Below are 72,089 nucleotides of genomic sequence, written 5' to 3' on the forward strand. Positions count from 1 at the left end.
TGCCTGTCTGCAACTGTTTTTTGCGAAAAACTGTAAACATAACAGGCACAACCTTTATTATGAGAGTCAATAATCAAATGCTGAAGCCATGACATTCAAATTACAAATAGCTCATGTACACGCTACAGATGGTATGGTCAGTATTTCCCTCTAAAGACTAATTCTTTTTCCAAAAATGACTTGCGTAAATATAAAGAAACCTTCTCTGACACCGAGGAGAGGGCCCATCGCTCCTGTAAAAACGATGAAATCATTCAAATAATTCCTAGCGAGGTCAAAAGTGCAGTGACCCCAAAGGGACTGATGCGTTTGGCTGAATCTCACACCATGGTCTGTGAAACACATAAACATACAGTCATGGGGTAATAGAAGTGTGAGCACGAGAGATTCTAGGGCCTTACATAGACAAGAGGAGGAAGCTTGATGCTTCCGTCCCAAGGCAAGCAAACCTGGCGCTCGCTCAGCCCCTTGTACAAAGTGGAAATAGCCTGTCGAAGAGGTCTGTGGGCAGACCAGGTCAAGCAGGGTCAAGAGTACCGGGGTGATGGAGAATAGCTTCCTTACAGTGGTAAGAAGGAAAGATAACAGCTCCAAATGCATCTGTCCAACAGCAAGACCTTACGTCCGTTCACTCCATTCTGCCTCGAGACAGAGTAATCACACCATCTCTGTATAGGAGTACAAATGCGAGTGAGCATGCTGGTTTTCTCCGCGGGAGCCGAAATAAAACTCAAGCCGTTGCTATTGAGCATGAAAAGACTCAGTGGGCCGTAATGGCTATGCCGGCGCCTTGCCAAGATTGTTTGTGGGTAATGTGTTTATAAGAATTTCATGAATTAAAAAGGACAAAGACTACTTTTAGCAAGCAATAAAAATGAGAACATATCCTCATTTTCTCAAAACACTTTTCTTTCTCAATCTCAGTTCTTGTAAAGTTCAAAATAATGAGTTATAGTAATGACTAAATATCAAGTTGTTTCTGAGAAATGAAGTGTAAATGAGAGGGAACTCGTAATTGTGTGTTTCTTCAACAATGGGCACTTTTTGTCCCCAAAAATAAATACAAATAAATTCGTCTTTGGTAACAAAGTGTACAAAAAAAGAAAAAAGATAAAGATAAAACTATTTTAGGGCCAGAATTGTTTGGTGTGGTTGAAATAACACCACAAATGAGGGATAGTTGTGATGTTTGAAACAATTGATAGATCAAGCCAAGTTTTAAATGCAATAGTTCATTTTATAATGGATTTTCATATTTTAAGACTGAACGACAAGGGCAAAATAAATACTATAAACAAAGGGTATTTGAAAAGTAGAAAAATAAATAATAAATGTATGTTTAAAAAACTATGACAGTTTTAATATGACCAACAAAACAAAGTTGAAAAAATCTGTTAGTTTTAATAAAAATCAACCCCAGCACACCAATGTGTCTGTAATTGAAGAAAAACACAATTAAGAGCATCACGACCTAGACTTTGACTCATAAACCATGGACGTTACATAACTTAAAAGAAGACATGATCAGTAACAAAAATTAATGGACTGATGGACTGCATCCAAAATATTCCACACCATTTAGCTGTAGACCGCAATCAGAAAAAAACACAAAAAGTAAATGTTCCAGTAGTAATTACGGACATTTAAAGAGTAGCATCAGATGATTGGAAACCTACATTTCTGGCCCTGCTTACATTTAGCAAGATGGACAACTGGTGTGTTAGGTCAAGAAAAAAGAATAACACATAACTTTTCCCCCAAATGAATCAGAGAAACATTTCTGTCAGTTCTAATAAAAATGAAGCAGAAATTTCTCTTACTGGAAAGAGCTACTCCACTGACGCAGTGTGTCATTTCCCAGCTGCAACTGTATTTGTGTTTTAGAGGAAGACAGCAGTATCCCGTTAATCAAGTCCGTGACAATTATAGTATGAGTAACTCAGTCATGGCTATGCAGAATAAGTCAGTAATGATGACCACAACATCTCTTCTCAATTGATCAATATAAAAACGGTGAAGATAATGTCAACATAATGGTAATTGTGTCTTTGAAGTCCTAATAATCAGGGATGTCAAGCACCTATTCTTATTGAGGGTGCACCGGTAGAGGTCCGGGCTAAATTGGAAGTAAAAAAATAAAATAAAAAATAAAATAATATTACGTGCGTAATACACGCACACGCACACGCACACGCACACGCACACGCACACACACACACAAACACAAACACACACATATTATTTATTAATTTACAAGCTTTAAAAATTGGTTGATTTAGTTGACCTTTATACTGCACAGATCATGTATAAAGTTAAAGTATATAATAATTTTCTTCCAAATTGTGTTCAGAGACTGTTCGAAATAAGAGAAAGTCAGTATAAACTAAGAGGAATGTATATGTTTAAAAAAGTAAGAGCAAGAACTAATACAAAAAATAGATGTATATCTGTTAAAGGGGTAAACCTATGGATAATTGTAATAAGGAATTAAAATTGTGTACTTCACTCTGTAAATTCAAGATTTTTTTAGAAAACAAGGTAATAAATAATTATATAACTCAATATGAATAATTTGTGTACATCATATGTAAACTATTGTAATAATATCTGATATGTGTACCTTAGTAATGCATGTACATCTTGGAAATTGTCTTATGTAACTGTTTGTTTATTTTGAATGGATCAAATCCAGAGAGGAAATTGATACTCATTAAATAATTATGTATAAGCATAATAAGCAAAGGCTTCAGCCTACACCTATTATGAATATATCTTTTTTTTCTTTATTTTGAAAAATTATGTGTGAGGACCAAAATAATATTTTGTTGTTGTTGTGTATGTATATATATATATATAAGCTAATATATATATATATATATATATACACACACACACACACACACATATATATATATATACACATATATATATATATATATATACACACATATATATGCGTGTGTGTGTGTGTGTGTGCGCGTGTGTACAGTATGTATGTATTTATGTATGTATGTATGTATGTATGTATATGTATGTATGCATATATATATATATATACACACACACACACACACACACACACACACACACACACACACACACACACACACACACACACACACACACACACACACACACACACACACACACACACACACACACACACACACACACACACACACACACAGTATTTCGGGCCAAAAAGAAATAAAATAAAAACAGTTTTAATTTAATTTCGTTTAATTTAATTTAGTCCAACTAGGTTTAGGAGCTGCATGCTTGGATACTTGTTGATTGTAACATTCCATCACCGCCTGAGCAAGTGGGAATCTGGATTAAATAGGGAACACCTCACCCTGTTCTCCATTCACAAGCTGGAGACCGAGGTCAGAGGTCTGACCTGAGGTCAGTGCAGTTCTCAGTGCAACGGACACTGAACAGGACAGTCACTTAAAATCAGACCTTGAGTCTCTGTCAAGCCTATTAACAAGCTGAGTAGACCCACACTCCAGCACAGAATCCAGCAATACTGCACAAGTGTCACATTCCCTTCCTATTTGTTTTGTTCTTCTCCTTTTCCCAGTTCTTGGGTGTTGAGAATCCGAGGGAGCTGTAAAAAAGGGAAACGCAAAGCTCTCAGCCATAACAGCAATACATCCTGAGTGAAACTTTAGACAGCCATTAAGCTAATGGGCCACTCAGGCTGTGGTAACCGTCTCCTCGGGTTTCAGCTCTGGAGGCCCCAGACCACATATTGATATAAACATTGTGCAATAAGTAACGTTTATGAAGCATTAAATAGACTTTGATGGGCTGCTTTCAGGTAGAGAAAATTCAGTCCAGGTGTTTGCTGTTATTTCAATCAAAAAAATTCCCGGGGTGAGACATCATCAAGAGTGGAACTGCATTTTCAGCTCTCAATAACCAAAGACCAGAGTCAAACATTGATATATTGGAAATCAAGATGAGCGCGTAAGACAAGACGGCCGATGAGGATTCCACATGCAACATGTGCAGATGTTTTAAATATTACAATAGGTTTAATTATTGAACTCTGCTTGACACTTATACTTATGACCTGCAAACTCCCAACAGACCATCATCGGCATCGTCAGCAGAAGAAATATGGCGTATTATATGCAGCCTGAGCAGTTCTGATGAGGTGTTGAGATGTTTTACGAGCTGACATCAGTGAGCAAATGAGAAATGAAGCTGAGCTGACATTGACAAAACACATTTGAATCATTACCCTGTTAAAAAGCATATTTGGTCTTTATATGCACTTAGAATAAGGAGATCATTATTTTTTAGACTAGTCCCATTGTGTACTGACAGAAAAGCTGAGGAACAATTACCTAAAGCCACACACTCAGTGTCCAAGTGGAAGCGGGAAAGAGAGAGACCAGGTGCTCCTTATAGAGAAGACTGGGGCTAGTTGTCACACGAGGACGTCACAAGGTCTACACAACAGTTCAAAACTTTGGGGTAAAATTATTATTATTATTTTTAAAGAAATTAATACTTTTATTTATCAAGGATGCGTTGTTTAAATTGCAAAATGTTTCTATTTTAAATAAATGTTTTTTAATTGATATTAATAAAAATAAATGTTACTTGAGCACCAAATCAGCATATTATAATTATAAATTATAATTATAGAAAAAAGGATTATGTGACACTAAAGACTGGAGTAGAAAAAATTGGGTAAAAAAACAACAACTAGTTAAATAAAATAAAAAACTAGTTAAAGCCTGAAAATAATGACTGACAATAATGTGTATTCCAGTGACTATGCAGGTTATTTTCCCTTCAAAAATTTTATGACACAAATGTGTTTCCTCTATGGTTTTGTAAATTATTATTATCGTTTATGAATTCCAAACTAATATTTCAGTACATATCAAAAGGAAGATCAAAAGGATAAGCGATGCAGATTTATTTAGTTTTGATCATATTTACCAGGGGTGCCATTAATTCTGAGCATGACTATATCATTCTATGAAAACGTGCCATTTTCTATTCTGAAAATCAGATTTTCAAAGTATTGTTTTTGTTGTGTTTAAGGACTTATTTGGTTTAAGTAGACCCTTACCTGTCAGAAAAATATGTGGTGCCATCTCAGGCTATCTTATTTATTTATTTATCTAAAATAATCAACATGCCCACGTGTGTTTTGTAAATAACCCCGTTACAAACTTCAAATTGTATTTTAAAGTATTTGAAGTGACACTTAGAATAAATCTGGAATATTATGAAAGATACATAATCCCTGTTTACATTAAGAGTGTTTATAAATGAAAATAATAAGGAATATTTTTTTTTACATGGATGAATACGCTCACTGTATCTTAGTTTTTAGCCAAAAATCATGACAAAAAGTATTATGTTTATAATCATATCCTAAATACTTAAGGAGGATATGTTGTATTTTACTTACCATATTAAGAGGTTATTTATATTTGGCTTTTATTTCTATTATATATATATATATAGAGAGAGAGGTAGAGAGAGAGAGAGAGAGAGAGAGAGGTAGAGAGGTAGAGAGGTAGAGAGGTAGAGAGGGAGAGAGAGAGAGAGAGAGAGAGAGAGAGAGAGAGAGAGAGAGAGAGAGAGAGAGAGAGAGAGAGAGAGAGAGAGCACAGGCATGATATGAGTAGCCTAGCAAATTTGGGGAGGGCCCATGTGTAACGGGTTGATAATAAAATACCTGTTCAGGAGACATGTTTGTTTTTAGACTGTTAGTAAGTGGACTTGGCACCGAAAATTATGGAAATGAATGATGACACTGAAGACATACATGTAAAACAGTTATTTTATTAAAATTATGAAAGAATTAAAAACTAAACTCATTTGCATCCATGAGTTTAGTTTTTTACAATGTACCATTTTTACAATGTTAAAAAGATATACAATACAAAAATGTTTTAAAATACTTAATACTACGTAATACTACGTAATACTACGGTTTAAATCAATGTATGAATTTTTGAAATTAAGATTGTTTTTTTTTACCATATCATACCAACTAAATTTTTAGTTAAATATTTTGTTGTTAATACAGCTTTATGGGGTAGATTTTGTGTCAGGGACACAAAATGGCACATTTTCATAGAATCACCCCTAAATATACACTCACCTAAAGGATTATTAGAAACACCATACTAATAGTGTGTTTGACCCCCTTTCACCTTCAGAACTGCCTTAATTCTGGCATTGATTTAACAAGGTGCTGAAAGCATTCTTTAGAAATGTTGGCCCATATTGATAGGATAGGATCTTGCAGTTGATGGAGATTTGTGGGATACACATGCAGGGCACGGAGCTCTGGGATTCCACCACATCCCAAAGATGCTCTATTGGGTTGAGATCTGGTGACTGTGGGGACCATTTTAGTACAGTGAACTCATTGTCATTGTTGTGAAGAAAGGTAAGACCCAAAAGCGAAATGCAAATAACTGTGTGTACACAGTCCAACGGAAATATGTCTTGAGATAAATAACAGAAAAGCAGCCGTAAATGCTGGAGCTCCAATAACATAAAATGAGAAAGTCTCTCTTTCAAGTAGACAGCGGCACGGACAGGACAGGAACAGCAGGTCGGAAGATGCCGCTAGGATGGCTAGGGTACGAAATAATCTGGCAAGAAACAGGGAAAGGGAGAGCATGAAGTAGCACAACCAATTAGAGGAGAGAGAGAACAGGTGTGAGAGAATGGGTGTGATGAGTGTAACTAGAAACAGCTCAGGATGATTGTAGGTGCGTGAGGTAATGTGTGTGTGTAACCAGAAATGGGAGACAGAGAAGGATACCAGACTCATGACAGTCATGTTCAAGAAACCAATTTGAAATGATTCGAGCTTTGTGACATGGTGCATTATCCTGCTGGAAGTAGCCATTAGAGGATGGGTACATGGTGGCCATAAAGGGATGGACATGGTCAGAAACAATGCTCAGGTAGGCCGTGACAGGTTGTGTGTGTGGCTTCACAAATGCTTTGCGTGCATACCTCGGTTGTAACGAGTGGTTATTTCAGTCACAATTGCTCTCCTATCAGCTTGAATCAGTCGATCCATTCTCCTCTGACCTCTAGCAACAACAAGGCATTTTCGCCCACAGGACTGCCGCATACTGGATGTTTTTTCTCTTTTCACAGCATTCTTTGTAAACCCTAGAATTGGTTGTGCATGAAAATCCCAGTAACTGATCAGATTGTGAAATACTCAGACCAGCCCATCTGGCACCAACAACCATGCCACGCTCAAAATTGCTTAAATCACCTTTCTTTCCATTCAGTTTGGAGTTCATGAGATTGTCTAGACCAGGACCACACCCCTAAATGCATTGAAGCAACTGCCATGTGATTGGTTGATTAGATAATTGCATTAATGAGAAATTGAACAGGTGTTCCTAATAATCCTTTGGGTGAGTGTATATTTATTTTTGGTCTTGGCAGGTCATTTTTATCAGAGCAGGGCATCATATTATTAATTCCTATAATTGTTGGACAAAACAATGTTTTAATATTAAATGTACATTTCTTCTGTTTTGTAAACTTTGTGGCTTTATATTATTTTTACCATTAACATTTTGCTATATTATAAGCCCATAATAAGCCATTTAATAAATGCGAGAACATGCCCCTCCGATATGCTTCTGGCCAATAGGCGTGGATTACAATAACATCATGTAACTAAGACTTTAAGATATATGTCAATACAGAAAATAACTTTCAAAAATAAACATACACTGAGAAACAATGACTGGAGTGAAAAGTGACAACTAGCCCCAGTCTGCCTTTCACACTCACATGGAGGAAAAGGAAAAAGAAAAACAAGGGATTAGTGCATCATCTCACAGGCTCCAGACCTCCTTCCTCAGTCTGTTTGTTTGTACCACTAAGGGAGTGATATCGTCCCCAATTAGATGGGAAGTGCTTTTTTATGGGTTCTTCTCTGGAGGTGCAGCTCTGGAGTATTGAAAAGTGCCACAAACAATGATCTCCTCTCCCCAGTCGTAAGCCACAGTCAAAGCCATTTGGAGTACTCATCCATCCACACACACACATAGAGATCCAGAAGGGGAGGAGGAAAGCAAGAAGGGATTAGTACATCTAACAGGCTCCAGACCTCTCCCTCCTGGGTCTGTTAGGTTTTACCACTGATGATATCAACCTGAATTAGAGAGGAAGTCCTTTTCTTATGGACACAGAAATGTTCACACACACACACACACACACACACACACACACACACACACACACACACACACACACACACACACACACACACACACGAATATGTGGTTTAAGGGGACTCTCCATAGGCGTATTGATTTTATTATATCCACTTACATTAACCCTACCCCTAAACCTACCCATCACACAAAACTTTTGGCATTTTTTTAATGAAAAAAAAATTAATAATAAAAAAAAAAAAACAGCACGCTCAGTATGTATTTCAAGCCATTTGGTTTACGAGGGCACAGGAAGTGTCCTCATAAACCATGTAATCGTTGTAATACCCATGTCCTTAGATCCTCATTAACGACAGACAGACAGACAGACAGACACACACACACACACACACACACACACCAGCTGCACTAAAATCTGTCAAATGGGATCAGTAAAAAATTAATCATTAGGTTCTGAGGTGTTTGTAATCTAAGAAAATAATTACAAGAAGTATTGACATGTCTGTCAAAATGATGGAAACTACATGCAAAGTGAACGCATTGAGCGTGAGACTCACGCAATTGACCCAATTCTCACACTCTGACGCCACACCCCCGATTTCTCACGCTGAAGTGTCAACCCGGTCAGTCAAATGCCTGAAAGATGAGTTTATCTACATATCTACCTGTTGAGCCACTCGTGATCGACTAGTTATACCGCAAATTAGTTAAAATATCCCGTAATCTATCCTGAGCGAGTGTGCATGCGAGACAGATATTGTGCTTCAAACCGCGCGCACGCACGGCAGAGAGGTAAGTGAGCGAGAGACCGCGTGCAAGGTGTCGTCGTCGAGCCTCTGCAGCGTACCTGATCAGCTGACACGGACCTTCAACTCGGCGCCGCCTTCCCCTGAATCACCAATAACCTGTGGCTAACCGGCGAAAGAAGCCACATATCCTTTTTGCTACTTCTGTGTGTTAGCTGAAAGAAAAGAGCAAATTTCTAACGCCGTTGTTGCAAATGCCATGATTTGATATTAGTAGACAAATTTCGCTGGTTCCCTTGTTCAGAGAGAGTGAAGTAGACACGTACTTCACTGTTTTTGAACGCATCACGATCACATTGCAGTGACCTAGAAATATTTGGCCTTTGCTTTTACAGTGCAAATTGGTAGGAAAGGCACAGGGAGTGTGCTCTGCTCTTACGTTAGAATATGATGCGATTAAAACGGCAGTGTTACGTGCGTTTGAGTTAGTTCTGGAGGCTTACTGTCAGAAATTTTGAAGACCCCCAGCCGAACATTTATTGAATACGATCGCGCTCAGGTGCTGTCGCTTCAGTTGATTTAACCTGATTCTATGGACAAAATGGTCTGCTTATAGAGGCATAAGCCACACCAATTCTGGCGGGTTCTGACGCGCCCTGGGCTCAGCCGCCACGCCATAGGTTTGTGCAGTTTCTGCAGCACAGCCAATGAACGCTCTGCTCTGTGAAGCTGCACTGCGTTTTAAAATAATGGCTTCAAAATTCTCGAGAAAAGGAGTTTTCCCACTGTGTATAGCTACAAAAATACTCGTTCCCTACTCTCAGGGACCCTATTACGTTAATAACCGAGTAGGTTTTTCACTGAATACATTTTTTACATTACAGCTCATTATTATTCAATGACAAATTTTAGATAATTTAACCTCACACCTGTTCAGATGGAATTAAATCTCACAAATAATGATGTTCCGATCAAGAAAAATGCATTAAAGTACCCCATCTTTCGCAATACATGTCTAGCCCTAAAATCTGATTGTGGCTCTGATGCAGAGGAATGTTATTTCTTTTGTAAATCACATTAAGCTACATTTCTAAGGTAACCAATTATAAACCGCAGTGCACCAACGGACTGTCTAAGACATCCAAAAAACATATTATTCATATTGAGTTTCATGCTTTTACATGCTATGATACCTTCGTCAGACTTCATGTGAACCATTGTGAGCCTACACAAGAAGCTGAGATATCACAGAAGAAAAGCTTTAAGACACACAAAAAAGGTGATTTCCCACAAGCATGCTGTGCTTCATCTCAGTAAGCAGGCCCCTGAGAGGAGGCCGCTAAAGCCGTCCACCTAGACCTCAGACACGCTGGAAACAACTTTCATTTCCCTCTTTGTGTGTTCAAGAGGGTGGACACTCACCCCCCTTCCTTCCCAACAATAGGACGACACGGGGGAGTAGAGGAGGAGGAAGTCTCCATCTTCAGGACCGGGACCTCATCTATAAGTGTAGATGAAGAGAAGGGGGAGACTGAGCTGCTGATGCCCACTAACTCCACAGCGGGAGCACTAGAGTAATGAAAGGGAGGGCGGCTGGACTGGGATTCCAGGCCGCCTCTGTGGAGAGCCTCTTTCTCCTGGCCCGGCAGGCAGCAAGGACCGAACCCGCAGGTCAAGATTCCTACACTTGCTTGCTTTATTCCTCTGACGACCAAGCTAATCACACTTCCCACACTGCAGTCCCCTCACTACAGTTGGTTTTCTAATCTGATCTTAAAAAAAAGAAAAGAAAAAAAAATTATGGCTGCGACCAAATTCGGATAGTCTTTGAGTACATACCTCTTTAGAATAATGAATTACTTTTATAGTAAGTGTGTAGTATGAATGTAATCCAGACATTTACTATTCGTAATTGTCATGTGACCTACCAGTATCAGTTGCGCTGCTTTACTGCCATTCACAATTGCTCTCTGGGTACTTTTTGCCAACTGCTCTGTGAATTTGGACATATTACTCTTTTCATAAATAACTTTTGCCAACTAGACCAGTGTTTCCCAACCCCGATCCTGGAGGTACACCAACAGTGCACATTTTGGATGTCTCCCTTATCTGACCCATACACTTCTGGTCTGGGAGTCTCTACTAACGAGCTGATGAGTTGATTCGGGTGTGATTAAATAAGAAGAGTTGGAAAATGTGTAGTGTTGGGGTACCTCCAGGAGTAGGGTTGGGAAACACTGTACTAGACTCTTAAAAATAAAGGGGGGTTTCGCAGAGATGCCATAGAACCATCATTTTGGGTTCCCCAAAGAACATTTTGTTTCTAAAAGAAACTTTTTCTAGTATAAATAACCTTTGTGCATTGAAATGGTTCAATGGGTGTTAAAGGTTTTTCATGGAACCATCAAGAACCTTTATTTAAGAGTGTATGTAGTAAGGAAGTATGTGATTTCGGATTCAGCCTTCAGTCATATTTTCCTCGGATAATGACCTTTGCAGAATTCCCTCTGCCCGCCATTGTTCCTCGGTTTCTCTACATCTGCAGGTTAAGTCAAACTGAGATGATTTAAACGTTATGTGAATACCTTCGTTCGGTAAAAAACGTCCAGGGTGGCCCCTAGGAGCCCAAGAAAACGCGCACACACACAACCACAGAACCTCCTGTGCTTTGCCCCCGTTGTTTCTAAAAGTGCATTCCATCCTCCCACTAGCATCATTTCTCGAGCCTTCATTTTCACTCGGTATCGGAGTGTGAGCCTTGGGAGGCAACCTGCCACAGACAGACCTGCCAAATAAAAGCTCATTACTGCTAATGTTGCTCTAACATGCCACTCACCGGGGGTGGGCCGAGTGAGGTCATGGTTCAGCAGAGCAGGGCACCAACTAAAGTTAATTACACTCTCCCCGGTGGTTCCCAGGCGCTTAACTCGCTCAGGGTGATGCTGGGACGTCCTGCAGAGCTTCAGATACAACGCGACAAGAGGCCTCGTTTAACTCACTTCTTCAAGAGACAAACAACACACTTGCCAAAAAAAAAAAAAGATGCATAGAAGCAGGGTCCCATCCTGCTTTCCTGCTCTTAAAGAATGACAGGCATTTAATATGATGATAATGGAGGAAGTGATGGCAAAAAGTCTGCAAAAAGAACAAACTAAGTTCAAAACACTGGGAATGAGCAAGTGCAAACAATGATGGGGAACATTAATTTTAAAATAACTATGTTAAAAATACGGTTTACTTCAAAAGTGATTAATTATGCTAACTATGATTTGCATTCATGTGTCAATATAATCTAGACACCACAACTTAAGTTAAAAGGAACCAATTATACAAACAGTCCTTATACTTGATTTTTTATTTAATATTTTCTTAACTATTAAATAATTTAAAAATATACCAGAAACCTAATTGCAAATATTTAAATAATTTAAAGATAAAGAGTCTTTAAATGTAGATTATTCAGTCCCTTCCAATCCATGACATTTGCTTACACTGTATGCGAATGCCTTGTCAAAAGCAAACAGAGCCTTTATAATCACTGATGCTGTCTACACTGGTATGTGTATGCAGTTTCTGACACACTCTACAAGTTTGAGTCTGTTGACAACAGGAAAATTGGAAGAGTGAAAGAACTTTCACTTTGTCCAGTTTAAACAGCTTGTTTGTGTCTCTTTACAGGCTACACAAGGATCCCAGCATTAGGACACAAGTGGATGGTTTATTTTAAATGACGTCCCAGATCTCATTGGAGGATCATATGTTTGTCCAGAGCATTTTGTTTTGTACACGTGGCACAATGTAATGGAGAGATTGCAAAGAATCTTTTGTTAATGAAACAACCAACTGTATTGGATCTGATAGCAGCTGCATCACAAACTGTAAGTAAATGACCGTTTTATTCGTATAATGTTCTCAAGACACTTTCTCTGTTGATACATAGCTGTGGCTGTTTGCTGACAAGCTTTAGCCGCTTCTTAAAAATGGATAATTCAAGACAGAGGGTCAGAATGAAGATTGAAAATAATTGTCTTTCTGTGCAAAAAAACCTGTATTAATATTATAAGTGAACCACAAGGAACATACTAAATTAATAATCGAAAAAATCAATGTCATGACCCCTTTAAACATTACTCTGCTTGCAGTGTAGACAGCATTGTTAGGGATAGTTAAATTTTCATTTTTGAGTTAACTTTCCCTTTAAGTAAAATGTGAGCAATCTAGATTTGTTGCTTTGCATCGAGCCCGTGCAGCAGACACGGTGCAACACGTAGGTCTGTATCCATGTTATAGGAAAGTGGGACGTTTTCAATAAAAAAAATAAAAAAAAAGGATTGGATGTATGCATCTGCAGCTGCTTTTATCCAAAGTGAATCCTTGGTGTTGCAAAAGTCTTGTTTCACTGTTTGAACTATGAGAATGTAATAGAAACAACTAGTGCTTGACACCCAGGAACCTGAAAAAAAAAAAAAAAAAAAAAAAAAACTTTAATGACTCAACTGCTACAATCTTTCTACGTCTCTTAAGTTATAAAATAAACAAATCAATAAGTTTATACTTATTCATCTTGTTTAAATGAATTCTACTCTATCCTGTAATTGTTTAGTGGTGGTGGAGAGCGCTCAGGCTGCCTGTCGAGACTGTGGTCAGCTCTCTTGGGGATGCATTTGAGGGTTTTAAAATGTATTACTCTAACAATACCTGCTTACCAGAGCTTCCTTATATTCCAGGAGGCTCCGGTCTCTTCAAGAGAAGAGTGTACAAACAGCAACTTCTTAAGAAGACCTCCGGATACTAGTCTAAGCATTCTCCCTAAAAAACTACTACAGCTAAATCAAGGATGTTGATGAGCAAGAATTTCCATTGAACAGTGTGAGAACTGGAGGGTGCTGATTTAAAAAAAAAAAAGAGTGCTAAATACGGTTGTCACTCCTCTTCTGAGTGCTCAATCTGTTCTGTAGGCTAATTTTCAGAAGTGACAACCACATTCTACAACTATAATTTACTCCTGAAAAGTTTAGGTAGTGGCAATTGCTTTAACATAAAATTTACATAATGTGCACAAAACCAAACTGAGATGTTAATTAGTGACTGACATTTTGTCTAATGGCCCCGATTCACTTCAAGTGAAATCGAAAAACAAACTGATATGACATAATTTTAAACCAAATCAGGCATAAAAGTAGTTAGCTTGGTGTTCATTTTGGGAGTTTGAAACAGCTTGCCAAAGTGAACTTTCTAGAAAAGAATACAGTGTAGAAAAACTTCTCACAACTGGTTTTGGTTTAAAGCTCATAGTTGAAAGAGACAAAAGGCAAGAAAGCAGTCAAGCCCAAGAAAGCGGTTATTATTTGGAAATATTTTGAGAAATATTGAAATCACATAAAAAAATAGTTTGATAGACTCTACACAAACATGCAGCTCCAAGCAATGAGAATAGCTTGGTATCTGGGGATAACTTAAGGTTTTCCTCATTAAAGTGTGGGAATTTACTTTCAGGACATCTCAAAATCCAATTGTCTAACTCATTAAATAATGATAAACGTCCCAAAACGCCAATGACCCGTCAGCTCTCAGTATGATTCAAGAACCGAAAAACTCTTCTCCTTCTCTAGCAGGGTCTGCACCACCAGCACAAAATGATGCATTCACATACCTCAGTGAGAGTCTGGTCTTTAATGGTCTGGAACCTGCACTGCGAGGTCATATTTCCAGAGAGGCTTTTGTCACTCATTGCATTGGTGATGTGTGGTCTCCTATCTACACCTCCTTCATATGAAATGAAATCTACACTAACGTTCAAAAGTTTTAACGTTCAAGAGTCAGTAAGATTTTTTTTTAAAGAAATTAAAACTTTTATTCATAAAGGATCCATTAAATTGAACAAAACTGACATCAAAGACATGTTATAAACATTTATATTTCAAATAAATTCTGTTCTTTTGAACATTCTATTCATCAAAGAATCCTGAAGAAATGTTTCATGATTTCCACATACTGTAAATATTAAGCAGCACAACTGTTTTCAACATTGATAAGAAGAATTCTTGAGCACCAAATCAGCATATGAGAATGATTTCTAAAAGATCATGTGACACTGAAGACGGGAGTAATGATGCTGAAAATTCAGCTTAGCCATCACATGAATAAGTTACATTTTAAAATATATAAAATAGAAAACAGTTATTTTAAAATGTAATATTATATATCACAATTCTGTCATACTGTATTTTTGATCAAATAAATGCAGTCTTGATAAGCACAAGATACTTCCCTCTGAAGCATAAAAAAAACCTTTTGAACGGTGTCATGTGTACATGGAATTACAAATTATTTAGAATCATTTAGGCGAATCTCCTGCACGTCACAATACACATTTTTGGAAGGGTCTCTAGGTCAATGACATGAAAAAAATGCATCTCCCCTGATTGCATCCCACCATATTTCTAACAAAATGTTATGTAATGTAATATTCTTCAGCATATTCTACCGCCCCTCCTTAAATATTTATTTAATCCACGAGCCAAACGAACTACTGACGGCTGTTTACACACACCCTGGCTCTTAGCTGGGGAGTGGGGTGAAAGGGAGGAACATTTGCAAAAATGTTTTCATTAGAGGTGAAGTGTGCTTTTCAACACATTCCATATTCCAAAGTATAGTGGTTTCTGAGTCACTGCCATATGACCTCATTACCTTATAAAAAGGACAATTATACAGGATATCATCTAAGTGGAGTAATAAATGTAGCATAAAGAGAGGGGAACGTCTGGCACATGCTTTAAATAGGAGCCACGGTGCATTCAGTCTCTCCCTGACCAAGCAAGGCCCCGTTGACAGAGGCAGAGATGGCATCTACCGATAACGGCTGTTCATCATCACATTGCTCTCTGCTGCTGCATGGCATCGCTAGAGGAGATGGACCCACACTTACTTGAAACCGGCCATCGACCCGACCGGTCAAAGTCTTGCAGCATGTACGGCTGTGGAGAGTGGACAAAAGCCATAAATGATGACAGACAGAGTGAAGAGGGGCAGAGCACATGTAAACAATGTCCTGCCAAAAGTGATTCCTTCACAAAATGTGCTCTTTACAGGATTTAAGTGTCAGGAAGGAGTGATTAAAGGCCTTGGATGGCTTGGACAAGCGGCATTATATATTTCACCAGTTGTGTTCGTATAATAGCGTCAAACAGATTTCTCACAATTCAGCTAATAAATATCACAATGGGTGATATGGAGATAAAGTTTGCTAAAACCTCAGCAGCATCTTCATAAAAGCAATGCCATTAGGAAAATACCTGCCGACATTATAGCCAATAGGCCAGTTCTTCAAAAGAGAGGTCAACGGTCCTCTGAATGCAGCTGTTAGCGCTCCAATCAAAAGCACATTGATCAGAGTTTGGTGCGCCAAGGTCTTGAGGGCATGTTTGAAATAGGCACGGAGTAAAGGCCATGTCTCTTCAACAAAGCATGTTATTCTGCAGACTAAGCAAAACCAAGACCAAGCCAATGCCACATTTCTCAACTTGGAGCTTTTTTTCTGCTCTTCTGAAACCAAATACACCTCTATGTTTTGCTTGGCAATCATGCTAACACTGAGGCGTAGCTGAACAGGTTCTGGCCAGTGCGTTACCCAGAGTGCTCAAGGGATTGTAGAGTGCAATGGAAACACTCTGTTGCTTAAACTTCACAAACTCTCAAAATGAACATGCTAAAATCTAAAAACAATCGCAATGAACCATTTCAGCCATTTTACATTAAAAAAAAAAACACTGGAAATGAACCTTGAAATATCCGTCAAGGATTTTCTCAACAAAACAACCTATTTCAGAAATCGCAATGTTAACTAAGAAAAGCGTGCAAAAGATATACCAAAAAGAGAACAAATCGCTTAGGTGCTGTGCACCTTAAGCTTTGTAAAATAACAATTTATTGAACAGGAATATTGGATGGTTAAACTATCTTTATTTTTGCCTCTGCTGAAAAAAAAGATTATATTTTATGAACAAAATATCTAACTTAAAGGGTTAGTTCACCCAAAAATGAAAATGAAGTCATTAATTACTCACCCCCATGCTGTACCAACCCCGTAAGACCTTCGTTCATCTTAGGAACACAAATGAAGATATTTTTGATTAAATCTGAGAGGTGGATCACTGCTACATAGGCTGCCTAAGGGAATGAAACTTGACGGCCCAGAAAGTCATTAAAGAACATGTTTAAATTTTCCATGTGCCTACAGTGGCTCAACTATAAGTTTATCAAGCGACGAGACTACCTTTTTTCCGAAAAAAAAAAACAACATAAATAACGACTTTATTCGACTATTCCTTTTCTTCCTTGTGGGCCTGAGACGAGAGTTCAAGAGATTTCCACGACGCATGCGCGAGAACTGAACAAGAAGTATTAGAAGAAGAACGTCCTCTTCTCAGTTCTCGCGCATGCGTCGTGGAAATCTCTTGAACTCTCGTCTCAGGCCCACAAGGAAGAAAAGGAATAGTCGAATAAAGTCGTTATTTATGTTTTTTTTTCGGAAAAAAGGTAGTCTCGTCGCTTGATAAACTTATAGTTGAGCCACTGTAGTCACATGGAATATTTAAACATGTTCTTTAATGACTTTCTGGGCCGTCAAGTTTCATTCCCTTAGGCAGCCTATGTAGCAGTGATCCACCTCTCAGATTTAATCAAAAATATCTTCATTTGTGTTCCGAAGATGAACGAAGGTCTTACGGGGTCGGTACAGCATGGGGGTGAGTAATTAATGACTTAATTTTCATTTTTGGGTGAACTAACCCTTTAACTTAAGGAAAAGCATGCAAAAATATACCAAAAATGCATTTAATGCTTTAATTATTAAATAGCAAACGTGTATGGTTGAACTTTCTTTTAGCTTCTCCAGTACTCCTTGTAGAAAAACTGAACAGCAAATGTTTTTGTAAATCACTATACATCTGTCAAAAATTATTTTATCTTATCACCAAAACATCCAAAGTAAGTAATTGCTGTTCAAAAACCTCACAGAAACCCTTGTGCCTGGACTAAGAACAAAAATCAAACAGGTTGGATTGTGATGTTGGCCTGTTTAATGCCAAATAACAGCATAATTGCATAGGAAACCATGGAATAGTGATAAGTCCTCATTACCAGTAAAGTGCAGCCAAAAACTTCAGAATGTTTCCTTGATGCAGAGATATCGCTGTGAAATATTCCTCAACTCTGGAAAATGTGCAAAGAAGAAACAAAGCATGCTTAGGAAATAAAGCATCTGATGATTTGTGAAATAACTTAAACTGAATTTTCCATTGTAAACAAAACTAGTTTCGAAACTGCCAGAATTGCTTTTCTAACAACTTCTAAGATTAAAAAAAACCACAAAAAAAAACAGTTCACACACTATGCTAACCATGTTGGTGAAGCACCTCAGGTTAGCAGGTCAGTATCCATGTTGCCCTGCGCTAAACAGTTAGTGTAGCAGAACCCGCCAGTCTCAGTCAGGGGCAATTGGGTCTAGGGTTTGTTTTCCCATGAGTCATCTATAAACTCCGCTCAGGTGCGCAGTGCCCTCATCCAGTGTTTTACACACATCGTGTGATGTCATCCACTCACTGGACAGCCAGCGCAGCAAAAATAATATTTAGCCTCAAAAAGTGTTTCTTGGATTGGTTTCTATGGTTACTTAAATATTGTGAAGAGCTGGTGGGACACCCATAACACTATAGAGGACAAAGGTTAAGCTTTACTTCATATCGTCTGCCAGTTTCATTAGACTTTGGGCTCTGGATGATCTTTAAAGGAGCTTTGAAGAAACAAACGCATCTGGATATTTTAAAATACATCAATGGAGGAATAGATAAATACCTGATAAAGATCTACCGACCAGAAAATCATAGTGTATAGTACAGAGAATACTGCTGTAGGGCAGTACTGTCCAACACTGTATGTGTGGTGATTGAAACTAGTCCATGGTATTTTTCATGGAGGATTACAAGGTTTACCTCTGTACTGAATTTCGTGAGACGGCACAATGGTCTGCAGCGACTCAAGTCCAAGAACTACCCCCTTCTGCTCACCCCTTAAAAATAGCCTTAAACAAGAGGTTCTCTCACTGGGCCAACATCAACATCCAATAAAGCTGAAAGATAAACACGGGGCGGGCTCAATGGCAGAGTAAATTTCATCCCTTGGGAAACGTGGCCAATTCTCCCCCATCTGCTCAAACACAAACCTGCTGGCTTTAACGCCAAACAAAAATTACTCCCGTTAGAAAACATTACCTGGAATTTTTATGTGATTGTCTTCATGCTGCTGGGATCATTATATATCATGGTGTCCTTCAGTTTTGATTGGCTTGTATCAGTGACAGGTCCATTTCTCTTGGAATCGCCCGTTCATATGATTCCCTCCTGCACACTTTTGAGAGAGAGAGAGAGCGGTTTGAGTTTAAAAACATCAGCAATGTTGCCATCTCACTTTCACAATGTCCTTGACAGTGCACCAAGATAAAGAGAACAATTTTATGCTGGAGCACATTCAAGAAGTGGACGAGACGCAGGTGTTGCACTGCAAACAGAGGAACTTTGTTGAGATAAGGCCAACACTTAAATAGGATATAACATTAAGGTATAAACATTGCAGATAACTAAACATGCATAACTTCTCACACCTTGGATCTGCAATGCATCTGACCTGTAAAAACAATTAGCTCAATAGGGGTTAGTCATTAAATCATGAACCATTTGTGGCAATGTTATTTTTGTTCAATTATCTGAGAACTATATATTTCAAAGGCAAACGACCAAGTGCAACAACTAAGGAACATGGTTTCTTGTGCATCTGCGTAATTATATTATCTAATCATCTTAACTGATTGGGTTGAACCATGTGAAAACTTCTAGAAGGTCTTCTCCCATCGTCTGGACATTCGGTGTGTTGTTTGAAGTCAAATATCAGGCGAATTGGAGTATCTGGCCATTCAACACACTCCTCCCTTGTCAACAGATGTTTCAAAGCAAAGAAGCAGCAGGAATCATGTGACAGGGGAAGAGTGTGGGAATGAGCTCGAAAAGACGACTAAATGTGTGTGTTTTTTGTGTGAAAGTCAATTCGTGCATTACACCAATCTACTGCAGATCTGTCACTATGTGCCAGTGAGCAGATGTTTGGCTTTTTTAATGATGCAGCATCTGGGATTTCTTACAACAGCATATGATACAATAACACAACCATCATTTACACTGAAGCCAAAATACTTTGAGAAGTACAATGAGTTACATTGAGTGTTTACAAGTGTCTCTTTAAGGCATGTCACCAAATTAATGAGCTGTAATTTACAAAAGTGACTTCTCAGAATCAGTTTTATTAGATAGAAACCGCTGCTACAACATGTGTATGTGTGTGTGCTACAGACAAGAATGACTCAAATTGAGCAGAATTTTAAGGAAAGGTGTGTTGTTAACTTACAATTTTTGCTTGGCAGACAAGAATAATTATGGAAACCCTAGCATCATGGCTGAAATTTCTGCATGGGTAATGAACACGAAAAAAACAAAACATTTCCAAGCCCTAATGTATGTTGATATTACATTATTTTTGATTACCAATTGTAATGATAGCAGTAATAAAGTTCAGCTCAGGTACAGAGGGCTAAATTAGATCATCCGCAAATAGCGGGTTGGGAGCTAGATGAAAGAAGAGCAGGGACACACGGAGCCTTCCAAATGTTCTCCACCTCCAATAACTCTAATGAAGATCTGGAACTGCCTGTAATCAAATGCACCTGAATCGTGCAGGTTCTCATTCTCTCTGAAGTTCATGTTAATATTAAAATCCCTGTTATTAGAGAATGAGGTCCAAAGAATATACCAGCTCTGCTTACATCACCTCCTCTCTGCCTGGGGTAAAACCAGAGTAAACAGTTGTTATTTAGCTCCGGCATACTAAATTGTTTTCCACTGGAATGAACCGTCTAGGAATAAAAACAGCTGGTTTAGAGACTAAAAACAAACTTTCCATGTGGATCAAGGAGATCCTGCAATATTGACTGTTTATGTACTGTAGTTAAATTATAACTGGAATCTTGCCTAAGACAAATGAAAAGAGGATGAATCAAGAAAAAAAGATATCAGTTACAGATATGGTTTTGGTTTTCAACCCTGGGTGTAGACAGTTAAATGAGTAATTCCATTACCCATCTAAACATTAGGCTACAGGCCAGAAGGATCTAGAGCTTTAGCTGTGACAGATTCCCCCACATCCAACACATATAGGCCTCTTAAAGCGAAACAAAACCATTTTCTGAAATCAAGGGCCATTCTGCATCTGTGCTCTAGAGGGATAATTTCACATAAAAACCTGGGCTGCATCTGCAATCGCATACTCCCCTACTATATAGCAGGCGACAAATAGTATGTGACTAAAGTAGTATGTCCAAATTCACAGTACTCAAAAAAATCATTTCTAAACCTTTGCGTAGGATTTGCGTCAGAAGTGGCGTACGGATGAAACATAGGACGTGCGTACGCACAGGAATATTCGGATTTATAAAACCGTGCGCACGCACATCCTACGCATTTTTCCCTTAATAAATCAAATCAATACTAATTGTAGCGCAGCTTTTGCGGCTTCATGTCACACCCATAGTTGCCCATAAAGAGTCCGTGAAACGCCCACAAGTTAATATCCATCTATTGCGAAATCATGGCGCAAACAGAGAGGAAATCAAAAAAACGTAACTTCACTCAATGTGAAATAGAAGTTATCGTTGGCGAGGTGGAAAAGAGGAGAAAAATGTTGTTTGGAGGGCACAGTGTGGGCATTACTAATGCCAAAAAGGCACTTGAGTGGCAAAAGGTTGCAGACACCGTAAATGCTGTAGCCTCACAACCTCGGACTGTGGCCGAAATAAAAAAAAATGGTCGGACATCAAAGTCGAGGCAAAAAAGCGTCTAGCGCTCCATCGCCAGAGTGTGTCTGCCACGGGTGGGGGAAAGGGGACACCGACATTTAAAAAAGAAATTTTTACAATGAAAACAACTTTCCCCAGAGGACAAATAATACATCTGTCTGTCTGTCTGTCTGTCTGTGTGACTGACTGACTGACTATCCAACTGCATCTATATCTGCTCTGCCAGACGGACACATTGGCGAGAATAACAGTTTTGTACATTATTTCGTTCTGTTTACCATCTTATTTATGAGGATGAATAACATGCCAATATTATTGCAGAACATATTTCACTTTTCTTTTTGCAAATATGTGTTAATTTGCATTTCTGTTGCAAATCGATCAAACGGGTGTTCGTGTAGGCTGTTAATTGTAAGACTTGCTTTGTGAAGTCTTCGTCTTATTTATGAGAGGCAGTATTGCCATTTATTTTAAACAACGGTCTACAGTTTGACACACTTTCACGTGTTTCTTCCATCTGCCAACGGTTTCGACATTTCTCATTTCACCCATTTTGTGCGTACCCCTGGGTCAGAGCTTGTGTGAAGGACTGTACATTTTACCGTCAAGTTTGCTTTTTATAAATACCAATTAATGCATAGAGAGCGGCGTACGCCTTCTTTTTATGCGTACGCAACGTTTATAAATGAGGCCCCTGGTCTCAATAGCCACGGGTTCATCCACATTTTAATGTAAATTTTAAGATATTGAATTGAAATGCTGGATTGAAACACAGGGATGAAATGTCCAAAATGTGTTTCATTAGAAAACGTGCACATAAACTGTGATATAAACACATTTGCTGAATAAATTCCCAGATATGCATTATAAAAAAAGGCATGTGACTTTGCCTCAAGCCATTTGACTGAATAGCTAAAATATTAGAGCTTGGTGCACGCAACACTAAGATCATGGGTTAAATTCTTGAACTGAAAAATGAGAAGGAAAAAAGCATCTGCTAAAAGGGATACATGAAAATGAAATACACTCAGAGGGAAAAAAACATTACTCTGGTCATTCTTAAAATGTCAGAGCCAAAGGCTTTCATCAAAAAGGAATGGACATTCTGTTTTATTCACAAATAGTTTTGTCGATATTCCAATATATAACTTTATGGATTTGTAACTTGGATGGAAACATTGTGCTTGGTTTCAAAATGGGGGTTTAGACAATATCTGTGCAAATCCTTACCATTTCTTGACATAAAATTGATTTTCTATATTTTGAACTCGTTTATTTTTATGCACTGAATTGAGATTCATTGTTTATGTCTTCTCTTATCAATGCAAAGTCATCAGAAAATGCTGATATTTTCCAAACCCTTATTTGCCTTAGGGTGATTCCAGAATTAAAAAAAACAAACACTGTAGCCACTGACCACACTGGGCTCTCCAGGAACAATATTGTAAAATCAAAAGTCTTTGTGTATATGTAATTATTTGAAGAAGAAAAAAAACAAGCTTCTCTTTTTTCACAAAAGTCACTGGTTGCAGTTAAGCCACAAGTAAGTGCTCCAAACACCATGTCCAATTTCAATTCTTCAGCGTTTTCATTGGGTTATCAAATTAAATCTGCATGCTTCGAGTTGGTCCCAGACATTGTAAGAGCTATGTGGGATTCTGGACAAGTAAAACAACCAAGACCCCAGAAAAGTGAGATTAGAAGCAGGCCAGTCATATGCATTTAGAGAAGAGGCAGATCTGAGTGGGCCTAGGGGCATGAAAGAGTAAAAGAGCTATATACCACAGCCCAGAGACAAAGAGGTGGGCCGTGAGCCAGCTGGTTAACTAGTGAGTTAAGGAATGGTGTTAAACTCCTTCACCTGGAACAGCATCTGTAAATATCCAGCTGTGCAAATACATATGTGTTGAGAGTGCTCCAGGCTGGGTGCCTTGCATCAGGGCATGTGTAACACAAACAAACAAATGCAAAACCATTTAAATGTAATGACTTCTGTGGTGTAATGAAACCAAGCATGGGAGATATGTTTCAATACTCTTCTTCTGCCCATGACCTGCAGAAACAGATTCACTAAAAGCTGGATCATATGGTCTAATCTGTTTGTTTTGATTCATTCTTTGCAGGTTCATATTTTAGTTGGTACACCCCAAGATTATAAAAGTTTATCTAAAGTAACTTGAAGTTAACGGTTTGTAGTGGCTCCAATGAGTATCAAGATTGTCACATTAATAATAATAAAAAAATTATAATAATAATTGTTGGTTTTTTTAAAAAACAGCGAAGGGTTTAACACTAAGGATAGTCCACTGGCCCAAGGCCATGTAACAGTGTTTTGGACCAGTTCACACATCAGGAAGAATCTGTTGAAAATGGGAACACATTCATTGTGACGAATGTCTGAAGCCCTTATACATCACGCCATTTATTGGCCAGTAGTGCTTGGCACCGTTCCAAGAACACATCATGTTTGGTTCATATCAGCGTGCTACGTGCTATTTCATCAGATTTCCAAGACGAAGGAAGCTACTTATCGAAGGTAAGGGAATGGCCGGCATCACAGCGTTCCGTTCCCTACTCAGGTAAACAAGGTTACATACGTAACCGAGATGTTCCCTTTCATAGGTTCACTCAACACTGCCGAAGCAATTGCTATGGGAATGCATAACACCTTCACATACCTGAGAGTAGCTGGAAGACCAGGGAAAGCGTCTGCTCAAGCAGATAAAACCTGGGAGCCAGGAGCCATCCTCACGTGCAGACAGTATAACTTGATAAAGGTGTTCGGAGAGGACCATCCTGCAGCAACACAAATATCCTCCAAAGAAGAGCCTTTAAAAAGAGCCTGAGAAGAAGCCATTCCTCTGGTGGAATGAGCACGCACACCTAGAGGCGAAGCCAAGCCATGTGCCTTATAGGCCGCAGAACAGACGACCAACAGAAACAGCCCCCTTAAGCACATGCTCAAAAGATATAGCTGCCACATAAACCTTAAGAGTGGCTGGGGATTCCCCTGGCGAAAAGCGACTCTGCAAGAACTCCAGTATTGAACCGACGGGGCAATGAACTGGTTCCAGGTCACGTTGCCTGCACCAAGAGGCAAAAAAATTCCACTTAAAAGCATACAGGCGCCTTGTGGAAGGGGCCCTAGAGTTAAGATTAAGAATAGTATCTGTAATCTCAGCCGAGAGACCAGAATACATTAACGCGCCCCGCTCAGGGATCACACCAACAGATTCCATAAGTCTGGAAGGGGGTGCCAAATCATTCCCTGGGTCTGGTCTTAGGGGAACCACCCAAGGAGGGCTGACTAACAGACTGAACAGGTCTGAAAAACATATCTGAGTGGGCTAGAACTGGGCCACCATCAAAAGATGTCCCACTTCGTCCGTTCGTACTCTGAGCAGCACCACTGAGAATAAAAAACAGTGGGAAGGCAAAAATTCTGGTCCTGGGCCACTCTTGAGCCAGAGCATCTATTCCCAGACGTATGCTCGAAGCAAAACATCCACTTCCACTAGGCTGAACCTTCCACTGCCATATGAGGATGCAGCCTTCACTCTCCGGGTTGCAAGCCCCTTTTCATCGTCAAAAGGGCCACAACCGAAAGGAATCGAGTCACGAGGTTCTGGGGTAGGCCGCAATTCATCTCGAACGGAAACAAAGGGGTCCACGTTGCAGTTGCAGCTCGGGGAGAGAGAGAGAAAGGGAGAAAATTACGTCTGCTTAGTCTGCATGTGCTCTGGCTCGTAATCACCCCAAGCATTCGTCTCGGCAACCACAGAAATGTTATGGCGGGGGTTAGACGAACGGCCTTCTTTCTTCAGAAAGGAGGCGAGCCTCGAGGGCAAAACTTTAAAAATACAGTTTATCGCATTGTCAACAGTCAGATAGGCCGTTAAGCATGGCTTGAGCATGCTGAAGGCTGAAGCATTGCACGCACCTGTCACGAGTGTCTCCTACTGCGATGAACCTGTCGCACAGGTTGATGCATCTCCTGTAACTCATCGTGTCCACTTGAGAGTGAAAACTGCTCTGAAATGTAGCAATGAATACGAGAAATACGCTTTCCTATGGGCAACAGAGAATCTGCTTCCTGAAGGAATGAAATATGATGAAATAGCGCGTAGCACACTGATATGAAGCATACGTGACATATTATTGGGGCGGTGCTAAGCGCTACTGGCCAAAACAAATGGCGTGATAGTATAAGGAATTCAGACATTCGTCACACCGAAAGTGTTCCCATAGCGCCGGCTTCTGCATCGTTGAGTGAATCTATTAGGGAACTATTGAATAATAAACTAAACTGAATAGACAAAGTGAAAAAATAATATATTATAGAACAACAGACAACAGTGGCGAAAAACTAAATTACAACAATAATAATCTCTTAGGGTTCTGTGATGGATGCTATTGGTGCGAGAGTAAAATAAAATAAAACTGGAAAATTTGCAATAAATGTAGTAAATCACACTGAGCTTTAAAAAAAGTGTTTTGAGAAACCAGCTTTGTCTTAAACCTATAATGATCAATGTTCTATGGCCGAGAAACATCACATGTATTTTACCATAGTGCACATCTTTCCAATGCATCATGGCACATAATTTGGCGAGTAAAGGTGCGTTTTAAGCTCAATAATAAAAGCTAAGTGCTTTGCAAGCCACGGTTAAGTAAAAAGAATAACTTATGCATGGCATCCATATGGCATATGAACACCTTGCATGACATCAGAGGGCCTGGACCCCTTTTAAATCATGTAATGCCAAGGGTCAGTGCAGACTGCTGGGTAACATAAGCAGGTGGGGGTGAGGAATCCTTACCACTAACTGCAATGCCGCAGAGGGTCAGCTTCTATGGCATCACCATTACGCTACTTTAAAGAAGGGATGGGGAGCGTTTGGCTCCTGAAACTGGTCTGGGCTGGGCAAGCAGAAGGACCATTTCCCCAAGAGTACCATCACCATACCCCATCGCAATGGCAGGAAGTTCCATTAGCTCAGCGCAGCATGAGTCACAAAAACCTTAGGAGTTTGCAAAGACACGTTCCCCTTTAAGGAAAACAAGGAAATTCTGAGAGAAGGCATATATGACTTGTTTCTTTGATAGACTCTGAACTCTTTGATGAAGCTAGTCTCTAATATGACTATATAAGTCTCATCTATACTCTCAGACAAAAAGGTACAAAAGCTGTCACGCCGTTAAAATCACAATGAAAATTTAAAATCGACAATTCTTTTTTTTTTACAGATATAGTATGTATTTATTATAAATGATTATTCTGTACATTAATTATTATTTGTTTTAAATTAATGTACCCTTATAATCTTTAATCAAAATATCTTCCCCTCCCTCTTGCAGCAACATTTCTTCTCTGATGACGTGTTTACTGACGTGAGGCACAAGAGCTGGACAACCTGTCACTCACATGAGATCACGGCAATAGCAAACCACAATGATCCAATCAATTCCCAGTGGATAAGATAAAGTTCCGCTCCACATTTTTTAATTGAAGAACTGTAGGATACTCCTTTTCCATTGAAAAGGTTCTGAAGCCGATGCTTAGCCATGGAATCTCTCTAAGAAAAGGTCTGTTCCAATTTATCATACTTAAGAGACAAGCATTGACGTAACCTGCCCATAAACAAACACATTTATATAACAGTGGGAGGTTATTTATATAACAAACAATTTTTACATTTACTGGAGTAAAAATTAAGTGGCTAGAGTAGATTTTTGTCGACTGAAAGGGTCAAATTTAGCACCCAAGCTCTGACACCAGCACCCTGTCAGAGTAAAGAGGGATATAAACAAGTCACAACTAACTCTTCATTATGACCAAAGTTGAGACAATGTATACATAGCCCTACTTTATATCCATAAATTATTAGAAAGTAGAAAATGCCCAACAGATTCTATATAGCATTGAAACATAAAATATAATAATAATAATAACAATACACCCCCAACACTTTATGGCCATTCTGGACATATGTATCTATGGATCTATATGGACTGTGAGAAACATCTTTAAATGTTAAAAGTTATATTTTCATGCTTGATATCCATTTTTAACAGCATTCAGAGAAACAGACAATTTACAGACAAAATATTTAGTGTAAATAAACAAAATTGTCTACATGTTGGATGTATTCTTATTGTTGTCCTCGTCTGGTCATCCATGACAAGGCTAATCATGATCACTTTTTTAGTTTGCTCCTGTCAAAGAGACATACTACATCTCAAAGAGCATGATGATGAAAAAGTAGAAGAATAAACAGCACTGTTACCACTGTGAGGGTGAAGATGGGTGAGGGTGAACAGGATGAAGATGACATGCATGAAACATGAAGATAAGAGGTGGATTCAGAGGTCTGGAGAACATTCTAGACTGTTATCAACAGCCAACTCTTCTCAAAACTCGAAGGCGGGCAGAAAGAACAAACACTACACTGATCAATCCCTGGCAGCCCAATTAATTCTGACAGAAGGATTAGAGGAGGGTCATTGGTGGGATACACCCGAAAAGTGAGACCCAAACATTTACTTTCCTGTGGTCCTGGGGTCAGGTCAGGCTCTTTGGTCCCACACAACATGGAGCCAGAAGCATGGAGCAAATGCAAGCACAGAACTGACCGACACCTATAGAGAACAATTATATAGAAACTACATACACTACTGTTCAAAAGTCTGGGGTCAGTAAAACATTTATACTTTTATTCAGCAAGGACTTGATCAAAGTAATTGATCAAAAGCGAAATTAGAGATACATTGTTACAAAAGATGTCTATTTCAAATAAATGCTGTTCTATTTTTTACTTTCTATTCTTTAAAGAATCCTGAAAAACAGTATCAAAGTTTCCACAAAAATATTAAGCAGCACAACCATTTACAACATTGATAATAATAAAAAAGTGTTTCTTGATCACCAAATTAGTAAATAAGAATGATTTCTGAAAGATCATGTGACACTGAAGACTGGAGTAATTATGCTGATTCATCTTTGATTCACATGTATCACATGTGCTGATTCAATTCAGCTTGAGTATCAGAGGAATAAATTACATTTAAAACATTAAAAACAATATTACTGTTTTTTATGGTATTTTTGATCAAATAAATCGAGTCTTGGTGAGCAAGAGACTTCTTTCAAAAACATTTAAAATCTTATTGACCCTAAACTTTTGAACATGACAGAAACACTAAAAAAGGACATGTTCTTGACTGTTTTCATGAGATTTATCGAAGTATTCTCTTATAGGTCAGTTAGATAGTAGCAATTAAATTTGAAATGGAAATTACAAGATGTCCATTTGATACTGAGTCAACACAGGAGAGCGAAATATCATCCGAGCAAACTTTCCTGCTAAAAACTTGCTTTCGTGAGCAGCCACTGATAATGGTCCCAATGTTGTCAGTGGCCGAGAGCCAGATATCTTGTTGCTTTACAGAGCAAGGAAAGAAACACTGCACAGTTACTCAACCATGTGCTAAGTTAAGCGGTACAAATTGTTTATTAACAGGTATTAAGTCATAATATGATCCAAAGAGATGACACATGTGTTACTATAGATATCTGGGCTAGATACGGTCTATCATTCATGGTTCAGACAAATCTTAAAAAGCAAAAGTTCAACAGTCATGAAGAATAAATAATCATGGATCACAGCCTAATCAAGGGCCCAACTTAAGGGAACATAAATTGCATCGTACACATAAAAAGTCTTAAGGAAATAATAGAAGTAAAATGTTCATCTTCGCCAGTCCCAAATTTGTACTTTGCTTCATACCATAGATCATACATACTGAAGTCTTTAAGCAAATTTAAGGTGACCGGGTCAATGCTGTAGAACAAACAAAGGGTTGTGGTGGGGAGCTCCTGTTATCCACGTGTGCTCTTTAGCAGTTTCTGTAACAAAGAGAAGAAATATAATTACTTCGAGCAGGGGTCGGCAGCCACCGGAGGGCGAATCACAGAGGGGTAATCATTGGTACGCGATAAACAGCCCGTTTATTTGTTTTATGTACACATTTTAAAGACCTTTGCACCTGTATGTCAATCTAATTCTTGCAGTAATCCTTCCTCGGTTCTTAGCTAGGAGCTGAATGGGAAGCCAAAGACTATCAAAGTGATGAAAATGCAATATTAAACAAACTTCGGCATCAAAAACCTCTGATCAATTAGGGCAGTTTCTTGCAGTGGGTAATGCAAGTAATTAAACCAGTATGCTTTACATGGTTTTTTGACAGCCTAGGGTCTGTTCAGCTTTTTGCTTTCTGGAAAATACTTGGAAGTTATCAGTATTTGAGTGTTCATATATGCATGTATGTATCTATGTAAATCAAATGTAGATCAAATATTATATATCATTCATGTTAAATATATAAATATGTATTTTAAGATATATGATGAACTGAACTGAAATATATGTAATTGTGTTTATGGATTAAATAGATTTACACAGTAAAACTACTAAAATTGCACATCATGTACAGAGAGTTGCTGACCCCTGATTTAGAGAAACTACTAATAGCCTATATCGTGTGGTAACACCCAGTTTCTAAGTCACGCCCAATTTTTTCCCTAAAATTCCCACTTTTCATGGCAGAGCTCTACATTACACACCTGTTTTCAAAGGCGGCCATGCTGAACCAGTCTGCGCCTGAACTCTGCAAAGCGTGTAATTCCTAACATGTTTAGTTGTGACAGGCCATCATGACTTGGTCTTGATTTGGAACAAGCAATGCATTTTTCATGCCCCTGCTGTTCAAGTGCATCTGTACAAGGAGCACTCTGCACACAATTACATCTTAATCAAATAAGCTGCCTTCCCTCGTGAAAATAAACGCAGCACAATGACTCAAAATTGGCCGGATCTCTGTTCAGTGTTATTGTGACTCATTTGATGTGGTGCCCTGTTCAGATCTATAGCGCTGGAGAAAAAATATCCATCAAAGGGGCGGTTGCAAGATGATGTAGCCGAATTCTGGCTGCAATACGAGCAAGTTCATTTGCTGCCTCATTTCATTTTTTCAGGTCATGAAAGGCCTGAACTTCAAAACAATAGATGAATAAATAAATAAAAATTACAGGAGATTCAGCTGGGCCTAATCTATAGTAAAACACTATATCTAAACTAAATCCAATAGCAATCAACACGTCAACTCTGCCAAAGCATGGACTGCATTCACGATCAAACACATGCTTTCATTCCTGAAAACTGAGTAAAAAAAAATGTTTAATCACTTTAGTGTGAATGTCATTAAGAACATCTACAGGTCAAAACAATGTGTCAGTGGAAAAAATCGAAATGATCCTAAAATTAGACCTGAATTCTTTACGGAAAATATAATTTCTTCTCTTTTTTTAAACCTGTAATTGGACCGGTGAGCGCGAGTGTGTTTTTCTGCTATTTTGTACTGATTTTGTTTAAAACTAAATTCCATGCACTCCAGCATGGTGTTTAAAGTCATATTTGAATCTATCGTAATCAGCACAGGGGTGCACACAGCTGCCAATTTCTTGCCATTTGTAAGCGTTGATGTGAACTCATCCAGTCTCACCCTAAAAACAGTCTGCAATGGTAACAGACTAGACCTGGAGATAAGTTGCCATTCACATAATGTATCTCTTGGCAGTTCACTAATGACCAAATTGATTGCTGTAACGCATACTGTTGAGAAGATCGATAGGGCGGCCACGGGTGACATCTGCTAACACTGCAGCCTGATTAAATTAATATGCATTGGAAACCTAACCCAGCCAATCTTAGGTACCCACTGTTCTTGTTAGAGAACATCACTGCTTCAACACATTGTTGGACCTCAGGCTAAAATAAATCAATTGAAGAATAAAGCAGAGAAGTTGGAAGTACACTTTCCCTGATAGTTCAACGGCTCAGAGACCAGATATAAAAGTCACTTAAACTAAATGTTTACATAAGAGACCTACACTCACAGAACAAAGGGTCAAGAACAATATTCGGATAGTCCTCAATCTAAGTAGAATATTTTGTACATAAGACCATGTTCACTAGATCTGGGGGAAAGTAAAGATACAGTATATGCACAAAAAAACTATTTTAACATAATTTAACAGTCATGCCTTGCATTCAACAATGAAAAAATGACAATAAATAATACAAAAATGCTTTCAAAAATAAACGATATAATAATAATTCATAAATAAAATAAAATAAAAATGTAGTAATAAAATTTACAATATAAATTTATAATCAAAACAAAATATCTGTCCATATAGTACGAGCTACAAAAAGCTAATGCAGTTTATAGGGCTCTTAATTAGCTAAATTATTATGGTGGTGCTGGATACCTTTGCTACAGCTCTGACGTGGTGAACTTTGATGGTTGCTGATTTCTCCTCAAAGGCCTTCACCTTGGACTCCTCTGCTAGGCGATGCAGGACAACCAGGAGGTTGAGCTGGGCCTGTGGACACGAGGTAAAAGACCAATTACTACTAAATTAATTTGTTATTTAGCTGACACAGACACTTATGTAAAGTAAATTACAGTGCACTAAGGCCCAGTCCCAAATGGCACCCTAAGCCCTCACGGTCTTCCAACGAGTCCGCACTTTCATGACGTAACAGTGATTTGACTGTCGGGAAGAAGTCAGCTGCAGAGCTCGCATCAGTGCGGGCTCGGCAAAAGTGCGCATATATCGCCCGTAAAGGGAGCGCTCGTGAACACCCTTCTGAAACTTAAAATGACAAATGGGACACCCTACGGTCTCAAGAACATAACGGACAAGCGCACACGGATCTGCGAAGAAAATAGGATCGGCGAAAGAAGCCCCACGAACACGTAATATGCATGCGCATGGTGTAACTGTTTTTCACAAATTCACGTTTTTGTTGTTTACATGGAGAAGGCAAAGGCATCGTTTTCGAAACCTTGCACTTTGAAACCTGTTTTTAGAAGTTTTTCAGGCCCCCAAAACGCCATTGTCGTGTAAACGAACGGCCAAAAATCATAAAAAGGTTTCCGTTTTCAGTTGAAAACTGTGTAGTATAAACATAACCTAAGAGTCTTTCTCAGGGACCACAGCATGTGAATGGAATACACAGAGAACAATTGTTAAATGCAAATTAATTGTTAATTAAATAATGATTTAATTTGTCAAGATGTACGAAATAATGTTTTCAGCATTTCCAAACTGCAAATTATTGCACAAATGGCCTTTATATCTCAAAATAAACATGCAAAGGCAGAAAACATATCAGTTTCCCTTAACCAAAAACAATACTACAACTAAGCCAGAGCTAAAAAAAAGAACCACAATGTTTGAGTGATTAACCACCATGTAATCATTTCAAGAGGCTCTTAGTGACTTGCCACACAAAAGGCCAAACGCTTGGAGACAAGAGGACCAGTCGATATTTTGAGCGACTCCAGTGAATATCATACTCTGTTGTTCCTGCAGGTGTAGTTTGCAGCAGCTTTCCCGATACCTGTGCATGGATCCACAGATAAGTACCACAGTAAAGGAGGATTATGTTACAGGAACTGCTAGGCAGGTCCAACAGGAGAAGGAGGGTGTCCAAGAAAGATAAATCTTCCAGCCCTCCCCAAAGACAAGGGCCCTTGTGCAACCTTGTCGGATTAGACCAGGAAATTGTCACAAGATGCTGAAAGGAGGTCTGCATTTGTGGATTGATATCAGATCAACCTTGAGCTCACATTGGGTTAACATATTTAAAATCAGTACTTGCACTGGAATATGTGCTAACATGACAATATTATATATAAATTACTGTATACAGCAATATGATCCAAAGAAATAAAAACAAAAAGAATATAATTTCACTGAATCTAGTTCAACGTACAGGTGTCTTCATTGTGTAGCTTGCTTGTTGTATCAATGTACAGGTGAGTCCTTCCATTGCTAGGGTTATTATTTGTCATCATTAAAACGTTATTGGTGGTTCTGAATCACATAGAAGCCATGTATGTAAATATTCACTGTATACATAATAAGAGCACATGGCCCTGCTTTTGAGTGTACATCACAATCTCCCAAATGTCACTGTGTCCAGTCTTCAAATGCTCATATTGTTTAGCATTTAATTTCCTTTGCATGACAACATAATCTCTTCTAAAAAGCCAATAGCAATTTTTGTTTTTATGACCGATAACCAATAAATGGATGATATTATCAATTTTTACTACTTTATTTTAAAAAGCACAATAAAACGTAAAGTATTTTTTTACGTGAATTTAGACCAGGGGTTCCCAAACTTTTCCATTCCAGGACCCACCTAGACAAGAATAATCTATCTCAAGACCCACCAAAATGATTTTTAAAAAGCATGAATGTGGGGTGGGGTGGAAGGCGTTAGATCTCTTCAGAGCAGTTTTCTCCTTGTCATAGTATGAAAGACATACAAGTTTAACTGCAATACAAACTTATGTTACATTATCAAAATAATGTAGAATTAAAATAGCAGCCTAATGGCTGTTGAAATAAAGGGAAGAATACCGAGTAGTTCTTGTTTGCTGCCTCAACTAATTTACCCAGACACAAAGAAATTAAAGATTAAGTAATTTTAATCTTAACCAAAGTTTGATATAACAACAAATAATTGTATTTTCTAAATTATTTAATTTGACAGTAGGCCCATGACCTAGAATTTCAATACTAATATTTCTGCTAAAAGTGTTGTTAAACTCACCACGTTGTTCAGCGCAGAAAACACTTTCGTCCTCGTGTGTGTACATGTGAAATACGTTTTACATAAAAAATGTCCTTGTGTTGGTAGTTAGCAAAATGCATGCGAGGGAATGCAAACAACGCACTCTTACGAAGACCATATCTGAAAGACAACAGCGCTGTGTTGAACAGACGACAGATTAAGGGCCTGTTCACATATCGCGTATTCAAATGTAGGCGCGCGGTATGCGCGCTCATAATGGAAGCTCGCGGTGCGACGCGCTCGTTTTTTCCAAGCGCGTCCGCGCCGCATCGAGATAAAAACATCTCAACTTTTCAGAATGCCGCAAGCGTTTTCCTTGCTGTAACGGAGAGCGCAGCTGATGGTTGCGCTTAGCAACGACAGACGCCTCCGGAGCGCAACCGCCCTAGCGCTTTGGAAAAAGGAGAACGCCGCGCGTAAATTTCGCTGCAGCCAATAGTGACTGCGCGGACCCACCTCTTCCCAATCTGCGACCCACAAATGGGTCTCGACCCACAGTTTGAAAACCCCTGATTTAGACAACACAACTTGTTACATGTCATGTTGCCATTTACCTTTAAGTTACAACTGACTGAAGGCAAAAGTCATTAAATATTAAAACAGGCCATTAAACATACAATGTCATTAATAAATATCCAATATCTGCCAATAATACACATGTATTCGACTCTCCAGCTGACCCTTTAAATTCAACTGACTATTTTTGCTACTGTACCTTTAAGATGTCTAACATTATAATATTGATGATTTCTGACTTGTTTTTACAGCTTAGTTTTCATAAACTGACTGAGTATAGCCTACTGGGGAAAGAGCTTTATAATAACAAAATAATAGAAAGATATTCATAATAAGAATGATAAACCTATTTCCTACACCGAGGTCTGAGAACTGACTACAAACTGCTAGAGAGAAATTTCTGTATATCATCTCCTGCACTTTCGCTCCGTCTCTAAAACATGCACACACAAACATAGCCAGTGACCAGATCCGCTGAACCATATCCAGCAAGTTTTCTTAATGATTTCAGCTGAAAAAAGGCAGCACTCCTTGTGCATCTACACAACAGCCATTTGGATGTAATTTAAATCTATTAATACCTAATTTTCATAATTGTGGGTCATCTCTGGGGCGTCTGAATACTTCTCCAACAGCTGGTCTTGAGAGTGTTTTCGAGAAGGAAACTGAGAAGCCCAGGTTTCCCCTGTGCCAGAGGCTTTGCCAAAACATAACGACCGGGCTGAACTGATTACAGCGGAGGCCGTTTCTACTGACTCACGCAGACACGGAAAACACATGGAATCCTCACCGAGGGCAAAGGAGTGCAGAGAAAACCAGTCTGAACAGAGTCCTTAGAGTGTGCCGAGCAGAAGTCACACTATCCAAAAGTGATAAGTCCAAAAAATGTAATTTTGTTCTTGTAAAAAAATTAATTATAAAAAAAATCATTATTAGAACAAGATGAATCTGGATTTACAGTTCCTGAAGGACATTTCTTTGCTTAGACGGCACGGCAGCAAACGAATAGGGTTAAAGCTTAGTCTACACTACCAGAAATGTTAACACTCTGATCCAACAAAACCAAAAACTATTACAGTTTATTAGACTTTAAGCTTTGATTCTGTTTTGGTTGTGAAAAAAAAGCATCATCTTTGCACAGTAAATTAAGTTATCAGTTATCAATTCCATTTAACAGTGCGGTTTTAAATTATTAGTACTTTTAAATATTACTGTAAATGAGCACTCACAATTCAATCTAATATTGACAACATTTTTTTAATTCCGGATTAAAATGAAGCTATTAGATAATTAATAAATAGGCTATAACAAAGAAAAATCCAATCTCAATTCATTAAGCAAATAAATAAAACACACAAGACCAACAGCACTTCATGTCGAAACATCTAACGAAATAAATACTAACAATGCAAAATCTTCACATTTCATAAAAAATAAAAACAACTAAAAATAGCACACCTAAAGTGAAAACATTTTTAAATGAAGTCTGTATGTTACATGGTGCGAGACGAAAAATTGCGGGGCACAAATTTGAAATATTCACTCAACAGGCAAATATTTGCATTATCAGCTCTTAACACTTTTGAATAACCTGCAACCACAAACTTCAGCTCATTCGCGCTCAGGAACACATCATCCAATTACAGTACACAAGCCAGACACAACATCTAATGACTTGGTGTGAATATGCCAGGAGCTCTTGGCCTGGGCCTCCAAAACAGACCCATGATTTTCTCCACTTTCCCAGAGATCCTTAACACCAGGGAGGAAATGTTGCTGTCGGGGAGCAACAGCAAATCTACAATTCGGGGGGTGGTCTGGAAAAAGAAAACAGACACTTTCACAGCTTCCTTGAAGGATGCAGCTGATTATTTTTTGTGTTCAATCAACCATCAAATGCAGCATAGGCTATCTCAGTTCGGCAGGAGGAACAAAGTGCGGTCTAAGCCACTGCTCCACCCGGCAGGACGCACTTATAAACAGGGGAGATGAAATAGTATGTCCGGGATAATCTCACAAGCTGTTTCGGTGCTTATGCAGTAAGATCTGATGCAGGAGACAGAAAACAAGAGTCTAAGCACATTTGATACGGCACAGAATAATAAGGAAAAAGCCATCAAGGTGATTGTCATGGTCTTGGAAATCTGGATCTGAAGTTTCTGAGGAAATTGAAACCGTATTCCTGTTATTGTTTAGTTCAAATCAGTGTGTGTAAACACCTCTGTTTCTAATTTGACATCTACTCTAACAGCTTATTTAAGTTAACTAAGGCCTAAAATTTCCTCTGTAAATTATATAAATACCTGCAAAACACATTATTCTGTTTTCTACAGAATGACTGTTTTGCATATGACTTCAATTTCAGTCTGTTCCTCAGAAACACACCAACCTGTTAAATGACTTCACGAGACATAGACTATATTATAGACTAAGGTTTTAATTAAGTAAACACTTGAAGGATTCAAAGTTCATACACTGAAGGATTCATCAGACTAATTCAAAGGCTTCATCCGAAATCATCACTTCCCTACTATATAGGCTAGTGGGCGAAACACAGTGTATGACAAGAGTAGTATGTTTGAATTCACAGTACTCATGAAAGAGTAGCAAAAAGTACCTTGCTGTCCTAGATGATTTCCAGCGTGATTCTGAAGTGCACATATGATGGACACTTTACTAACCCATGAGGCAACAGGATGTGTATGTCCGGATTACATTCATACTATTTAGAACATAGGCCTACTTTTTTTTAGAAGTAGTGAAGTAATTACTTATTCAAAACAAGTAATTACTCGGTATGTAATTTTGGACACAACCAATCTGTCTAGTTTGTGAGTCTTTTGGTGCGATTCATTAAATTAACTGGTTCGTAAAAGTGATTGTTTGTGAAACAGACTACGCAGGATTTTGAGTGAATCCAGCAAAAAAAAGAGAAAGGGATTCAATATCAGTGGCGGAAATAGTTGTAGGTCTACAATCAGAGAACCAAGACTAACGGCTTCATCAGAAAGCCAAAAACACAATCATAGCTTGACCAACAATTACAAGTAGATGTACAAAGCAAAATGCGAAGGGCCTTATTAGGTATTTTGTCATTAAAAGCACAGGAAACCAGATCAAACCGGCACATATTCATTGGACGGCAAAAAAGGAGCCTTTCTTTCATTTTTTCCTGAATTTTCCTTTTAGTTTAATGGCTGGATTAGACCCCTGTAAAGCAGAGCACCTTTCAGGCGGCTTTAACATCCCCACCTCCAGTCTCCATAAAGTGAGACCAGCTGCAATGGACCTTTAATTAGGACCCTGTTAGTGCACGGACATCCTACACACACACACACACACACACACTCAGTACAATCAACCATGTACAGTGACTCTCAACTTAAAAACAACGGATAAGCAATTCCCCTATTCCCACGAAAAACACCAGGCAAACTTGCCGAGAGGCAAACCTCAATCAACCTAAACCACCAGACTCCCCTTTTGAAAATAGAAGTTCCTTTTAATCATCATGAGCTATGAAGTGGTCAGTATCAAGCAATCAAAGAGGCGGCATGCGACATTGCTATACATCTATTGCATGTAACAACATTTACAGTGACCACTTCACGTTGGTTTCATCAGTGCTGTTCGGATATAAAACGTTAAACAAACGTAAACATCTGGGGCCAAGTTCCTTAAAATAAAACCAGCTTCAAAAGTCACAACATGGTGGTTCGGTTTTAATGGCTTGTCTGCCCATTTGTGGTTTCCTGATCCTAGAATTAGATCTTTCGCTAAGTGACAAGATGGGCAAGAAATGTACACTGGTGGCAAACAAGTCATTACCGTCGGAGCCATGGTCTTGCAGTTATTGGCATCATTTACCAGTCCCACTCCACATAATAATAATAATAACAATAAATATAGCAATAAAAACTAGAAAAAAGATTATTATTAGTAGTACATAAAAAAATCATTAAAAACTAAGGGATAAATAACTTATGTGGCTTATTATCCACTTAAAGAAGAAAGGTGTGTTGACTATGAAAGTTACGATCTGCATGCGGCTGGATGGATAAGAACAGAGCTACGTGATAAAAATGCAAATGAGCAATAAAATGAATCAGACTACTGTTGCATTAAACATTTCAATTCACCTCCATAAAGCACTACTTTGGAAAACGCTACTTTATGATCTTTGCCATAATGAGGTCTGCAAAAAGACAGCATGAAAGGAGCCCACGACGTAGACGCTACGCACTGTTGTTACTACGCACTGCTCAAAACTTTCGAAATACGAAATTGCCTGCCCGTTTCTTAAAACCTACGGAGCTCCCTACCTGGACAGCATTTCTCGGCTTCATTATGTCGTTTGAAACGTTCCGAGTTTCCTAAAATGCCGCCTACGTAGGCAGCCTGCTAGATTTTGAAACGCAGACTAAAAGAACATGAACATTCAACTCAATAAATATGACGTATCCTACATACGAAACAGGCAATATTCTGACTACACCAAACCAGTACACGTCTTTTGGCAGTTAAATTACTCATTTAAATAATCTGAAAGTATATTTTGAATGTGACGCCCGTTTGTATGAGGAAACTGGTGTGTTTCATTTTCATCAACTCACCATCAAGTCCGCATTTTTTCCTATCCGTATATTAGCATTCTTCTTCATATGGAGCTTCAGCGCTGCCCTCTGTGCTTTCTTTGACATTGTTGTGGCGGCTTGAAGGCGTTAGTTTACGGATTTTGAAGATCGAACGTTAAGCTAGCTTCTGTTTTGTGTTTTGTTGTATTCAAAATACCGCGCGTTTCACTACCGGCTCCTTATGATGACGTAGAAATAGCTCAATGCTCCCTCTCGCCAAGCACGTGCTTTGTGGGTGTTTACATGGACCAGGGGGAGAAAATGTATATATATATATTATACATGTCAGGTACTTTTATTTTATTAATCTGATTCTGCTTTTTGCTTAATGATTATACACAAGTGACCATTTAGAGTCAGTCTTGTTTTAACCTTTTTGTTAAGCAGATACATCTTTTAATTCCCTCAGTAGTAGCCTATAGCTATTTCATTTGCAACAAGAATGTCATTATTTTATTACTCAAATAATTGCAAATTACTTTATTGACATAGATTAAACCAAAACAATAACATAAAAATGCCAGTAATGGTAATAAATAAAATAATAGCTCACCAAGAAATAAACTATATAAAATGCAATACAATACAGGAGAATAGTACAACAAACATTTAGCAAGACATAAAAAAGCTTTTGTAGATCAGACTTTTATTTCCTTTCTTTTGTAGGTGTAGGCTACTTTTTTGTCCCCTAAACTTAAAGAATGTAAAACAGCTGCAAAGCATTTGTTGAATTAAAAATAAATTAATATATAAGATGGAGCTGAACCGTTGCCAGAACTTTGAGTCCATTTTAAAGGCAAGGTTTTATGGTTTCTATTAATTGCTCTGGGCTATGGCATTTGACTGAGATGAAAATGAAAGAGAATAGCCCCAGGCCTTATTCATCTTATTCACTAATAAAATCAGCTCGACCCACTCATCCCCCAGTGGCCATTTCTCCCGTTTAATGGAGCAAAAATTTTTTTTAAAACACATCTGCATTTCTGATTCATTTATCTATGCTTAAGATCTTTCTTAACTGATAAATTGTGATACAACAACTGAGCTGTTAAGAAACAATGTGGTTTCTGTAATTGAAAACTTTTTTTTAAAGTGTTTATAGCATGTATATATATTTTTAATTTTACTCTAACCTCAGAATGCCACTAAAACAACATAATTTGTAAGCGTGGGAGTTTTCTACAGAAAAACAAGGAGTGGAGCAACACTTCAAAGAACTGATTAGTGGTAGTTCTAGTTCTGGTATTTCATGTGGGTTTCATTTACAGATTCTAAGAATCTTTTGGATCTAGACATTTTCATACACAATCAGATATTTTCAGCTGGAGGGTTCTTGTAATTACATGGATAAGTGCACAAGTAATTTCACCCAGAACTAAATGAAAATATCTTAACCTAATACTTTCCATATTTTGATACGAGAATAAAAAAATATTTGATATTGTTCCCAAGTACTTAAAACACATTGAGAATGAGAAGTGTGTACATTAAAATATTGGCATTGGCTCACACTGGCCAAATAGAGACACATCGTCAACCTCAAAACTATTTTTCAAAAGGAGGAAAATATATACACCCAGGGCTTGATAACACTCGCCAACACTGCTGAAATTTTAGCAGTGGCATGTAAGTCACTCCTTATAGCTACTTTGGTGAGTTGAAATTTATTTGTAACATACATTTTTCAATTGTAAAAATCTTTTAAAAAGGCATCTGAAACAATATACTAAGTGCAATGTAGTGTTGTCAAATTTAGATTTTTCAAAACATATTGACACTGAAATATCTGAAACGCTTCCAATACTAATTTTCCTCAGAATATACACAATAACAGCTGCGGTTTCTCGCTCTCTCATCTCTCCGACAGCGAGTTGACACACAAACCGCCTCCCCTCACTCACTCAAATATTGTTGGTGTTACAGGGCTCAAACTCAAAGAGTTTACTAACAATGTCAAAATGCCGGTCTTGGAGAGTATTCAATAAAACACAGTCAGTTATGTTTTAAATGAACGTAATCAGTTGATTAAAAAAACGTGTGTAACAGTATAATGGATCTTAAAGGTTCTTAAAGTTACAGCGGCCTAATATATCTGCAGCCAAATTATGAGATAACAATAAAAATATCTAATAGCAGTTTTTCCCCATGGTATCTGTCAAAGTTGTGAAAATGCTGAGTGGCTTGTAACTTTGAAAAACCACTAGCCACAGTGGCTGGTGAGCAAAAAACTTAAGCCCTGTCTAACACCAATATACATATAAACATAACAGATCCATTTTGGTATATTTCTAGTTTTTTATTTCTATTACAAATAATTATGCACCAAGAACAATTCTCTTTAGACATAGAATCTAATCAGCATCTAAACAGATTTTTCCACTTCCTGTTTTGATGGAACGTGCTGGCAGTCTCTGCCAAAGCTTCATGCATCATTTACTCGAGACCACTGCCATGGCAACTCTTGGAAATAAAGCTTTATCACACTCATCTTCACACACAGCTACTAACAGCACCATTTCCATATTTAGTTCTACCAGGCCCAACCACCCCATTTCCTAAATTCATCTTGTGAAGCCGAGTCTCATTCACGGAAAGCAGCAATTATGAAGGTGATGAGCTTTCATTCAGTTTCCTCCTCCACACTGCAGCAGAGTATGGACCGCAGACACATGATTCAAAGGCTGACAGACATAATGCTATACAAACGCAGACTGTCACTGGTGAAATACTTCAGTTTTAGATGTGTGCTGTAATCACTCCCAACCACTTAAGAAGCCACAGATTTATTATATTATGTGGATTAATATGTGGATATCACCGTTTTTGGTAAATCAAGCAAAGTGGACAGATAGATCAAGGGGTCTAAGAAGGGGCCGTATATTAGAACAAGTGAATTACCTTGTCCAAACATTGTCCCAATGTGCATCTAATTTATCAGCTCTTCAGTCAGTGATAGGAACCCATTGAAATGCTACCTAAGGTGGTTCATTTGTGTTGCGCTCTGTTTGGTATTAACATAAACCACACAGCAGGTCAACAGAAGAAGTAATGAAGGTCATGATTTTTTTTTTATCATAGCTGATAAATGTAGCAACCAGGTGCTCAAAAAAAGTTCTACTGAATCCAATGTTTGAAGTTTTGCCACAATGCGTAATTTAAACCAGAGTAAATGGATTATAAATCTTCAGACAGCCTTTAAGTACTTTGTTGCAAGACTTTGATAAAGATCAAGCTTTTTAAAACAGGTGTTCTACAGATATCACCTTAAGATAACATATGATCTGCACAGATACTATTCTGAACTTCCATTTAAACACTATAATACTAACATCTAAAGCTTTTTTTATTGAAATGGATGTTAGCGCACAGATCCAAACAATTGTGCATCAAAGTTTAGGCTTCAACATTGTAGATAAGGGACCAATCAGATATGGACCTCCAGCATTGATTTGCAACTTAAAACAGGTGCTTAAATGCTGCAGTACGTCACACACATTCGCAGGAGAAACGTGTTAAGGGTTTTCTCAGCTCCTGCTAAATGTCATAACACCTTGGTAAATATGCTCCACATACGGATTTGTGAACAGGTGCAAAATAAAGATTTCAATATGTTATCATTGTGCCCTGTACTTATTTAACATTTAAATACATTCTATATATCAATAATTAAACATTTTATTGAAATGCATACTCTTCATTCTTTTGTTAGACACTTTTATCCAAAACAACTTACAGCACATTCAAACTACATTTCATTAGTATGTGCACATTGCTCGGAATGTGTTATTACCAAAGAAACACACAGAGCCATTATGACCTCATTTAAACATCTAATATCTCAAACTTAACACTTAAAAGTTGTATTTAAAACATGTGTCTTCTTGTCCTAAGAGATGAAAGGATCATCCTCCTCATGGAAGATGATAGGATTAATAACCTTGAAAACATGGTTGTGGGCAACTGAAACTCATTGATTAAAGCAAATCACATGTTGCACATTTAACTGTTGGCATGTTTAACTTAATTAAGGTGATTACCTGTTTCTATTTAAAGTTGACTTTGGTATTGTGCCTGATGAAGACCTGAGGGTCGAAATGTTGTGCTATTAATAAATTCATTTGGAGCAGCTATTTTCAGTGTGCGGACTTCACGCTTCTTTTTCCGTTTATGTTACTTAGCTGTCCTGCACCTGCGCCCAATCGGGGTATTTGGGATGTGCACACCAGTTTTGAATTTTTGATTGATGTTTAATCAATCACTGGAGATAACTATGAAGATGCTACCATGGAAAATCTTAGTATTGGCCAATACATTTCCTGCAGCATCATGGGAGTCTTTGATTCCTGGCTGTATTAGATCATGGGTGTATGTTTCTTGCACAGAGACTGCGTTTATGCCGTTTTTCTCCACAGGTCTGTGAAGGTATTTTCAGAATCTTTTTTTTTTTTTGCAAGTACGATCAGTCAGTCATGGATCCCTGAACTCTGGAATTCTGCAAGTAAAACTCCAAAGGGACGACTCCGGACATAAACTCATATTCCATGGGGTAAAAGAGAAAGGCAGATATATTTCCATAAGTCCATTTCAACAGAATCATTTCATCTACTTGAAAAATATCATGTTCTGCAACTCACACTATATAAGATCTAAAGATTTTTTTTCCCATACTTTTATTTAGCAAGGACACATTGTTTTCAACAGCAACTTTCCACGTTGATAATAATAAGAAATGTTTCTTGAGCAGCAAATCAGCATATTAGAATGATTTCTGAAGGATCATGTGACACTGAAGACTGGAGTAATGATGCTAGAAATTCAGCTTTCCCATCACAGGAATACATTTAATTTGAAAATATATTAAATATTTCACAAATTAGTGTTTTTTACTGTATTTTGGATCAAATAAATGTGGCCTTGGTGAACTTTTTAATACACTTGCTCTGTAATGAGATGAATAACTTATTATACAGCTTCCAGGGATACTTAATTCTGATTGCTCAATCCCTTCATTCTACTACTGGAAGGAACTCACATGTTAGCGTGCTCTCCATGTGGACAATATCTCTTCTGTTCTGAGACCAGTGGTGTTGATTCAGCATGAATCTCATCCCTGGAGAAGAAAAGAAAAGTTAGAGGGAGTTGCATAACTCAACATTTTTCTCACTGGCTTCCTGTCATTGTTTAAATTATGAACCTGCATGTGAAATATTTCCATATGTCAGCATTATGCATCTGATAGTAATGCTGTGGGTGTATGTGTTTTCAACAGTTTTTCTAAAAGCAACAGAATGGGAATGAAAACAGCATCAACATTTCATGGGCATGTTTAGCCAATCACCTGAGCAGTAAATGCCACATGACTGATCACTCTGGAACTGCAGGATGATGTCATGACAATACTGATTGGCTGCTTTGATACTTCCTGCCTGGTCTATGTCTGTCTCCTACTTCTCCGTTATGCCATTAAAATAACTAAATGGCCTAGTTGCAAACCCAATCCATCAAGTCGGAGCTTATTCAACCAGCATTTTCAAGCCTTCAATCTGAGGAGTTCACAAGAGTTTTGTCTGAAAGGCCTTTTGAAATGCAACCACTTGTGGAAGTGAGATTTAGAAAGTGAGTGTGAGTGAAAGTGGAAATGAGAAGGGGGGTTGGGGGGGGTTGTTTGCATTCCCCCTTTATGTTTATGTCCACTGTGGTACAGTGCATGACGACATGCCAGACTGAAGTCATGTGAAAGGGGGACACTGGAACTCCGACAAATAACAACAAGATTATGGATTAAACAGGCCGCAAAACACAGCAAACCCATTCTGATATAAGAAAAACAAAGAGACTATCGGAGAATGGACCATTTGTTATGGGAATGAAACCGCAGTTATGTTAAAGAATGCTAGCAATGTATATCAGGGATTCTTCAATGGATTTCAAATGGATTTTGGTATCTAGTGCAACATAGAACTTTCCTTATTTATCAGAATTTTACATTTTAAATATATATTTTTAAGCATTCCCTTAATCATCTTCAGAGACGAAAAGTTCCCCTAATTGATGAATCACCCATAAACAGATCAATATTGTGCTTTCTGGGTATTCAAGCCAGAAATGCCATAGAAAAGCACAGGGTTTGCAGTAGTTTTCCCACATCTACGCTTCTACTGACCTTTCATCCATCCCTTTAAACTCATTCTTTTCTCTCTCCTTCTTCGCTGTGTATCTTTACAGTGATTTACACTCCTGTCTCACTTCATATGGTTTGTTATCTGATGACATTCCTAGGTGTCAGAGACACAGTGGATATTCCAACTAGCTTACTGTCTTATCAGAACATCACAAGCTCCCACCACTGTATAACAGTGTTTCAACATGCTAGGCCTCAACCACTATAGAAACAGTCAACACAGGCTATTTCTTGATAGAATGCAGTCTGTCCTTATTTACGCACCCAATCCTGTATTATATTCTCTCTTCCTGGAAGTACAAAAGGAGTGAAAAATTGCATGAACCTCTGTTTTAATTCTGACTAAGGAATTGCATTTACCCCTCTAAAATGCTGTGCAGGGAGAAAGTTACATGCATTTGACAAAGGAAAACATACACAGACATAACTGCTCAAGCAAAACCTAAGCCGCATAATATCTGTCAAGCAGAGGAGGTCAAAGGTCAAGAGAGGTGTGATCAGAGCAAACAGCAAATAAAATTGATTTACAGCACCTTTTCAGAGTGTACTCAACTATATAAAACTGTCTAAACTTGAGTTACCACCCCTGTGCTATGAACACCCACAAACATCCACAAATACACATTTGCTCGCTGTTCTCCCTTCTCTGGTCCTCCCTGAACTCCGGAGACCAGGGAAAGATCATGAGCACTTGGACTGAAAACTATAAAAAAAATAAAAAATAAACCCAAATTATTTACATATGGTCACATAGCCCTATTCACTTATTAATAACTTTTTTCAGATGGTTCTTTTTAATGAATCGGTTCAAATTAATCAATGAATTAACTGGGTGGGTTACTGAAGTTACTCAAGATACAGGAGTTTTGTTGTAATAAATGCTGCTTTCTGTAACAATTGAAGTTCAATGGAGGCAAGTGATGTGAGAACCCAAATGCAATTTACAAAAATAACACAATCAAACATAACAAAAACATGGCAAGGCATGAAAACTTAACTAAAGCAGGAACATGAACAGACTAGAAAAACAAGACTGCAGGAGCATGGACATGGAACAATCAATACTCGACAAAGACACACAGGGCAAACAAGAGTGCTTAAATACACACAATACTAATGACAAGGGACACCTGTGAACAATTAACAATAAACCAATTACAACATGACACAACAGACAAGGGAACACATGGTAGGATCACAAGACTAAAACCAGGGGATAAAGTGACAGACAAAAAACAGGAACAAGAAACAAACACACAAAACTTGACATAGCCATCTTGGTCGGAGACGAACTCTCTGGCGTGGTGGCGGCCATCTTGACCGGAGACGAACTCTCAGGCGTGACAGCCAACTTGGTCGAGAGCAAAATAGCTGTGTCAGCTATCATGAGCGCTGTATCACCCGGAACTGTCTCAGCGACCATCTTGTCTGAAGAGGTCCCTTATCCCTTATCTGATTGGTCCCTTATCTACAATGTTGAACCCTAAACTTTGATGCACAATTGTTTGGATCTGTGCGCTAACATCCATTTCAATAAAAAAGCTTTAGATGTTAGTATTATAGTGTTTAAATGGAAGTTCAGAATAGTATCTGTGCAGATCATATGTTATCTTAAGGTGATATCTGTAGAACACCTGTTTTAAAAAGCTTGATCTTTATCAAAGTCTTGCAACAAAGTACTTAAAGGCTGTCTGAAGATTTATAATCCATTTACTTAAAATTTAAATTAAATTTAAATAAAGTTTAAATTCTTACTCTGGTCATAAGATTGTCAAGCATGTCCTTAAGCACATAGTGGAACATGTCCTTTAAGACAGCATCGTTATAGTCCACCCCATGGCAAAGCTCACAAAATTCTTCCACATATTTTTCAATCGGACGGTCACCTTGGCTGAGGCGGAAGAGACGAATTGCTGGTTCTATGTTTGGTTGAGTATTCTGTAACGATTGAAGTCCAATGGAGGCAAGTCAGGTGAGAACCCAAACACAATTTATTTACAAAAAGAACACAATCAAACATAAACAAAAACATGGCAAGGCATAAAAGCTCAAAACTAAAGCAGGTACATAGACTAGAAAAACAAGACTACAGGAGCCTGGCCATGGAACAATCAATACCCGACAAAGACACAGGGCAAACAAGAGAGTTTAAATACACACAATGCTAATATATATATATATATATATATATATATATATATATATATATATATATATATATATATATATATATATAATTTAGTGGTGGGCATAGATTAATTTTTTAATCTAGATTAATCTCACTGGAATCTTGGAATTAATCTAGATTAATCTAGATTGCCTCGGTTGCACTCAAACATAGTAGTTTGACGACGACACTTCCCCTGCGCTACATCAGTGCTTGGCCCGGCATCTACCGCATTAGCTAAGGGATGCTTTGCGTTTAGGTGGTACTTGAGACTGTCAGATGATTGTGTGGAACACTTTTCAGAGAAGATAAAGTAACTTATTTTAGCACAATTCACACCAAGCGGTAATTCAGGAAAACAAAACCTCCAAATGCTCCACATGAAACTTTGGTCTTCCGACCTTTTAACATTGTGTTGATTTCTTTTTGGTTAATATGTGTGAGGGAGAGAGAGCAAGACAGCGCTTAGTGTGGAGTAAAAAGTCGCCTGGCTCCGAAGTGAGAGAGTGCGCACGCGCGTGCGCGTGACCGGGTCTCTCTCTCTCTCTCTGCTCGTTCTTCTTTCAGTTAAACATTTGCCCTGTCACAAGTGCAACAGTTCATCTACATTACTCACCGATCAAATAAGACTTTGGACAAAAATTCGCCTTGACGGGCGCTAAAAAAAAAAAAAAAATGCAGGAAAAACCCTGTTTGCAAACAGGAAACAGCATAATTTGTCTCGTTTAGTAAAATAAAGCCAAGCTTTAGATCGTCTTTTCCACTCCATGTTTACCTCCTCTGCTCAAATCGCTTTGACATCATGAATGACGCACAGATGCGTATAGGACGTCGCACTATGGTGCCCGATAAAGGACAAAAGGGAAAGTTGTGAGTTCACGGTCTGTATATTATCAAATGGGTGAAACTCGGAGCAGGAGCATCGATAAGAGGAATCGTTAACGTCGTGGGCATACAATAGCGATGGTTCATAAAATTTAGAACCGGTTCTCCAGTGGAACTGGTTTTCAATTCCCATCCCTACCCCCTACAGTGCAATTTAGCTAAGTATACATCCGCACTAAAATATCAAGGTGAAAGTCATCATAGCTTGCGTAGTATAGACCCAGCTCCCAACCCAACTTTGAGAATAGATTAACGGCGATATTTTTTTTATCGCCCGATAACAGTCACACGTTAACGCAGCACGTTAACGCCGATAACGGCCCACCACTAATATATATATATATATATATATATATATATATATATATATATATATATATATATATATATATATATATATATATAATGTGTGTATGTATGTACATATATATATATATATATATATATACACACGTTCATTTACAGCATCAAATGGAATCAGAAACAGTCAGTTAAATTCCCATTCAAGCAGGATTTTTTTCTTTGATGAAGCTTGTTTGTGTGTGTGTGTGTGTGTGTGTGTGTGTGTGTGTGTGTGTGTGTGTGTGTGTGTGTGTGTGTGTGTGTGTGTGTGTGTGTGTGTGTGTGTGTGTGTCCGGTCAGCTGTGCCATGCTCCGGAGTCTTGTGTAAAAGCGCGTCTCTCTGTGCTGAGGGGGCAGTGCTCAGGGAGTGAAAAGCTTATTTTATCAGGCCGATGCTGCACCGAGACCCTCTGATAACAATGCAGCCACACTCTTCCCTCCCATCAACAAGCCCTGTCTGAATCCAATTAACCACAGGGCACCAGGGTGAGGGGGCACAGAAGGTGGGAGCACACAGCCTTACACAGACAAACACACATACAGAAGAGCATTCAAACTAGAGATGGCCAATTCAGTTATTTTACTTGAGTAATCAAAAAAATAAATCAACCGAGTAATTCAGTACTATTTGCAAGTAATCGCATCCTGCTGTTTTTTTTATTATGTTGTTACAATTTATTTTGATAGTTCACTTTAGACATTCTACTAGTACTAACTATAAGTAACTTTACAACTACATGTCAACTACCTTTCTACTAGTACTAACTATAATTAACTTTGCAACTACATGCAAACTAACTTTCAGAGCATTAGTATATTAGTAAACTGTTAGGATAGGGTTAGGGTTAGTAGGCATGTAGTCATGGGCAGTACTTGCAATGTTACCTAGTCAGTAATCTGTTGGAGAGCATCAAAAAGTGTTAGCCGATATTAAGAAGACAGTCTCAAATACACTAATGATTGGTAGTTGACATGTAGTTGTAAAGTTACTTATAGTTAGTACTAGTAGAAAGGTAGTTGACATGTAATTGTAAAAAGTTACTTACTTAGTAGAATGTCTAAAGTGGACTATCAAAATAAAGTGTTACCATAAGTTATGAGACTATGTTGGCAAAGACACATCACAATATCTAGTCTCCTTGACTTTGGTAAACCATGTTGTAAAAAAATGCATCCACCAGTCTGGTTCTGTGAGCCATGAGATCTCCCACTGACAAGAATGCATGTGCAGTGATGCATGGCGCCCTCTGTTAGCTTAACGGTTTGTTTTATTCTTAGGTTCACTGACCTCAGCCTGTGAACATATGAGTGTACAGAGCTAAGATGCCTCTCATGACTGGAGTCCCCCCACCCTCTCTCCTTTACTGATGTCTTAGGGTATTTCTTCATCCGAAATGTTTCCATTGTGCTAGATCTTATCTTTACCGACCATCGGACACCAGAAGTTTAGAGTTCGACTTGCGCTTTTTTTCCTACGTATGCTTCTCACAGTCCAACAGACGCAAAACAGAGCGATCACCCATGGGTTTAAATCAGCATGGCTAATAAATCCTCCCTCTCGGTTATTCATTCTCTGACTTGCCACAAGGGAAGTGAAATTAAGCAGATGCAAGTAGTTTTTCATGGTTAGAGAGCTACTGATTCTGACACCACTCCACTCGGGTGCGAGTGCTATATCTGGATGAGCCTGTGTCAGCTATGGAGAACTAAATTATTTCAGATACCATGCAAGAAACACCCCCGCACTACAAATCAAGCAGTTCTTGTCAAACTCATCTGAAACTAATTATTTACGTCTTTGAACCTTTTATGCTTTCATCCTACCTAGCAAAAAGTATTAGCAATGCAGATGGGCATAAATATTTTTTTGTACAAAAGTAATCATGGTCTTCCTTGACGTGTCATGCAATTATCGGAAACGCTTCATTTTACAGTGCAGTACTTACAGTGTACTCACCTAGAAAGTACTGGGTAATATAAGGTAAGTACATGGGTTAAGGGTAGGTTTAGGGGTAGGTTCAGGGTTAGTACCTAGTTATTACCCAGTTATTACCCAGTTATTGTAATTACTATAATAAGTACATAGTATGTACATGGGAAACAGGACTGTAAAATGAAGTGTTACCCAATTATCTAGGCTATATGAAAATGGTAATGACTCAATACATCAGATGATATGTTTTGTAAGACCCAACAAAATAATCAGAATATCCACACTCAACGTGATTTACTCTGCAAATAAAATAATTTACTAGATTTATATTTGCATTACAAATCTTATGACAAAATAAAATAAAACTGCATAAGATTTTAAAGGACAAGTTTGGTATTTTACACTTAAAGCCCTATTTTAAGATCGTTTCTGATGAAATAGAATGGTTAAGATTGAAATTTGGACAAATGCTGCTGTCCCGAGAATTTTCGTTTTCTGTATTTTCAACGGAAGAATGTCCGGTTGTGAGGCGTTTGGAAAAATAGGTCCACAGTTTTACAACGAATGGTAAAATACCTGTTGGAAAGCATATTTTGCAGCGATTTTTGTGTGAGCATATCAGTGAACACCCCAGACCACTCAGTGAGTTTCACGTTTTGTAAACTAAAGTTTAATGTGTTTTATGAATGATTCTTCCAGTGCCCATATGAAACCATTGTGGAGGTGGGGGGGATGGGGGTGCTAACACAGAAACCGTAAATTCTCGTGACAGCAGCATTTGTCCAAATTTCAATCTTAACCGTTTTATTTCATCAGAAATTATCTTAAAACAGGGCTTTAAGTGTAAAATACCGAACTTGTCCTTTAAGTCTTATTTGCTTTACCTCATTAGCTTGTTAAATACTGTCTAAAAGTTTAGCAATGATGCATTTTTTGCTCAAAAGTTAATTTTACATTGTTACAAAAAAAAACTTTCTAATGAATGCTGTTTTTGAACTTTTTATGAATCAAAAACTCATAATACAGTATATACAATACTGTGCAAAAGTCTTAGGCACATTGGCTTAAAACCATTTTTTGGGTGAAAAAACTAGTTATTTATATCTTTTGCTGTAGTGTGTAAGTAAGAAACATCAGGTTTCTTCAAGTGTCTTGGAGACGTTGCCGCTGTTCTTCTCGATTTAGTCCGTCTCAGTGTTTTCTGTTTCTTCATGTAATCCCATACAGACTTGATGATGGTGAGATCAGATCTCTGTGTGGATAATTTCGGCTGTTGTAAGAATCTTTGTGCCAACAAAAATCTCACTGGATTATAACAATTAATGACAAAAGGAATGTTTGGAAATGTGAACTGATATTTCCTACTGACTCTACAGCAAAATATATAAAAAACTGCCTTAAAAATTGTTTGGGGTGAAAATACTAACATGCCCAAGACTTTTGCACAGTATTGTATATTGTGGTTTTCACAAAAATATTAAGCAGCATAACTTTTTTCAACCAAAGTAATAATAAGAAATATTTCTTGAGGACCAAATCAGCATATTAGAATGATTTCTGAAGTATCACGTGAAGACTGGAGTAATGATGCTGAAAAATCATTCGATTTTAAAATATATTAAAACAGAAAACAGTTATTTTAAATTGTAGTAATATTTCACAATTATATTGTTTTACTATTTTTTTAATCAAATTAACGCAAACTTTGTGAGAATAAAGGCCAATTCACACCGCACAAAAGCCAACAAACAAATTATTAAATTGGATTTAAAATTATGAAAAATAACTGTCATGTTTACACGGCCTCAACAGACACGACACTGATTGAACATGTTCAGTCGGGTGAAAACAAACCCCAACACCAAAAGATGCAACACACTGATCCAACAAAAGTGCGTATCTATACCACGAATGTTATTTCTCGTGCGGTTTATACGCTAAAAATGTTTTTTTTGCGTGCATATGCTACGGGGCACTGTAAACCCCTTGGTTAGGATTAGGAGTGGGGAGTGCGTAGGTATTACACGCCATAAAGTGCCCATCATATGCACACGAAAACTGCGTATAATATGCACGCAAAAACTATTTTTGGCGTATAAATGGCACGAGAAATAACATTCGTTGTATGGATACGCACTTTCATGGTACTTCTGTGGTCATTTCTTGAATATGAGAGTCTCGTTATCATTTACTCTCATACGCAAAACAGCTCCATCTACATTCCACTAACTTTCTCCTTTACTATTCCACAGAAGAAAAAAAAAAGTCATACAGGTTTGGAACAACATGAGGTTGAGTAAATAATGACTTAATTTTCCTTTTTGGGTGAACTTAAAGGACACACCTGAGTGCCAAAACGGCCTGTTTCTACTTTCATTAAATAGGGCTCAAAGTATGACATCTGTTCTAATAAAGATATTTTGTGTATGGCGCTGTGTGGTTTTGTACCCAAATTAAATAAGGAGATTCCTGGAGCTCTGTCCCACTGATCCACACTTGTGTCCCCATGGGGGAAAGGTGATCCCAGGGATTAGGCTGGTGTTGGTTCAGGCTGGTCTGGTAGAGACAGACAGGGGCTGTCACCCTGCCAGAGCCTCGAGTCATTCAGAGGTGAATGCTGCTGGAAAAGAGGATGAGGAGGAGAAGAGGACAGACACAAGAGGAGGTGAGGGTCATTGAGGTCGCAGCAGGGAATTATGGGTGATGAGTAACAGAGAGACCAGATTCATGTGGTCATTAATTCCAGATGGAAATAGGATAGGACTCGGAGAGTGATACAAAACTGCAAAGAGAAAGAATAAAAAGTTATTTTTCAGTTTAAGTGGGTGACACGTTACCTATTCTCCTCCTAAATAATATGCATGCATACACTTGTATTTCTCTTACTGAAGATATAGTTCATGTCTAGCTTCAGCATCTTACATAAATATACAGTCAAAAGCTTGTACACATCTACTCATTCTATTTTCCACATTTTAGAATAATAGTAAAGTCAAAAAAACTTTTACATAACAAAATGGAATTATAAGAGAATTATGTAGTTTAAAAAAAAATCTAATAACATTTAAATAGCAATAAATAATATAAAAAATAAAATACATATACATATTGAATAATAAATAACAAAATGGAATTATAAGGGAATTCTGTATCAATCAGTATCAGTTTAAAAAAATCAAATTACTTTTAAATATTAATAAATAATGTTTTAAAATAAAATAAAAATATATAATAATAAAATAAAAAAATTAAATCTGTTAGGTCTATATATATATATATATATATATATATATATATATATATATATATATATATATATTGAACAGCATTGAAGTTTGCATGTACACTTCAACTCACCTAAAAAAAATACATAGGCACCATTTAAGTCTACAAATCTACTTTCAAGCAATCATGAGAAAAATCAAAAGGTTTTAAAATCATATAAAACGAATTCAATCAAGTCCAAACCTGACTGGTAGTGTAAATATAGATCAATATTTGATGATGCTGGATCTGTGTCAGGTGCATGGCCTATTCTGTTTCAGAAAAGGCCCCCTGTGGGCCTACCAGAGGGGGACAGAAGCCATCAGCACTTCGCTGCACTAACAAAGAGCTCCCTTTGCCAAACCATATAGGTGTGTGTGGTTGATGCGGTATTACCTCATGCAGAGTCACTTATCTGTCTTCTGCTTGATGACCTTGTGCTGACCTACAGAAGTATCTTTTTCACCTGTCTGCACATGAACTGTTGCCATTGGCTATAGTTGCTTTGATTCACACTGGGTCCTCTGGTTTGGCTGTAGAGCATCCGACAACAAGATTATCCGTTAGTACAGCAATTTTTAGAGTCAGACTTGGAAATAGTTCTTGACCCTCCGACTCCCTCCTGTGGCCATGTCAGGGCTAGAGGTACCTGTCTGATCAGTGAAGATTTTTTTTCTCTAAATTCTATTACAAATTAAAACATTAAAATGTATTCATGTCACCAAGCTCTGCATATATAGGGCCAACACTCAATAAACTCGACATATAGGCTGAATAAGAATAAGAAAATTTACAAAAAAAAGAAAATTTGGCTGTGCAAATCATTTGAACTCTGGACATGGCTTTGTTTTGCTTAATATGAAAGTTTATTAATCGCAACCTAGCAACACCCTAACAGCTACCCAAACAACAGTAAAATGGCGTGAGCTGCGTCCCATTTCAGAGGCTGCATCCTTCGAAGACTCCATTGGAAGGCCGATGGCGCAACAAAGGCTGTCCCATTTTAAAGGCTCCTTCAAAAGCGGCCTCAAAATGCATCTTTCATTTCCCGGGCAATGAAGGATACAACAGATTGATCCCAGAATTCATTGCATGTTATTTAACAATGCTTGGTCCAACCTTAGCGGCCTTCGAAGGATGCAGTCTTCTTAAACTTCTTGAACAAAGCTTGAACTTTGTCAATTTCGTGGTCAAGGAAGTATGGCAAACTGGAGCTTGCATCACATGCAACAGTTGCAAGTCTATACCTAAGGCAAATTTTGAGAAGCAACAGTATTTTATAGATAAAAGGGCAGGTCAAAGTTGCAGAGGTAAGTCGTGAGAAACTGTCCTGGAAAGAGAATCTGGCTGTAGAATTGGTCAGTGCAGGAGGTGACCCTCAAGGTTCACTGATATACAGAGGCTGAACGATTGATGCTGATTGTGCCATGGAACAGGTTGACAACGGGTCTCATCCTGAACAAGAGCCGCTGTAACCAGAGTGCTGAGAAACACACGGCCACAAAGACTTCGGGAGTAGTTTGACTAGTGCACTCAAAACAAGAAAGAAAGAAAAAGGGCCCATAAACGTCTGTGGATCCTCTGATGGAGATGTCCTAGGCATGCTTGGATCTTCAAAGGACGCAGGTGAGAGAGTCATTGTGCTCCCTGACTTCTCACATTACCCTTTTAGCTCCCAGAGGGGGGCAGGACATCAAAGAGGAGGCTTAAAAAGCCTGTCATTGCTCACCTCCACATACCTGCAGTCCGTGGTCTCACTCCCGTCCGCTCGGGCCAACAGCTGCAACTCAAAGGAAGAGCTCTTAACTGTACTCTGTCAAATCAAACAATGGGGCTCTTCCAGAGGGCTCACCCCTCATCTGAGTGATTGGCATTTATAAGGATATGATGGGATCATTCAATTTAGCTGTGACAACTGGATTCAGATGCTTCGAGTGCTGAAGAGCAGCTCATTCAGAGTGGTAATGCATTTTCACGGCACACAAACAACTGTCATATCGCAAAATTTCTTGTCTGAAGCCATAGGGCCAAGGTTATACTGGTTAGAATGGCTTCATCCGTCTATCCTGCTGGTATGCTATAACTACACCATCTGGCTGCGAATAGGATATTTCTCCGATAACAGCTATTCAAAAGTAGCCATACTCTTAAGAAATAGATTGGTTTTTTTGCAAGTGTTACGTGCCACATGCACTAACATACAGGGCGACGCCTGTTAAAAGGCGACGCCCGGAGTTCCATCTCCCTGCTCCCGGAAAAACACACAACGAAACAATTGAAGACAAAGAGAATGGAGGTTTATTTTAGGGGTAAGATTTCATTCGTTTTGTAAAGGAAAATATATTAATCGGTGAGAGGGTTCAGTCGGCCGCAAAACAACAAACAAAACAGGTCTTCTAACTAAGTTTTAGCTCGTCTTTCCTCAAATTAGAAATAAACAAAATAAAGTACAATTCTTACCTCCCTGCTAACCAACAAACAGGAGAAAAATGTTAAAAAGAAAGAAAAGGGCCTCAGACCTCTCAATTAATCTCAGTGAACACAATTACCGGCCTATACCGTTAACAATCAGAACGCCACTCACAAGCCGCTTACTCTAAGAGAAGCACAAAACGGCCAACTCCACTATGTTGGTCGAAAACCCGTTCACACACACAGTTCACAACACGATGAAGCAGGAGGGGGAACTCGATGAACAGGCCTTCCACACAGCTTATATTCACGGCTGAGTCCAACAGCCCCACCCTTCTGAGCAGCTGCACCTGTTACACTCAAATGAGCATAAAGCGACAGGGAGAGAGAGAGAGAGAAACAAAAACAAAAAGAAAGCATGCGCAAACTCATTTGTTTTAGACAGAATTAAACACTTATGTTCTGACACGTAACAGCAAGCAACATTTAATATTGCAATTTATAAATTAGATTTCATTGTATATATATTTTGGAGGGCTCTTACAAGTGTGAAATATACTGTTCTTTGCACAAACCTTTATTTTATTTAAAAAGTTTATTTAAAGTTTCTTGGGGAAACACAAAGGTTTTGCGAACGAACACACATTTTCTTGGGGAATGCAAAAAGTTTGCGAGTGAATGCAGAGTTTCTCAGGAGAATGCAAAAGCATTTAAAAAAAATTCCCCCTCCCATCTCATATTTTTTCCAACACCATGTCCATTTAGGGGCTCCGTAGTCTGAACATTGACAACCACAAGTTACTTGGCGATGATGTGGTGACGATAAACATTGCGTAAATGAGAATGGTCTAAACATGGTCTAAACTGCTAAAAGCAATAATCAATGTACGTATAGTTATATTTAAGTCCACAACAGCAATATTCCTGTGCTGCATCAAGGTTCCCATGAAGCATATTTCTGTTGTGTCTAATTTCCATTTCAGCAGAAACTAAATCTTAATGAAAACACAGCTAATCGCTCAAATACTTTCATATTGAACAGGCATTGCTCTTAAAAATGTCAGATTTCATACCTTTGACGTTTTATGGACTAGTATAATGTCTAATTGCCACTTTTCTTTATACTTTGGCCAGTAAGCCCAAGCTCGTCCAGCACTCTGAAGTTCAGACCAGAGCTCGGAGATGCTAACGAGCTGAAAATCTGTCAATGCACATTTAAAGCTGGAAACAAAAGACCAAGAAGAGAAATGGGAAATAATGCTTGGAGATGACTTTCAGCAAATGTTTAGTGCCTACATTTTCAAGTATGACTCACTGACATCAATAAATAATTGCATATTTTCTAGAGCTTTAATGGTCTCATGCATAGACGTCATCTGAAGTAGGTGATGAAAATGATGCAGATTTACAGCCATGCTTTCAAGCTCCTGACATCATTCAGTATTCAACACATTGCGTTTGATCCTTAGATAGCGTATGACCACATTCTTGACCTTTTAATAATGCGTGATGTACAGGGATTTCAACATCCCGAAACATACTGTCCAGTGTCCAGTGCATTGCTTTGAGATTTAGTTGTGTGTTCCAACATTACGTATAGTTGTGGGTATTTGTAATTCTGCTGCATTCAAGGCTAATTCATTCGTTCATATTTCAGTCTTGTTAACAGGATCAAAGGGAAGGGTTTATTATTAACCAGACACAGCACCTGCTTCTTATTACAGGGTAATCATATTTTCCTGTCCATATCAGCCATTCTGTTGCTCTTCGGACATTAAGTATTGCTGATAAATTGGAAGGACCAGTCTTTTTCTTTTTTCTTTTACAACGGCATGCTCACTAGGGTTAGAAACAAATTCCAGAACTGAATAATGTTCATTTCTGTAACCTGTTCTCCGGTAATGACTCTTACGAATCGGTTCTTTTAAGTCAATCATATTGAGCAACCAGTGTTGTCATAGGCTGCATCCGAAAGCTTTGTCAGCTGACTTGTTGCCTTGCGCTGACTTATCAGGTATAATGACTTTGCAGGACCAAGCATTTTCGCACCAAGGTACCATACAAAATTAAAAATAATTTTGGACAGACTTCTGAGGCAGCATAATGGTTTAATGACTAAAAAAATAGAGAGATCTTTGGTGAGAAGCAAATGTTTAATTTAGTGCTGTCAAACGATTAAAATATTTAATCGCGATTAATCGCATTAATGCCATAGTTAACTCGCGATTAATCGCACATTTTTATCTATTCTAAATGTCCCTTGATTTCTATTTGTCTCATTATTTTTTCTAATTTTAATGCTCTTATCAACATGGAAAAGTGGATCAGCAGTAAGTTTGTTCTTAGCTGTGGTATCCATGTGCTTCTGTCTGAAGTCATCCATTGTAGAGCTTAGATCGGGCCCAAAAAATCAAGCCCGACCCGAGCCCGTGCGCATTGTGTCCGAGCCCGGCCCGGCCCGACACATAAACTGTAATTATGAGCCCGAGCCCGATTTAAACCCGTCCATTTTTTTAATACGTGGGTCGTTTTAACTGACGTTCTCAACTACTTTCTATGTTACTTTCTCCCGCCCGCAACATTTTTGTCCCGCTCCCGCCCGCAAATACACTCTTTTTTTTGTAGGCTACCTCCAAATACTTTCGCCTACGTGTCGCCACAATACACATAAGCATAAATGCTCCTGATAAATCATTTGTTATTAAAGCATTAACACACAAACCACTGTTATAACATAAAAGCAAGCAGGCTACTGAGTGCATGGTTTGGCATGACTGAATGCGCGCAAAGTGCGCTCCCTTAATAATTCCTAAAAAGCTGACATCAGTTCATCGCAATCTCACACATCTGTTATTATCAATGAAGCTGACTGCACAATGCATATTTCATAATATATACACTTTGTTTGTTATAATTTGAGGATTTGCCAGCATACAGAATTCAGCACTGAACAAAAAGTCTGTTTTGAGCGGTGAGGGGAGTCTATTTTAAATGCTTCTGATTGGCCATTGCGTTCAAGAAATCAACACATATGTCTGTGATTGGCTACATCCCTCAACGCTGCAAACATGTTATAAAAAGAAACTCTGCCCTGTAAATCGTTTCTATTTTGTTTTAGTTGTTCTTGTTGCTTTTCTGCAACATGAATAAAAATGTATTAGTTTTTATGTTTTATTCATAGATATTTCTAGTTTGCGGGAGTCCCGCGAATCGTTTTATTCTCCCGTATCCGCACACAGAGTGAGTGCATTACTGCTCGAGCCCGCCCTCGCACTCGGCCATCAAATCTAGTCCCGCGCCGCACTCTATTGCGTTGAGAGTGCACGACTCTAAATCGGCGTCTCGCGCTCGCGCCATCCAGTCAAAACGTAACGTTAGCCTACTACTATTTGGCCGGCGCGCAAGCCCAAAAAAGTACGTGCGGCGTGCCTGTTGTTTTGTTTCCGATCTAGCTATCCGGTGTGATGTTGTAGTTTTTCCAACGTTACTAGTTGTTGCAACAACATTTGAAAAAAATACAAAGTTGGCTAGGCCAAAAAGAGCGTTAATCTCGCGATAAAAAAATTGACGCCGTTAAAATGTGTTTGCGTTAACGCCGTTAATAACGCGTTTAACGCACAGCACTAGTTTAATTACTAGGCTACAATACTAATTTCTCACTAGAAAGTTCATCAAAAGTGTAAATCGTAGGTCAAAAAAGTACATTTATACACATATTCACCACCAACTGCAAATTTCAGACATCATCTTTATTTTTTAACTCAAAGGGATAGTTCACCCAAAAATGAAAATTGTCATTAATTACTCATCCTCACGTCGTTTCAAACCCGTAAGACCTTCGTTCATCTTCAGAACACAAATTAAGATATTTTTGATGAAATCCGATGGCTCAGGGGGGCTCCATTGACAGCTATTTAATTAACACTTTGAAGGCCAATAAAGGAAGGAAAGACATTGTTAAAATAGTCCATGGGACTACAGTGGTTCAACCTTAATCTTATGAAGCAACGAGAATACTTTTTGCGCCACAAAAACAAAATAACAACTTTATTCAACAATTTCTTCTCTTCTATAGCAGTCTCCGACTGTCACGGTTCGTCAATCCATCGTGGCCTTCTTGTCTTATGTCTTGGTGTTGTGTGTGCGTATGGGCGTGGTCACCGATCACTGCCGCTGATCAGTGGCGCCAGCTGCTTTCACTTTCGGTGCCAGCTGCATCTGATCAGCGGTGCCTATATATACTCACTGTTTGCGTCTTGTCTTTGTCAGATCGTTGTGATGTGTTCCGGTGTCGTTCCTGTCTGGTCTTCCCTCGTGGTCTTCGTTCCCTTCCTGGATTATTCGTCGTGTTTCCTGTGTTGATCGTCTGCACCTTCTGGATTTGGATTTCTTTTCATCACTACTCATCACTTCTGGTCCGGTTCCATCGAGGTCCCTGCGTCACTTGTCCGTTCCTGTGTGTCGCCCTTTGTGTGGGCCTGACCGTTCCTGTTTATATTTAATAAACGAGTGTTTCCCTGCTTTTGCCTCTTCTCCGTTTTCTGGCCGTCACACCGACGCGCGTTCCTGAGAGCACCACAACACATGTCTGCAGGAGCTGGTGTTGTGACTACAAGCAGAGAAAGCCGCACACGAGGTTACGCATGTGTCGTGGTGCTCTCGTGTAGGTACGTCGGAGACTGATATGTTTTTTTTTTTTTTTTTTTTTTTTTTTGGCGCACAAAAAGTATTCTTGTCACTTCATAAAATTAAAGTTTAACCACTGTAGTCACATGGACTATTTTAACGATGTCTTTTCTACCTTTCTGGGCCTTCAAAGTTTTCATTAAATAGCTGTCAATAGAGCCCCCCTCTGAGCCATCGGATTTCATCAAAAATATCTTAATTTGTGTTCCAAGATGAATGAAAGTCTTACGAGTTTGGAAAGACATGAGGTTGAGTAATTAATGACAGAATTTTCATTTTTGGGTGAACTAACTCTTTAATGGTAACAGAATGGAAGGATTGCGGGATGTCAAAGGAAGATCACCGTGATTTTGCCAAGTAAGACATGTTCCTGGATCAACATATTTTGGGGATCCTGTATCAACATTCCCATCTGAAAATTTTGTCCTACCCCTAAACATTAACCCTATTACATATCTATAAAACAAGAGGGAAATGATAGATGAATAACACTGATGTAGAAGTAGCTAACCCTGGTTGTAAGCCTATTTGACATAAACTGTAAACTTGTCCCTCTAATCTGATTGGTTGATTGGAATGTAGTTCCAAAGATGTTGATCCAGGAACATGTTGCAGCATTGGTAAAATCATGTTCACAATCAAGGGATATTGAATGATACATCTATGCTGCCTTCAAAAACCGATCAGATGAAGGTATCTCAGGAGATAGGAAGTGAAGCTAACAATGGATTTAGACGTGCCTTGATGACTTCCAACCTTGGTGTAAGAGCCATTATGTTCTATTTAAATGTCTGTTGTAGTTCCACTGGGAAACACTGGGTGGGGTATGGGTTTTATTTTGGTATATATGTAACTAGAGAGCAAGAGATGTCAGGTGTAATGAATGAGGGAAGCAAACAATTTTTGACCATATCAGGATCATGTAGGGACATGCTAACTGGTGATTGCAATGTGTTTGAGCATCAGAACTGAGACAAATAAAGTAGATAAATGCAAGTACTGGACTGGAAGTGCATTTGTTTGGAGCCAGACATCAAATAGCCCTAAAAACACCTCTAGGTGACAAGATGGTCATTTGTCGCTACAATATGTCAAAAATTGCATCTTTGTGGATTATCACGCATCGCTTTGGAACTTTTTGAACTTTTTTCCGAACTGGATTCCGAAGCACTGTATTCCGATGTGGATTTGGATATAATTGGACGAATCAAGGACCAGTCGCGGCGAAGCGAGCAAATTAATTCAAGGTATGCGTAATGCTACCTATGAATGACTCGTGTACACACCTTTAATAGCATAAATCCAATTTATGCTGCTGGTAAACAAACAGAGACTAATGTGCCGGTTGAGAAAATTGAAATGGAGTCTGTGAAATAAAAATGGTGCATCAAACTTACTCCAAGGGCATTATTGGAAAAATTGGAAACGTTGCAGAAAACAAGAAAGACTAAAGTAAACAAAACAAACAACTTGATGGTTATTATAAGCGATTTTGTCTAACCGAGAGCATGAATAGGAAGTGCAATGTTCTTCTGGGAAATTCATAAGACTGTGTGATGAAGCAAAAGAAATGCACACTTCTGTGATGGTTACTTTGCCCAATGAAGAAAAGGAAAAGCAACAAACATGGTTCAATGGAAAGATGTTAATTTACAATGGGTTTAGAGATGATGTTTAAAAATGGTTGAGTATTGAAAGTCAAATTTCATGTTCTGGTGTTGATGAAGATGTTTGTCAAGATGACACTGAAACAAATGATAGCGTTTCAAACATTTCCTCATGAGTGTCAAGTAAACCATCCAGTAGGAAAAGTTCTAGCAGTGTGAGTACTGGGAGATATTCTGCTTCTTCAGCACGAATTATAGCGGAGGGAGAAAAGGCTGCTTTAATTGCAAATGCAACTGCTTTAAAGGAGAAACATGCATTGGAGGTACAACAGGAACAAATGAGACAAAGTCAAGAGCAAATGGATATTGATGCAGAAATCGCTGCTGCCACTGCTAAAATTGTGGTTTTAAACAATTCTGACAACCAGCATCCTAAAACCCTTTCTGATGGTATGAATGCATATTATGATAAAGGAACTACAATGAGTGGCAAACAAGTTATTCTTAACCCTCATGATGAGGAATATATGCCAAATCATTGTTCCCAGCAAGCAAGCTAAAGGAATGTGATTCAGAAAACTCACAGTGCATTGCAATCTGATATTTATTCTGTGTCACAAATGCAAACATCAAATGTAATGCAGAACAGCAATAGAACATCAACTTCAAACATATGCAGTATTATGCAAAAACAAAATGAGATTACTGCTCTTCTTGTACAAAAATAACAACAAGCCAGCACACTGCCTCAAAGAGATATTCATGCGTTTAATGGTAATCCTTTGCAATATAGAACTTTCATCAGAGCATTTGAACATGGAATGGTCAACCTAAGGAACTTGTACTCAGTTGCCAGCACATGGATGCACAAAGAGGACATGTGCAAGCTAAAGCATTGTTAAAGGAACATTTTGGCAATGAGTTCAAAATAGATGCTGCATATATTGAGAAAGTACTCGGATGGCCTTCAGTAAAATCAGAGGATGTAAGTTCATTACAGAGTTATGCTCTCTTTTTGCGTGGATGCTGTAATGCAATGGAAAAAATTTAGTATTTGGAGGAGCTGGAGATGCAAAGCAATTTGAAAACAGTCACAATGAAGCTGCATTACAAATTAAGGGAAAATTGGAGAACTGGTCCTTGTGAGCTATTGGAAAGGCACAATCGAAGAGCACAGTTCAGGGATATGTAACATTTGTTGAAAGTCAAGTCAAAATGTCATCTGATCCACTTTTTGGTGATATCCAGAGTACTCAAACTCTGCAGCAGAAACCTCAACCTAGGAATACAATTAGAAACAGCGTTGCAACAACGCTTGTTACTAACAGCAAATCAATTCAGTGTTGTGTGTCTGATTTCAGATCAAAATCCCAAGTTGTATGTTTGTACTGCAAACGTGATCACTTATTGGAGCAGTGTACACAAATGAAAAACAAGATGCACAAGGAAAAACTGAACTTTCTAAAGGAGAAAGGTATTTGCTTTGGCTGTCTTTGTATAGGACACATGAGCAGAGATTGTGAAAATCGCTTAACTTGCACAGTATGTTGCCAAATGCATCCCAGCATTCTGCATATTCAACAAAAGGAGAGAATGTGCACTCAAGGACAAAATCGTCCATCACTAAATAGTGCGCTTGTTGCCCTTCAAGCGTATGGTCAAACAGGGGCCGGTGATGGAGAATGTGCATTATCAATTGTACCACTTCAAGTCAAATCCTGTACAGGACAAAAGGTAATTCAAACATAAATGCATTCCTGGATCCTGGCAGTTCTTCCACATTTTGTTCAGAACACTTAATGCACCGTTTTAAATTAAAAGGAAAGAAAACTAATATTCTTTGGAAAACAATGGGCAATCAAAGGTCTGTTAGTAGTTCTATTTTGACTGGATTGGAAGAGTCTAGCCTTTATAATGACATTTTTTTATAGTCTTCTGGAAGTCTTCAATCAGGAGAAAATGCCTGTGTCCAAAGATAACATTGTCACCGAAGGGGATTTGGATAAATGGCCATACATAAAAGGTGTTAAGATCCCTCAAATTCCTGCTGATGTGGATTTGCTAGTTGGAGCAAATGCTTCCAATGTATTGGAGCCCTGGGAGGTTAAAAACAGTGATGGAGAAGGACCTTATGCAGTTAGAACCCTACTGGGATGGGTTGTGAATGGACCACTCCAAGGAACCAAGGACAATGGGAACACAATTGTATGTCCAGATGTTTCTGTTAATAGGATTTCTGTAGGCAAGCTGGAGGAGATGCTAAATAAACAGTATAATCACGACTTTAATGAGATTGCTTCTGAGAACAAAGAGATGTCAAGAGAAGATCATGCATTTATGGAAAAGGTAAACAGGTCAATTGAGCTTCAGGATGGACACTACAAATTGAATCTTGCTTTCAAAATGAAAAAAATCCCATGTTGCCAAATAACCTTTGTGTGGCTAAAAAGCGAATAATGGGATTGAAGAGGAAATTGGACAGAAATAAGAATTTTCATCAAGAATATAACATTTTCTTGGATGAGGTCATCAATCAAGGTTATGCTGAAAGTGTACCATTGCATCAGTTGAAACAAGATGAAGGGAAAGTTTGGTATATCCCTCACCACGGTGTCTATCACCCCAAGAAAAGAACGTTAAGAGTGGTATTTGACTGTGGAGCTGCTTTCAAAGGTACATCTCTTAATGATCAACTGCTGCAAGGCCCTTATCCGACAAATTTCTGGGAGTTCTTGTGAGGTATCGACAAGAGCCTATTGCATTTATGGCTGATGTGAAAGCAATGTTTCATCAGGTCAAAGTTGCAACAGTGGATGCAAATTTTCTTCATTTCTTGTGGTGGCCAAATGGTGACTTGAAGCAAGAACCTGTGGAATACAAGATGAACGTGCATTTATTTGGAGCTGTGTCATTCCCAAGTTGTGCTTGTTTTACACTATGCAGAACAGCAGAAGACAATAAGCCCAACTTTCCAGAAAAGGTCATTGGCACAATTCAACCAACTTCTACATGGATAATTGTCTGAAAAGTGTAGCTTCACAGGAAGAGGCCATTTTGATGATCTAAGATCTCACAGCGGTTTGTTTAACCGGAGGTTTCCAATTGACCAAATGGGTCAGTAATTGCCGTCAGTAAAGAACACAGTGCACATGGCATTAAAATTATGGATCTGGACAAGGATCAACTACCAATGGAAAGAGCTCTTGGTTTGTTGTGGTGTGTTGAATCGGATACTTTCAAGTTCAAAATGACCATCAAAGACAATCCTTGCACCAGACGTGGTGTTTTGTCGATTGTGTGCTCTGTATATAATCCTTTAGGATTCTTGGCACCATTCACTCTTACAGCAAAATTTCTTCTGCAAGAACTGTGTAGGACAAGATATGGATGGGATGATCCGCTACCCACAAATCTTCAAAGACAATGGTCTTTATGGTTAAAAGAACTTGAGAGGATTGCAGACTTTAAGGTGGATATATGTTTAAAGCCCACAGGATTGGACCAACTTTCCAACATTCAGTTGCATAATTTTTATGATGCAAGTACACTTGGATATGGTACTGGGATATATCTTAGGATGGAGACAAACAAGAAGGTACATGTTAGTTTCCTACTTGGCAAATCAAGAGTGGCACCATTGAAGCATGTAACAATTCCACGTCTTGAATTGACAGCTGCTGTACTTGCTGCTCGAGTGGACAAGATGTTGAGGGCAGAGATACAGTTTCCATTGGTGGAATCAGTGTTTTGGACAGATAGTACATCTGTGCTAAAATACATAAAAAATGAGGATAAAAGCTTTCTGACCTTTGTGGCCAATAGGATCTCTTTATAAGAGAAGTTACAAGACCGTCGCAGTGGAGATGCATATCTACATCTCAAAATCCTGCAGACTGTTGTTCAAGAGGTATAAAAGTAAACCAGCTGTTATCGAGTGAAGAATGGATCAGTGGACCAGATTATCTGTGGAAACCACAGGAAGAGTGGCAAGTACAAATAGTTGATTCTACTCTTAAGGTCAATGATCCTGATGTAAAGTAGCCTGGATGCCACGCCGAACCCCACCCACAAAATTTTTAGGTCGGGAAGTTCAGTCTGGACTCGATCCGTTGAGGAGCTATTATGCCCAAACAAAAATCGTTCAGACCAATCAAATTTGTCAGGGCGGGCTTTATACGATGATGGACAGATGAGCAACCACAGACATCATATCTATGTGAGCAACGGTAACATAACCATCCACGTCATCAGAGAGCTTGGGTTGAATTCATGGCTGCCGCTGGAGAATTGAGTTGTGTATATTCCGCTATCGCGTGTGTTATAGAAGATATAGACAGCGCATTAATTTTAGAAGAGGAACAGAGAACTGCGATCAAGGCATTTGTCGATGGGAAAGATATTTTTGCCATCCTTCCTAAGGGATTCGGAAAAAGTTTAATCTATCAACTTTAATCTATCTCTCAACATACGTCACTTACTCCGTTGCTCTGATTGGTTCTAGGTCTATCCAATTGAGTGCAGAGGCCTTTTATTTCCTGGTTTGGTTGAGACATGCCCCATAATCACAGCCCAATGGAGCAGTATCAGACTCACATTCTGACTAGAATCTGAGTATGACGACATCAGGCTAGAGGTAAAGAGGAACATGAGTGTAAACACCATTGGTATAAATAAAGTGTTAAATGCAACAAATGCCACTCATAGACTGATTACAGACTTCTCAGACTGGATGAAGCTGATAGTTGCTGTTGCCTGGTTTTTGAATTTAAAGAAAGTTCTTAGGCAATGGAGTCAAAGGCGAAAAAAAATCAAAACCTCTTTATATTCTTTGGGTGTATTGCCATCCTTCAAGAAGATAGAGAATGAGCTTCAAAAGCTAACATTCTCAACGATTACACAGAACTTAACTTTGGAGGACCTGACTGAAGCTGAAACCGCTATTGTTGCATTTAGTCAACAGCAACAGTTTGCTAAGGAAATTGCTGCTCTATCATCTTCATCTGTTCTAAGGTAAAATGAGACAGCAAGTTGTATAAGTTGGATCCTGTCTTTCAAGATGGTCTAATAGGAGTTGGAGTACGACTGAGGAATGCTGCTATACCTGAGTGTAACCCGCATTTAGTTAAGTCTTTTATTTTGGCTGGCCGCCCACTTCCTGCGGTTTCCCCGAACTCCCAACTTCCTCAAAGTTGCGCGTCACGGAGTTCACTTTCTCTCTGACTCCACTGTGGCTGTGGCATGGTCTGTTCGGCGTCCCTAAACAAACCTACAAAGTGCTTCAACTTTAGCGATTCAAGCTTTGAATACTCGTTGTTGCCGCTTCTCAACCAGAGCCCTGTCTGATTCCGCTCTGTTTAGACGTTGGGCTGCACCTGGGTTAACCCCGTGTTAATCATTCCGATTTCAAAGCTCAGGTTTTTTTTCTGGATCAATCAATCCCCATTCTTCATTTATGGACTTTTGAATTCTCGACTGTCCCAACTCAAGGACTCCAATCGAGATGGCGAGCCAAAAGAACTCGGATCTATATGTGGTAGGACAAGCGGACTACACATTCACCGCGACTGAACCTTTCCCTACCTGGATTATTATTGCTCAACCAGTAATTAACTGACTTCTGACCGGACTCTGTCTCACCCGTGACACACATTGCGGTTTTATTTTTATTTTCCCATCTCCTTTCTGTTTTTTTCTCCCGATTCGTCGGCAGCATATCATCCTGCCATTGAACTGAACTTTAAGTAGCATTGTGTTTTGTATGTGTCATTGACAACATTTTGTTCATGTTGTTTGTTTGTTTGGTTATTTTATATTGAATACACACACTACAATCTAAAATCTATGACTCCAGTGTACTCATTCACAACCCAGGCTCCGTGACGATCTATCTTCTGTTGCCACATAGCATCCGCAGTCAACTGCCTAGCTTATAACTGCTACATGAGGAAAGGAAGCATCCTATCATTCTTTATAAAGATCAGCACAGCACCACACTCATTTTGCGGGATTTTAATCAACAATTAGGTCAAAGTGGAAGAAATCATATGCTTTCCAAGCTGAGGAAAAAATATTGGATCATTAAAGGTAATGCAGCTACTAGGAAGATCATATCTAGTTGTGGCCATTGTAGACGTCTCGGAGTTAAGGTTGGTGAGCAGAAGATGGAAGACTTGCCGAAAGAGAGCCTCATTCCCGACCTTCCTCCATTTACGAACGTAGGAGTGGATTATTTTGGTCCTGTAGGGGTCAAAAGAGGACGCTCAATTGTAAAACATTATGGGGTCATCTTTACCTGCATGGCAAGTAGAGCAGTTCATCTGGAAGTCACCTATTCCTTGGACACTGATGCCTGCATTAACTCTCTACGCACATTTATTTGCAGACGAGGACAAGTTGTTCATATAAGATCAGACAATGGGACCAACTTTATTGGAGCAGAAAGAGAGTTAAGAGAAACACTCAGTTCATGGAATAAAAGCAAGATTCAAAAGGCAATGCTTCAGAAAGGTGTTCAGTGGAGTTTCAATCCTCCAGGAGGCCCCCATTATGGAGGAGTGTGGGAGCGTGTGATCAGAATGGTCAAGAAAATTTTGAGTTCCATCTTACATCAGCAAACTTTGGATGATGAAGGATTTCATACTGTGCTATGTGAAATTGAGGCCATTCTAAATGATGGTCCAATAACAAAGCGGTCAGATGATCCTAATGACCTAGAGCCACTTACTCCAAATCACCTTCTTCAAATGAAAGGCAAACCAGTTCTACCACCTGGACCCTTTGACCAATCAGAGATATACAGCAAGAGGAGATGGAAACAGGTTCAATATATGTGCGACTTATTCTGGAGAAGATGGGCAAGTGAATACTTGCTTTGCTTCAAGAGCGACAGAAATGGAACAAGGAAACGAGGAGCTTTGTTCCTGGTGACATCGTTGTGATTGTGGACTCTACAGCCCCACGTGGATCCTGGTTGATGGGACGACTCTTGGAAGTTTTTCCTGATAAAAATGGACTTGTATGTTCTGTGCGAGTACAAACTAAAACCAATATACTTGAGAGACCTGTGACAAAGCTTTGTCTATTGTATCACAGCCTGGAAAATTAAAGGACTGATTGCAAAGACTATATGTTCTAACAAACGGAAGATTGTGTTAAATATGTTATACAGTGTCGCTTTGGAATGTAATGGCTCTTTGTATAAATATTGTATTGAATTTGAATATCTACCTGTCATGTACAATTTGGGGCCGGTGTGTAAGAGCCATTATGTTCTATTTAAATGTCTGTTGTAGTTCCAGTGGGAAACACTGGGTGGAGTATGGGTTTTATTTTGGTATATAGGTAACCAGAGAGCAAGAGACGTTTCGCGTGATTTTTTTTCCCAAACCACTTCAGCGGAAATCCCGCCCTGCAGCCGATTTCATTGGTTTAGGTTACAGTGACGGGTAGGTTTAGGGATCAGTGTTTGGTGTAGGCAATCAGTACAGTGATTGACATGACCAATGAAAACTTTAGAATCGGCTGCAGGGCGGGATTTCCGCTGAAGTGGTTTGGGAAAAAAAATCACGCTAGGTGTAATGAATGAGGGAAGCAAACAATTTTTGACCGTGTCAGAATCATGTAAGGACATGCTAACTGGTGATTGCAATGTGTTTGAGCATTAGAACTGAGACAAATAAAGTAGATAAATGCAGTACTGGACTGGAAGTGCATTTGTTTGGAGCCACGCATCAGATAGCCTTTAAAACACCTCTAAGTGACAAGATGTTCATTTTTTGCTACACTTGGAATGCAACCTCCGAAGGCAGCATTTTTAGGCATTTGGATGCAGCCATTTTCCATAACGAATGACTCCAATGAATTGGTTATTTTTATTGAATCAAACGTATACAGCTTACAACAAAATGTGAGACTTTAACAGAGGTAGAAATAGTAAATAGTACATAAAATTAATAATGCAATGACACTGGTTACTTTAACTAGAAGTAACGTAACAATGTGACGTGTCAACTTTGACTCTCCTTCCACTGCAATATGGTGTGATGTGGGGAACAGCAGGCCGTGATCTGTTGTGTAAATATCAGCGCTGTTCCAAGTGTTGCGGGCGAGGCTCTAGATCTTTACAGCTGCATCTGTGGAAGTATGATGAGGTGCTAAGTGTGTCATAAAGGCAGATCAGCACTCTCTAAATCAGGTGAGGGCTCTTTTATTCTTCAGCTTTTTAAAACTTTGAGCTAACTGCGGCTTAAATAATTACACCATGCACTGATGTTTAACTGCATCGTCAGAGGTGCTGAAAAATAATTTGCTTGGTGAATTTCTTCTTTCTTCATAAGCCAAGGAAACTGTTGAAAGAGCGACCCACCATGATTTACGGGTACTACTTAAGGCTTTACTGCTTATGTCAAAACTACTGATTATTTTTCCAACCTAGACCGGAGATTTTTCTCTCTTAATAATTCCATCTCTTAAAGATATTTAAGAAATTTTAATAAAATTAAAATGAAAGAATATTTACCAAGCATGTTTTTATTTTTCAGTTTATAAATAAGGTATAGATGTCATGGTTGATCATATATATATATATATATATATATATATATATATATATATATATATATATATATATATATATATATATATATATATAGCTTAGCATAAGGGAACACACTAATGCTAAAGTTGACTAAAAAGAGGAATAAAAAAATCATCTTTTGGAAATTGATCTTAATGCCTTAATTAAAAAAAATGAGGAAAAATCCAACCTTTAAGGACATTAATTTTCTATGTGAATGAATAATGTATCGTAAATAAATAAACGTTCTTCCTTAAAATACAGGGTGCATTACGTCAGGACACCCCGATGTTAAATTCCCATAGAGGCAGGCAGATTTTTATTTTTAAAGGCCT

General features: G+C 38.5%; 1 protein-coding gene across 1 annotated transcript; it reads right to left on the reverse strand.

Annotated features, from left to right (window-relative positions):
* Positions 1-28,530: 28,530 nt before the first annotated feature.
* cenpw (centromere protein W) lies at positions 28,531-39,883 on the reverse strand. Its single transcript, XM_077215001.1, has 3 exons — positions 39,682-39,883; positions 32,173-32,286; positions 28,531-29,748 (listed from the first exon to the last, which is right to left on the reverse strand). Exons 1-3 carry the CDS (start codon positions 39,766-39,768, stop codon positions 29,722-29,724), a joined length of 228 nt encoding a protein of 75 aa, XP_077071116.1. The 5' UTR covers positions 39,769-39,883; the 3' UTR covers positions 28,531-29,721.
* Between the last annotated feature and the right edge of the window lie 32,206 nt (positions 39,884-72,089).

The sequence above is a fragment of the Siphateles boraxobius genome, unplaced genomic scaffold, assembly GCF_051911475.1.
Source record: "Siphateles boraxobius isolate OS27281-9 unplaced genomic scaffold, OSU_SipBor_1 68, whole genome shotgun sequence".
Taxonomy (NCBI): Eukaryota; Metazoa; Chordata; class Actinopteri; order Cypriniformes; family Leuciscidae; genus Siphateles; species Siphateles boraxobius.

Coding starts and splice junctions, on each gene's coding strand:
- cenpw (XM_077215001.1), bottom strand. CDS start 39,768: ATGTCAAAGAAAGCACAGAGGGCAGCGCTGAAGCTCCATATGAAGAAG. Junction 32,287..39,681: donor GAAAAAATGCGGACTTGATG/GTGAGTTGATGA, acceptor TCGTGTCCACAG/GCCCAGCTCAACCTCCTGGT. Junction 29,749..32,172: donor ACGTCAGAGCTGTAGCAAAG/GTATCCAGCACC, acceptor TCTTTGTTACAG/AAACTGCTAAAGAGCACACG.